This window comes from Polistes dominula, unplaced genomic scaffold, assembly GCF_049000335.1.
Source record: "Polistes dominula isolate Pdom_NZ unplaced genomic scaffold, Pdom_raw_medaka contig_12, whole genome shotgun sequence".
Classification (NCBI taxonomy): domain Eukaryota; kingdom Metazoa; phylum Arthropoda; class Insecta; order Hymenoptera; family Vespidae; genus Polistes; species Polistes dominula.
The window spans coordinates 1,396,539-1,468,627 of NW_028301116.1; the positions used below are offsets into that span (position 1 = coordinate 1,396,539).

The 72,089-nt window shown below is 25.6% G+C and overlaps 2 protein-coding genes across 5 annotated transcripts; one reads left to right on the forward strand and one right to left on the reverse strand.

Annotated features, from left to right (window-relative positions):
• The first annotated feature begins 502 nt into the window (after positions 1–502).
• On the forward strand, positions 503–19,650 carry LOC107070165 (cholecystokinin receptor type A). Of its 4 annotated transcripts, none has more exons than XM_089176828.1 (10): positions 503–573; positions 4,341–5,360; positions 11,858–11,972; positions 14,129–14,326; positions 14,655–14,840; positions 15,591–15,706; positions 16,126–16,374; positions 16,905–17,149; positions 18,301–18,413; positions 19,002–19,650. In XM_089176828.1, exons 2-10 carry the CDS (start codon positions 5,058–5,060, stop codon positions 19,037–19,039), a joined length of 1,563 nt encoding a protein of 520 aa, XP_089032954.1. In that variant the 5' UTR covers positions 503–573; positions 4,341–5,057; the 3' UTR covers positions 19,040–19,650. The 4 variants fall into 4 exon arrangements, with proteins under 4 accessions (XP_089032954.1, XP_089032955.1, XP_089032956.1 ...); XM_089176829.1 differs by having other exon boundaries at positions 526–547; XM_089176830.1 differs by having other exon boundaries at positions 537–573; positions 4,572–5,360.
• Positions 19,651–27,481: 7,831 nt separating this feature from the next.
• Y-y (yellow-y) lies at positions 27,482–34,836 on the reverse strand. Its single transcript, XM_015328108.2, has 6 exons — positions 34,523–34,836; positions 29,958–30,087; positions 29,723–29,885; positions 28,938–29,297; positions 28,202–28,390; positions 27,482–28,119 (listed from the first exon to the last, which is right to left on the reverse strand). Exons 1-6 carry the CDS (start codon positions 34,800–34,802, stop codon positions 27,934–27,936), a joined length of 1,308 nt encoding a protein of 435 aa, XP_015183594.1. The 5' UTR covers positions 34,803–34,836; the 3' UTR covers positions 27,482–27,933.
• Between the last annotated feature and the right edge of the window lie 37,253 nt (positions 34,837–72,089).

Genomic DNA, 72,089 nt, shown 5'->3' on the forward strand with positions numbered 1-72,089 from the left:
TTTTTTAGTTAACTTTGTGTATTCACGATAATCGTAGAATCGAAAAATATTTAATTAATCCGAACTTTTAAGCGCAAATCTAGAACAGATACGATTTATAATTTATTATCTGGGTTGTATTTAATTGCAAAATAAAACACACGTATGAAAATGTTCGTAGAATGGTAAATTGATATGCCAGATTTTCGGAAACAAATTATATTCACTTTGTAAATACAAATACCATTTGTAAAAGATAATAAACCATTTTTGGAAATATGTTTTACATTAAATGTTCAAAGTTTGGTCGAAGTAATTAAACATTGAAGAAAAGTAACGTAAATGAGGGATGTATGAAAACAAGAAAAAACGATTCGTGTGTTTATGGAAAAATAAAGTAGAAGAAATAAAAAAATAAAGAGAAAGAGAAGGATGAGAAAGAGAGAGAGAGAGGAGAGAGTGAGAGAGAACATAGTAAAGGCTCGGACCAGTTAAAACATGAGTTTAACTCTCAGTCAGCGTCCAGAGTTCGTCGTGCGCGCGTCGTAGTTTCCCTTAGTTTATGTGTGTGTGTATATGTTACTCTTCTCTACTGTATGAGAATATATTGAGCTATTCTACTTGGTTTTTTTTTCAAGTGACACTTTTAAAACGATATTAGAAACGGAAAACTTAACAAATCAGCATTTAAAATTTTTTTTATTTTTTTTTTTATATTTTTCTCGATAGTGTATGTTACTCTTTTCTATTCTATGAAAATATATTGAGTTATTCTACTTGTTGTTTCAAGTGATACATTTAAAACGATATTAAAAACGGTAAACTTAAAAGATTCATCATTGTGTATTTTTTTAATTTTTTTTTTGTATTTTTCTCAATAGTGTGTGTTAGTTTTCTCTACTGTATCAAAATATATTGAGTTATTCTACTTGTTGTTTCAAGTGATACATTTAAAACGATATTAAAAACGGTAAACTTAAAAGATTCATCATTGTGTATTTTTTTAATTTTTTTTTGTATTTTTCTCAATAGTGTGTGTTAGTTTTCTCTACTGTATCAAAATATATTGAGTTATTCTATTTGTTTTTCAAGTGATACGTTTAAAACGATATTAAAAACGGTAAACTTAAAATATCCACATTTTTGTTTTTTTATTTTTTTTTAAATATTTTTTTGCAATAGTATGTTCTATCTCATATGTTCACTCTGAATTATATTTTTTTCTCTTCGTACAACGATATATATTATCAGTAAAGATAATAATCTTTTTATTTCTTTTTTTTTTTTTTAATAATCCTTTTCCATTTCATCGGTTTATTTTTAGATTTTTTAATTTTTCTTTCTGTTAACTTCATTCGAATTATTTAAACGTTGTTTTCTATCTTTTTTTTTTAAATTTTGTTTTTTCTAATAAAAACTAATATATATATTTATTTGTAAATATTCGTACTTCAAAGTTTTCATATCGAAATGATTAAAATATCTAACAGAGGAAAGAGCGTAGACTGTATTTGTCGATATTTTATTGACTTTTCGGGATAGGTTTTTTTTTATATCCAAAAGAAAATACTTTTTCTTTATATTTCTACGTGTTTTTTTCTTTTTTATCGAAAAATTCATTGAAAAGTGGTACCATTAAATACATCATTTGGTTATAAAAAAGATAAGTCGATAAATTTTTCTTTTTTTTCTTGTCTCTTTTTGGACATTGCTTTTTTTCTTTTCTTTATTTTTATGTACAGCTTACAAAGTAATCCGAGTGCCTGACAAAGAGTGGAATGATAGAATAAAAAGTACAAAGGGAATATATTAATGTGTAAAATATATTGAAAGTTCTAACCTTTGACATTTTATATATTTATCATTGGAAAAGTTATATATATATATATAATATATATATTATTTTTTTAATCAAACGTCTAAAAAGAAACGAGTTAGGAGTAAAATTTTTGTCAATTGTATGAAATTATTTTTTCTTAATGACAAAATAATCTCAAATTCGTAAAATTGATTTAACCTTTGCTTACCACACTTGGTCCAAAGGACCCAGACCTTTTTTGCAACTTGAGTCATTTTTCTCAATTGTTCAACTTTAGTAATTTTTTAAACATATTTAAATTTAATTGAAAGCTGTAAAACCTATATAGTCTTTTTAAGTAAGTATTAAAGAAGTCTCAAAAAAATTTTGAAGTAAATCTATGCAACAGTTTCTTTTTTATAACGATTTTTCTCGCCCGAGTCCAAAGGACCCGGGTGTGGTAAGCGTGTTACTCCAGGAAGGATGGTAAGCAAAGGTTAATATCTGATATTAAAAATATTATTTTTAATCGTTGAAATTAAAAAATGTTTATTACAAAATGAAATTAATTTAAGAGAAATTAACAAAGTTACAAGGACAATTATTTTTGTATATTTTTACAAAGTATTTATTACATGTGGAAAGTGTAAAATAATCATAGAAAAGAATTCCGATTTTGATTAAATCCTGTTTTGATTAAAATGTTATTTCCACGAATTCTTTTTGTTGAAAAATAATAGAAACATTCGAATCTATTTGATAAATAATGGATACAGATTGTTAGAAAAAAAAGCTATCGAAAAAACAAAACATGTTCCTTGATAAAAAAAAAAATAAAAAAAAATTAATCGATTTCATATACGAATGAAAATCAACGATCATTAAAAATTTATAGGACAAACAAAAAAAAAGAAAAAAAGAGGAAAAGATATAGTAAGATTAATTCTTTATTTATTCGTGCTTTTTTTCAATTTTTTTTTTATTTTATAATTTTTTTTTTAATTCACTTTTTTTTCACGACCCAGTTTTCGTTTTAAAAGAACTGTGAGACGTTTTATTAAAGGAAACCAAACTATAGCTTTCTTTATTCCATACTTGCACACACACACACACACACACACACAAAAGTGAAAAGTTGAAACGTGACCAGATTAAAATAAATCTATTTTTAAAAGACGTTAAATGTCAACATTTGTTTGATTAAGAAACTTACTTAAAAAAAGTTTTACATTTAAAAAGTACGGATAATGTCAATTAAAATTTTTGATCAATGGAATTATAAAAAAATATTATCTAAGCGTGGGTGTGTTTGTTAAAATTATGATACTTTAAAAATAGATTTCAGAAAAAGTAATACTTTATTGACAAAGATTAAATTTTTAATTATAAAATTCTATAAATATTATATATTCTGATAATACTCTCTTATAATATTAAATATATGTGCCCATAATTATGAAAGTGGTCTAAGTCATGTATTTCTTGATTCAAGATATTTAAAGATTTTTATTTGAACACTATATGAATTCTATGTAATATTGAAATAACAAACATTATCTAACGATTCATTTTTGACAATATCGTGAAAATTACGTTGAATTTATTTAGTTTAAAATAATGTGGTACGTAATAACTAATAAACTCTTTTTTTTTTTAATTTGATTTAGACCACTTTCATAATTATAAGCACATATAATAATCATAAATAATAAAAAATTATTTACTTCAAAAGAATTGATTATTATGATCTATGTTAATTAAATATTTATTTATTTATTTATTTTTTTTTATTATCTCTTAACAAGTAATAACTGCAAAGCTTATAAAATATTACAACCCCCCAAAACATTTTTTTCTTTGTACTACCCTGTAGATCGTAGTTACGTAACAACCATTTACATTTATTAATCGCAAATATTATTATATTATGACGATAACGATAATGCCATAACCCACGCGATGATAATTATTGTATCTATAGTCAAATAATTAATAATAATTATTATTTTCATTATATCATTTGTAAAGCATAAAGTATAATATAATAATTGTACGAAGAAAAAACACACAAAAGTAACATTCTTTTGATTTTAAAATTAATTGATTTCGTGAATTTTTTTACACACATTACTTATTTTATGTGTGTAATATTTATTTATTATTTTTTTTATATATAGTAATATATATAATTAAAAATATATATTTGATATATTAATTAATTAATTTACATTAAAAATATAAATATGTAAAATATATTAATTATATTTATATTAAAAATATGATTATATAAAATATATTAATTTTATATTATTATATTTATAATTTTTATAATAATTTATATTTGTAATATATATATATATATATATATATATATATATATATATATATATATATATATATATATATTTTAATATAAATTAATTATTAATTATATTAATATAAATATAATTAAATTAATATAATAATATAATATATTATAATAATATATATAATATATTATATATAATAATTATATATTTATTTATTGCTATTTATTTATTATTTAATACTTTAAAACTCTCAGATTTTCTTTTGAATTTTATTTATTCTTTATTTCATCCATAAAACTTTTCTACGAAATTTCAATTGAAATGTAGAAACCGAACAAAAGTAATTTATGATTAAAATGTAAACAATTTTCTCCATTTAACAAACGACGATTACTAAGTTTATCAGTGATTTCAAATAATTAAATAAACAGTAATAATAATAATAACATTAATAAGTTATTACGTACGTTTTTCTGTGATATAAGATATTATTTTCATTATCTCCTTGGATCTTCTATTGAAAAAAGAAAAAGAAATAAATAAAAGAAGATGTTCAAAGGACAAAACGGTATCATATGTTGGATTATGAAATATCATGTATTGCTCGTTATTCGGATTTGTTATAATAAAAATTGAATATCGATAAAATATGTAGAAAATAAGAATATAAAATGTTCAAGAGAGAAATAGAGAATAACAAAATAGGAAAAAAAATAAATAAATGAATAAGTATAAAAGAAGAACGAATAAAATGAAATACGAAAGAAGAAGAAGAAGAATTAGTAGTTTTATGGTGGGACGAAAAAATTCAATAATATACGTGGAATTATTGAGAATATGATTTTCTTAAAAAGAATTATTTATTCTCATAACTTAAATAAATAAAAAAATATATATATACATATTACATGAATACGAATAAATATAATATAAGTAGAAGAGATCAATAATAATATAAAACGAAAAAAAATATGACACTTATGGAGAACAATAATGTTTCATTTATCGGTGATCATTTTTCCTGGGAAAATAATGAATATTCACCATCGGTCATTCCATATTTATCAGGATATACAAATTTTATTTCGAATAATTTTAATGGAACTCCAACGACTATTGTACAATCCAGTAAAAAAAATTTACTCGAAAATTTAATCGTACCACTATATGCTATTATTTTTTTTTTATCTATCGTTGGAAATTGTTTAGTGTTGATTACTTTGACACGAAACAAACGAATGAGAACTGTCACCAACGTTTATCTATTAAATTTGGTAAGTAATTTTCCTTTTTTTATTTTTATCATTACTGTTATTAATATTGAAATTAAGAATTTTTTTATATGTTAAGAAATGTTAATATATATATTTTTTAACTGGTAGCAATATTATTGCATTTATGCATGTAACAAATTAATCCTTAGTTAAAAGAAACATTCTTGAATTATTTTTTAATTTTATATTATAATTTAATAATTATATTTTTATATAATATTATATAATTATTATATAATTAGAATATTATACTATATATAATATGTATAATAAACATTTTATAATATTATATAAAATATATATAAATTATTAACATTTTATGTAATAATATATTTATTATTAATTATATTATATAATTATATATATTAAAATATTATATAATTATATATAATATATATACTATATAAATATAATTATATATATTTATATAATATATAAATATATTTAATAAATATTTATAATATTTATATATTATGTAAATATATAAATATATTATATATATTATATTAATAAATATTAATATAATATATTAATAATATAATTATTAATATAATTATTAATATAATTATTAATATAATTATTAATAATATATTATATTAATATTTATTAATATAATATATATAATATATTATATATTATTTACATTATATTCAATAATACTATTTAATTATATTACTATCATCAACATACGCAAAAATAATATATCCAATAAAAAATGAACTACAAAGCGTCTTATCACCAATCTAACGATAAGAAAACATTTCTTTTTTCTCATTTATGTATGTTTGTTTTTTCTCAGATGGGATTAGGATCAATTTATAATTATTTGTTGATTGTCAAAGATATTTCTTGTTATTAGTATTTTTAGTTGAAATAAATTAATCTGACTGATTATACATTTCTTTGATTATATGTTATTATTTGACATTTTAATGTTATTATTTATACGTGATATAATATTATAAACGTTCAGTATATTGAAAATAAATAAAATTATACTTTCACAATTCCTTGAACGAATACTATTGTATACTCCACATTGATTTATCGATCGTATCGAGAATAACTTTTTAATAATGTCAACATGTGCATGTTTGCCTGCTAAATTTCACTATTTCATATATGCATTTCAAACATTTATGTTTAATTATTTCCTTTGATACTTATTAATATAACAAACAAACAAAAATATAAAAATCACATTTTTATTTAACCTTCTATGTGTCGAGTATTTTCATTGATGTTCTCCATTTTGAAATCCCTGTATAAATATTATACGCAATAAAGTGAGATATTACGATTAGGATAATAAATTAAATTGATTAATTCTCTATTATATTAATTATTTAATTTTAAAACTTGAGTATTATCAAATTACGAAATAATTAAAGGAAATAAATACGCGATAAAAAGAACAAAAAATAAATTAAATGACTTTAATTTAAATTTAAGGTATAATGGTTGAAACAATTGATATTTATTAAATTTTGTGTATTAATATTTGTAACAAGGGTGAAGGATTGAATTATAAAATGCAAAGAAATAATTTTAAATAATAAAAAATCTAAATAATGAAGAAACAATTTATATCTTTTATATTTTATTATCTATTTTTAGAATTTTTTTATATTAAACGTTAATATAATTTTTATTTGTTAAATTAATTAATCTTTGACGATAATTCGGAAGTAATTCTTATTTATACTTATTGAAAGATTTACAAAATAAAAAAATAAAATAAATATGAATGTATCACAAAGTGGTTAGGTGAGAGACAACAACAACAACAAGAACAACAACGATATAGGAAAATTAAAAAATAAAAGTGATAGTGAAAATGAGACATCTTTAATTGGCAAAAGCTGCTTGTCAAGTTGACGTCAATATTTTTTCTTCTATAGAAGACTCAAGATAGTCACGTAATAAATTGCAAAGACGTGTTCTGTACGCGAAACATGAGACAATTTTAGGTTAGTTAATCTTACTCGATCTTTCTCACCAAGTACTATTCCATGGGTGCAAAGTAATAAAGTAGCTGGTATTCCCTATTTTTCATCTCCCTTTTTTATTTTTTTTTTCTACGTGGTGGTGAAAGTGGTGGTGGAGTTGGGGAAGAGCAGAAAAGAAAAAAAAGAAAATTTCGTTTCATATAATTACATTCTCCAAATACTTTTGTTTTTTATATCCACCATTGGAATTTATCGAATATGAACTCATAATTGAATTGTTTAATTTTGCGTAAAATAAAATAATAATATTAACTTTCATATTAGTTATCCTTTAAAGGGTTTTTCTTTTATATTGAATTATTATTCTTTCGTAAAGGGTTGATTTTAAAGTAGATATATTACAAAGAATACAAAAACTCGGGATGTAGAAATTATTTAAAAAGTAAATAACGATGTTGGTTTTTTATTGCAACTGTTGCGTACAGGTGCCTTGATCAGTACGATGTTATTTATTTATCGTAAAAGAAAAAGGTTTTAATGGATTGTGGAGGAATGTGAATTAATGTGAATTGGATTGTTGTTCCTTTATTTGTGGTTGTTCCTTTATTGTTTGTTATATAGTACGCTGTTGCGTTGTTGTTTGTAAACTATCGCCCCGATGCTAAGCTGCCTGATGATTGCGTTGCTTGTGACTCGAAGAGATGTGGCTAGGCTGCTTTGTCGGGTGCCGATGAGTTTTCCTTGCTCTTGATGCGTTGGTTGTATGTGAATCGAGAAGCATTGCTGACTGAATGAATGCATTGACGATTTTCCGTGGCCCTTTATAGGGAACGGGTAGTCTTGTGTACTCCTTCCCCAAATTGATTGGCCAATGACCGTCGGGTCACTTTCCATGGTCCGCCGACGAGTATAGGGTTGTAGAGGGAAATCAAGCTGCGCGGGAAAGCCTTGTCTTAAAGAAGTAGCGTTGTGTCCACTTGTGCTAGCGCATGCGAGGAAAGAACCGGCGCCGGTAGGTCCCGCTTCTGTGGGTCCTGCTCAAAAATTTGATCGCGCCAAACAACACCTCACACAATTCACATCACACGTTGCGCAATACGCAACAGCAACGTTTATTTAAAATAAAAAAAATCTCTCATAGATTATATAAAACGTAAATGGAGAAAGTTTTTTTTCCATGAGGTTGAAAAAACTTGAAAAAGCAAATATAAGTTGAATAAAAAACATTTGAATTTTGAAAAATGTAATAAAATACATTCCTAGAAAAAGAATTATTATGGTGAATTATATTATCATTATAATTGTTACATTCTCGTTATGGTTGTTGTTTTATGGTACAAAATTAAAGATGATAGACTTTTAATTGAAATAACATGTAGTATAAACATATGTGTGTCATATATGTATGTATTATTCTCTTTTTATTTTATTTTTATTTTTTGATAAGCCTGGAATGTTCATTTCATTTCTTTTAAAATAAAGCATGATTTTAAGACTGGATAGAAAATGTTGAAAGGACAGGGAGACAAAAAATAAAAACGAAAAAGTTTAAAAATAGCGTCAGCTGGGACAAGTATTTTATCAGAGTAGTGGTATACTGCCGGGATAATACTTTTGGTCCTCGGTTTAGGGTGGTCTACGTGAGCTATGTCTAACTCACTAATAAAATTCTGAATTGTCACCTTTATTTTTTTGAAATACGTCACTTTTATTTTTTCTACTACGGAGCTTTGAATTCCATAAAAAAAATAAAATAAAAAAATATCTTTTACGATCTTTACTTTTATTTTTATTACCTTACTAAAATAAATCTGATTATGTTTTTTCTATGCTGGTAAACACAATTTTTTATTAGTAATAAAAAATTTATATATATATTCAAATTTATATTTATATTTATATATAAATATTTAATAATAATATTTCATATATATTTTATATATATATATAATTATGTATAAAATTAAATAATTATATAATATTATTATGTAATTATATAATATTATTTTATAATTAAATATTATATTATATAAATATATAATTTTTTATATTTAATTATAATTATAATTTAGAATATATAATAGATACTATATTAAAAAAAATAATAATATAATTATATAATATTTAATATAAATAATATAATTTATAGAATTAATTATAAAATTATATAATTAAATTTAATATATTAAATAAATATAATTAAATATAATATAATTAAATATTATATATTTATATAATATAATATTTATAATATTTTTTATGTAATTTAATATTCTGTATTCCTTCTAAAATCTGTATATATATATACTACACATCGTATTTATGGTATCTTTATAGATATATATCATAAAATCCATATTTATTATTTATTATTAAATTAATTAAATAGAATTATTAATAAAGAGATAAGTAGAAACACGTATAAACTGATATAAAAAACGTTAACCGTTCGTATTTTATTTCTTATATATATATCATTTCTAATATAAATCTTCTATCTTATTTTCTCTCATAAATTTGTTCAGAATATTAGATTCCGAAAGATCAGATTGTTCCCAGTAGGATTTTCTTGTTTACGGTTATCTGAAGGGTCTCTTTGGGAAATCTTTCCCACACAAACCTTTTCTTTCGTCGAATGAACTTTTACTTTGGCTTGTTTTCTCTACGAAAGAGAAAAGAGAGAGAGAGAGAGAGAAAGAGAAAGGAGGTTAGAAAAATAAAACAAATAGAAAGAAATTGTTGAAGTCAGCCAACTATTGACGAGAAATTCTGAACGAATGGTTTTTTTTTTTTTTACTTTTTTTTCTTTTCTTTAAAACGATCAAAGGGATACTATTGCTGATGCTTATTTAAATAAACGAATAATTGTATCCATCAAACAATTTGTATAATAATAAAAAGAAGTGTAAAAGTTTATATTCGAATAATGAAAAATAAATATCACGAGAAAACTTACTTTTTTCATATTGAAGTAGCATTTTTAAATTATTCAATATTTTATATTACTACATTTTGAAATTATTTAATATCAATGATCTCAAAATGTTCATAATAATTATTTACATTTTTAATTTGATAGAATTAGATACAAAATTAAAGATACTTCTTTAAACTTATTACAACTCGTGTAATATTTAACTTTAAATTTTTGTGGAAACCCCCTGTTAAATATTACAAATGTATTTTATTTATTTGTAGTGAATCCTTTAGTAAAAAAAAAAAGTAAAAGTAAATTTTCTTCAAAGCAAAACTTGTAAGAATTTAATATATATCTCTTTGAGAATATTACTTTGGATTTAACAAGGATTCTAAAAATGGATAAAAAAATTTTGGAATATATGTACTACTTCTTATTCAGATTAGAATGAAATTCAAAGACGAAAATCTTGACAAAAAAAGAAAAAGAACGACTTAAAAAAGAACTAAACTACTTCTAGAAAATTAGTAGCATAACTTTCGTATATAATTTTATTTACTTTAGAAATATTAACTTTTTAATAGTAAAACTTATCGAATGATTTGATGTCAACGAGACAAATTGAAAATCTCGATAACGTGGTTTTTCACAATAAAAAAACATGGAAAAAGTATTTTTTTTTCTTTCTACTTTTAATTAGAAATTGGTAAACCTCTCTGACGATAGAATATAAACTTTCATCTAAAAAAATAACGTATCTATAAAATAAATAGTAAAAAAATACACTTTCAAAGAGTTCATACCATGTTTTTATTTTTTTTTGTCACCCTGCAAATGAGCTGCGTACTTATTATACATTTTTTCTTTTCTTTTTTTTTTGTATATTTTGAAAGAAAGAAGTATACTCCAACCAAGAAGTCTCTCTAGTTGGTTTCATTTTCGTGAAAAATGTTTTATGCTCGTGGTAAAAATTTTCTGAATAAAATAAGAAAAAAATTACTTCTTAAGAATTTTATATCTAATTTGGGTTAAATCCTTTCTCTAGATCCTTTAAAAATGCTTTAAGTTTTTTTTACGAATGATTTATGCACGAACATTTCATTGTCAAGAATATTTTTAGAGTAAAATTCAACTTAAGATAATTTTATAATACATTTAAGAATCATTTGGATGTTATTCATAAGAAAAGTTTGATAAAAACTATTTAACAAGATAAACTTTCTACAAATCCTTTCAACAATTTTCAATTTCTTTCATATTGTTAGTAAAACATTTTACATATTTTAATAAAACAATCACGATAACGAATATTCAAATGAGTTAAAAATTATAATAAAAATATAATAGTTCTTATTTTATTGTTATTATTATTATTATATAGTCATTACTTTATTATAAATTATGTTGTTCAGTTAAATAATTAGTGTTTAATCATCATTGCAATTATAAGATTAATTCATTTAACAAAATTTATTGAAAAAAATGAATCAAGTTCATTTGTTAGATTTATTATTATATATTAATATATAATTTTCATCAAAAGTTGATTGAAAGAAATTTGATTAAAAACATTTAAAAAAATGATAACTATTAAAGATAAATAATTATTGAAAAAATATTATTTTTTACAGGCTGTGTCAGATTTGTTGCTCGGGGTATTCTGCATGCCATTTACTTTATTGGGACAAATGTTGAAGAATTTTGTTTTTGGCATTATGATCTGCAAATTAATATCATATTTTCAAGGTAAGACAAATTTGATTAATGTTTATTGAATATTTTCTATATGAATATTTTTATAATTTAAAATTTAATTTGAAATTTGAAAGAAATCTATTTTAATAATTTAATAAGTATTTTATTCATCAAAAAATAAAAATATATATATATTTTATTTATTAATAATAATTGAGGCGTTCAGTGCAGACATCGATTAACTCCACTGTCATGACACACATGACTATAGCAAGTGTCAAAGCACTTGGTATAGTCATAACTTTTTATATTTATAATAACTTTCCCGAATAATAAAGATTAACACCATTAAACGGCAACATTTTTTTGGCCATTGAATAATAAGTAATATACAATATACATTATTTAATCGCATTTCTCAACTTTTTGTTTTATGGTGTTAATCGATGTGTGCACTGAACGGCTCAATTCTCGGTGTTCTTGGTGATTCCAAAGTGGGAAAATAAAAAGAGACTGTTATTTGTACATTTGATGTTAACCAAAGAAAAAACTTTAATTATAATTAAACAAACACACACACAATTATACACACTTATTTCAAACTTCACACGACAAACAAGCATTGTATTTCCAAGAGAACAAATAAGATCTGAGATCTTTGATGTCGTTTAATTTTGATTGTCTCTTGTGAAAAAAAAAAATAGAAGAATAATAATAATTATTTGATTGAACGAATTTAAACAATTTGTCTATTTGCTTTGGCAACAGTTCTTTTTTCTATTTTTATTTTCTTTTTGTTTTACAAAGAAAAATTTTTCTTTCTATACGACAAAACTTTCATCTAACAATAACATCGACTTATTTTTTTTCCTCAACGTGTTTTCTTGTTATCCTTGCATTTTCTATCTCTTTTGTAAACTTATTTCATGAAATGTTTCTCTCTCCTAACGTTATTTAAGTTTATTTTCATTCTCTTGGATGCACCTGTGCTGTTTTATACATTTCTTTTCCACATTATTCTGTTGATACATTTGTTCAAACGAGATTGTACGATAAGTATGAAAGTTCCTAACGTTAGATAAATATATATATATATGTGTGTGTGTGTGTGCGTGTGTGCGAAATTCATTAGTTCATGGAATATTTATTAAATGTGTGAACAAGTCGGAATGAAAGAGAACAAAAAATCCAAGAATCGTGAAAATGTTCGTCGTATTCGAAGATAAGAATCTGATTATGAGATTGTAAACTTTATTACTTTCAGTATATTTTTCTTTACGTAATTGTGATAAAAGAATATCTTATTTTAGCATATTAACACCTTATCTACTCTCTCTTTTTTTTATCTTTTTCTTTGAAACAATAAATAAATATATCAATTATTTCTTTTCTTTTCTTCTAATTAATAGAACTAAATAAATATTTGCTCGTTCTTTCATTCTTTTTTGTTTATTTATTTATTTTTTAATTTCTTTTTCTCTCTCTAATTTTCTGAAAATAACTACTAACAATTTTCGAATGATTTATTTAATAATTATAAAAATGTGCGCCTGTATTTATGCAATCATCCCGACACACTTTGAAAATGTTGCTTGCGAGCGCTATCTGTCGGAAAGGAATTTTTTTAAGCCGAAACTGTTTATACATGCATGTATTACGGGTTGCCTATTTTTCGAGCAGAAAAAATTTCCGTCCTAACAGATGGCGCTCGCAAGCAACATTTTCAAAGTGTGTCTGGAGGGTTGCATTCCAACAGGCGTAGTGTTTTTATGAATAATGATAAACATTGAACTTTTATTTTGTATTTGATACGCTTCGTAGTATGTAGTCATAGATAAACACACACATATACGATGCTTAGTAGCCAGGTGTGGGGACTACGAAGCACTGAACGAAGAGGTGATTGAGAATAGGAAAAACTGTTTACTATTTTCTATCTCATTCTTTCAAAAGGTTAAATCCTATAAATTTATATATTTTTATCTCTTTCTCTCTTCTTACTAACATAGCCGTCCTCTTCGTTTCATCGAATTTTGTTTGTTTTGTTTATCCCTACCTGTCGCTTTTTCCTCGCATCCGTTTTTAAATCACCCCCCACCATTCTAAAGAAGTTTTCACTTCGAAAATACTCACACAAAAGGTGGTTCATTTAATTATATGCAAATATTATACAATGGTATTTTTTGTTTTCTAACTATATGTTACAGTTGTTTCCGTTTCCGTCGGAGTTTGGACACTGGTTGCTATTTCTTTAGAACGATATTTTGCTATTTGTCGACCATTAAAGTCACGTCGTTGGCAAACCCAATTTCATGCATATAAAATGATCGTAGTTGTTTGGGTTTTATGTCTTACATGGAATGTACCGATACTTATTGTTTCACAAATTCAAAATATCAGAGGAGGTAAATATCATTGTTATATAGAAATTATTGTTAACATACATAAATCATCAATTAGTTTTATATCATATATTGTAAAAATTATTAACAATATAATATAAATAATAATCGTTAATACATTTAATTGTCCTCGAAATAAGGATCCTTAGTACAAATTTGCTTAATAAAAATTGCATTTTATTAAATAAAATCACCTAAAGATGTTTCAAAATTGTTTTCTTTTTTTTCTATGGAAAATTGGTATCATACACTTAAAGTTTAATTCTTAACTTTATGTTTTTCGGATTAAAATATTATAATTGTTTCTTTTTTTTATGTTGATTTATTTCAGGAAGAAGAAAATGTAGAGAAGTATGGGCAAGTATTCGAACAGAACGCGTATACAATTTATTTTCTGATGGAACGTTACTTCTTTTACCTTTAATTATTATGACCATGGCATATTCTTTAATTGCCATTAAACTTTGGCGAGGACTTAAGAGAGAGATGACACAAAATTTCAAATCACAACGCAAATGTAAGTAATCATAAAATAACAAATCATTAAATAATTAGTATTTAATTACTTTCTCAATGTTTCTCTTATTTGTTTCATAAAAATTCTGATATTTAAGTATTTTATCATACAACTACAATATTATATGTACACAGATATACACATATATACATTCGCATACATAACAGATAATTTGATCCTTTATTTGTACTTTAATCTCATAAGCTTCAAATTTCATTGCGAATTGGTGAGTTATCATTAATTGAAAAAGTAATTAATGAAATATTATCAAAAGATAATAATAAATGCAAAATTATCTTTTATTATTTAACATTATATATTCTGTAGGTAATTACAATTAATATATAATACATTTATTTATTCGTTGTTCGTTGTGCAAACTCGTTGAATTAATAAGTTTAACAGTTGTATACTGTATACTGTTACAGACTGCAATTTATATATTGGTTTCTAATTGATTTACAAGTTCGAAAAGGGTAGTTTAAACGTTGATACAATTTGTAAAGTAAACTTCTTAATTTATTATCCTATGGTTTAAAGAAAATTATCCGATTAATCAACGTCTTCAACTTATCATTTTTTAATCACCATTACGATAAAATAAAATATAATTTCATTCAGAATTGTGTTTTTAATTTAATTTTATATATCACAAAATATTTATGATAATAAGAATTCAGAATTTATGATAACGATAAGGGATCGTTATACAATATAGTGAAATTATTTTTTATATTGCGTAAATTACAGTAAAGAAAAGTGGAGGAGCTACATCATCGTTAACTACTGCGAATGGTACAACTAGGAAAAATGGGAAACATGAATCTAACGTTACGATAGTTGTAAATGCGTGTAATTCAACGAAGGTAAGTTTGCAATTACAAAAATTTTATTTTTTTATCTAATTGTTAAACAATAATTCGAAAGATGACCAACTTTTATTGAACGAATATGAGTGAAACGTATTGAAAAATGTGCATGATTTATTATTTATAATTGGAATATATATTTTATTAATAAATAAATAATAATAATATTTAAATTATATATATAAAATAATATAAAATAATTTATATATAATATATAAACAAAATTAAATTATATAATAATATAATAATAATTATTTAAATTATACATATTGAACAAATGTAACAAAATAGTACGAGACATCCCAAATGATTTTTATTATTATTATTAATTGTTCTTGTTTTTTTTGATAATAAAATATTTTTTTTCTTTTTTGACAATTATTTTTGACAACTGTTCATTTAATTTAATAAACAAGGCACGTGTACCGCAACAAACAAGAATGGATACAATGATGCTAGGTGTTACAAACAGTGAAGAATCCATTGAATCAAAGACAGTAAGAATTTCTCAAGATGGAACCAGCAAAAATTGTCTTTCAACAAATAGAAATTCAAACAAATTGAGGAACGAGAATTCCAAAAATTCCAATTCTTCTTGTCCGTTAGGTAGACAGCATGTTGTACGAAATAATCAACTTAACAAAAGTATTGAATCGAAGAAAAAGGTAAGAAATTAATTATTATAATAACAAATTATAATACTAACCCTTGATTATTATTATTATTTCTTTTTTTAAATATTTAAAAGAAATTAAGGAAATTTGATAATCAATTTGTCGTTAAATAAATAAAAAAAAGAATATAGTTATTTAGAACTGGATAAAGTTATTTTTTGTAAAGATACAAATATTTCAAATAATCTAAATACAAATATTTAAATAATTTAAATACAAATTTTGAAAATAATTTAAATACAAATTTTGAAAATAATTGAAATACAAATTTTGAAAATAATTAAATACAAATTTTGAAAATAATTTAAATACAAATTTTGAAAATAATTTAAATACAAATTTTTAAAATAAAGATATTTGTTAAGAAACAAATATATTTATTTTTTATTTAATGTTTTTTGCTGGCAAAAAATATTGATATATTCAATCATGATTTTTATGATCTCATATTGAGTTTGCAATACAATCGAATAAAAAAACAAAGAAACATATTTGGAAATTTGTTTACAATTAATTTGCAGGTTATTAGAATGCTATTTGTGATAGTTTTGGAATTCTTCGTATGCTGGGCACCATTGCACGTAGTCAATACGTGGTACCTTTTCACTCCGGAATTAGTTTATTCCATTGTTGGGAGTACTGGAATCAGTTTGATACAATTGTTAGCGTACATTTCCAGTTGTTGCAATCCAATTACTTATTGTTTCATGAACAAAAAATTTCGTCAAGCATTTTTCGGCGTCTTTCATTGTCATCGTTGCTGGAGGTAATAATAACAATAATATAAATAATATATACATAATGTTAAATAACTTTTGTTTTTTATAAAATTGGCTTTATTTTGGGTAAATTCTTTTAAAATATCATCCCCCACTCTCATTCAATGATTTGAAAGTCAAAAGAAAAATTTTTAATTAACCATAAATTTATTCTTCTCTTGTGCGAGTGTGTGTGTATGTTTGTGTGTAAGTAAAAAGTAAAAAAAAAAAGATTGAACAAAACAAAAGATTGAATTGTTGTATATTCATTTTACCATTAAATTGTTTCAGAATTTTTTTTTATTATTCCGATAAAAAAAAATTATTCATTTTCATATTACGAACATGGAGAATGTGAAGATTTAGGATTAATTATAAAATATAATTTAGTTTTAAAGTTTGTTTTATTTTTTTTTTTTTAAGTTTCACAATCGTTCCCATTATCGATACAAAAAAAATGTTTTATCGTTCGGAACCACGATGCGTTTAAGTGAATTTTATTTTTTTTTTACTATTCTTTCTGTTCGTTCTTGTAAGTTCTTCATTTAAAAATCATTTACATTAATGTAACACAAAGGAAATATTTTTCGAACGTAGTTATTTCTATCATTGTTTAAACTCATTTTTTATTTAAAAATACAATATTAAAATAACAGAGTATTAAATGAGAATTCCTTTTAAGTTTTGTAACTTTTTTACGATTTCGTAATAGGGTTTATTTTCTTTTGATAGAAATATCGTTAATATTCATTCAACGAGAAAGTCATCCGTATAATGATAATAATAATAATAATAATAATAATAATAATAATAATAATAATAATAATAATAATAATAATAATAATAATAATAATATTAATAATAATAATAAAACTAACCAAAAAGCCATCGGAAAGAAAAGGATTTTAGTAATAAACAAAAGAGAAGAGAACATAAAAATATAAACTATATTCGATATATATATATATATATTATAATAATGTATAATACGAAAGTGTAAGTTCTCAAAAGTTTGATTATTTCAAATTGAAACAAAATATTATTTTATCTATGATTATTTAGTTGAATTATTATTAAATATGTAGGATATTTTTTTTGATTAATTATTAATTTGTGATATAGATTTTTCTGTATAGGGATTAGATATTGTTCATTTCAGAATAAAATGGAGAAACAGTGATGTTCCCATGTCTACAGGAGGAAAAACCAAAAAAGTTGGCAACATTAATGAATTTAGTGGCAACGAATCAACAATGTATCTAAGGAAAACCGGTACGTTTAATTTTTTAAAATTTATTTTTTGGTATAAAAATTTAATCGATTTATTTGAGCTCTTTGAATGCAACGCATAGTTTCAATTTGTAAAAAGAAAAGAAATAAGAAATAAAAGAAAAAGATAAATTTTATGGAAAAAAATAATTTTTTTTAATTAAATGTTTTGGAAAGAATTATATAGTTAAAATAAAAATAAATTTAAAGAATATAAAAAAATATTATAGTATTATATTTCGTAATATTTTAACATATTTTTTCTAATCTAATTTTGTGTAACATTTAAATATTATATATTTAAATATTATATTTTTGTATATCTAATTTGAAATATTATATATTCAATTATATTTATATTAATTTTTATATTTTAATAATATATTTAATTTATAAATATTATATATTAAATTTTGTAAAATTTAAATATTACATATTTAATATATAATATATTAAAAAATCAAAAGAATAGAATAGAAAATGATTTTTGATTGATTGCTCTTTCATTTCTTTTCAAGATTTTTCTTTAATTTTTTTTTTTACAAATTATTTTTAACAACAAATACATCGTATTTGTACGTACATTTTCAGAAGTAGTTCAACTTTTAGAAGAAAAAGATCGGACCTAACATCTAAGGGCAAAGTATGAACGACGAAGTATTTTTGTTTGAAGAATTTTGTTCCGAAAATAGAAAGAAAAACGTTTTGAATATACAAAAAAGAAGGGAAAATATAATTCGTAGGACGAATAAAAAGAATTCATTGAATTTTCTGCTTTGAAATTTTTGTTCCTATTCGTAATTCATTTCGTATGAACAATCTTCGATTATTTCACTGAAAAACTTTGATATCGATAAATAATTGAGACAAATATATTTTATAGAAAATTTGAAAAGGTTCACATTTTCCTCCCTGCAAAGAATAGAAAATAAAATCAAATAAAACACAATCAAGTATATTATTATGATTATTGTTTAAAAATAAAATATGTATTTGTCACGTGAGTAGTAATGATATATATATACATACACTTTAAATAATTTGTTTGGTCAATTTTATCAATAAACAAATTTTGCAACGTTGTGTATTAGAATTTAGAAATGTTTAAAAAGGAAGAGATATTAATTATTATATTTTAAATTATTATAGTTTAATTATACTAACTAAACAGTAAATTTGTCATTTAACATACTCTGTAATCTTAAACGTCTTTTTTTGTTGAAATAAAATTATAAACATTTGTTTTGTCTTTTAATAAAATATTTAAAATATCAAACAATTGTAATTGATAACAAAACAATTACCTATCCCTGAAACCTAGTTTTGTTTTAATAAAATATTTAAAATATCAAACAATTGTAGTTGATAATAAAATAATAAACCAATCCTAGAAACCTTTTTTTATTTTAATAAAATATTTAAAATATCAAACAATTGTAGTTAATAATAAAATAATTATCAATCCTTAAAACCTAGTTTTGTTTTAATAAAATATTAAAAATATCAAACAATTGTAGTTGATAATAAAATAATTACCAATCTTTGAAATCTAGTTTTGTTTTAATAAAATATTTAAAATATCAAACAATTATATTTGATAATAAAATAATATAATTATTTATATTGATAAACAAATAATAATTATTCCTATAAACCACTTTTTGTTTTTACTTTGCTATCTTTCAATAAGTTTGTTTATAAGAGTATTAAATTTTGTAAATATCGCGAAAATATAAGTTAAACTAGTAATTCAATTTTAAAATTTCACTTAAAAACTTTTGACGTAACCCTTCTATTTATAATAATATTAATGTGTTGGTAACCTTACCAGTGTTCTCGTTCAAATTTATTGAGAAGTATCTCGTTTAAACGAACATAATGATAAGCTTCAAAGTAAATACGAGCTTATGTTAGGTATTCAGGACGAATAAACGAACACTAATGCATTCTGCAAGTGGATTTGATCCCTTATCATAAAACATCTACGTAGATAAAGGTACTTGGTATTTAATGTCAGTAAATGAAACGATCTTACGTTGAATTAAATTAATGAACAACCATATATACGCATTTAATAATTATTATCAATCGATTGAATGAAGTTTTCCATGTAATAGTATCCTTTTAATTAAGGGGGTATTCTACTTTAGTCGCTCGAAAAAATAGGTATTTTTTTCAATTTTTTATTAGAAAACTAAGAAAGATATTGATGTAGGGTTTGTTGTGCCTAATAAATATACTCTTAAAGTACATTAAAAAATTTTTTTATTTATTTTATACGCTCCATATACATTGGAAAGGCCCTTGAACTGAACGCCTAAAAATAGTCTAGCCTTTGCGCTGTTGTAAAAATCTGGACATCGGATTATCTGAAATGAAAAACTCGAATAGTTTTATGTTCACAAAGACTACAGCAATCGGTGGTAGCAGATTTTTTCATTTACATGCAAAAATAACAAAATGGCGTTAGTTGAAAAAAAATTATCAAAAAACTCTCTTTTTTTCTCATTTCTTGCCAAAAAAAAATAGTTAAAATGAAAATTTTTTTATAAATCTGCTACCACCGGTTGATATATGTGTATAGATTATGTGGTAAAAATTTCAGACGAATCGAGTAGCTAGTTTTGGAGATTTTTACAACACGCGGTTCAAAAATGTGATTCCGAGAAAAACACATTTAAAGTTTTTTTAAGTACATTTTTTACCCGCGCACGGGTAGATTCGAGGGACGAAAAAGTACAGTTAGGATGCTCTGATCGTTTTGAAATTTTCAGAGAGTATTCTTAAATATATTTACTTACGAATAATCGAAAAAAAAAATTTGAAAAAAAAAAATTACAAAGTAGAATACCCCCTTAAACTTTAAGCCTTTGCATTTGGAATGTGTTTTTTTTTTTTAAAGTGCAGCAACTTCGTGACATTTTTTGGGTTGGAACATCTGAAAAATAAACTTTTGTTTTACTAAAAAAAAAAAAGATCTTAATATTTTTATAAATTTATTTATTTAATTAATGTAATTTGTGATAAGAAAAAGAAATGGAATTTATTATTTATATTTTGTAAGATATATAATTTAATAATTAATATTTATGTAATTTGTATTACTCGTTATATGTAATACAATGTTATTGTGTTAGTTATAACTATAATTAGTTATAATCACTTATAGTTATTTTTATTATCATGATATTATTAAATATTATAAATAAAATAATTAAATCAAATAATAATTAAATAAATAATTAAATTAATTATTATTTAATAAAAATTAATCAAATAATTAAATTAAATAAATATTATATATTATTAAATATAAATATATTAAATTATATTATAAATATAATAGCGGCGCCTATGGAGTGCAATGGGTTAAAATTAAATTTCTTTCGTTTTGTTTTTTATTTATTATCTGTAATTATGATATGATTTGATGATCGAATATTTAATCAATGATGAAAAAATTCAATAAGTAAATACGTAAAAAATATGTCAAATTCATTCATCATTTTTCTATCTGTCTGTTTGCCTGTCTGTCTGTCTATCTGTCACCAATAGATTTTAGTTACAATAAAATGATTTCCATCAAAACGATTCTATTAATCATTCTGCCAATTGAAATTCGAAATCATGAATCAATGTCAAATGCAGAAGTGCTCGAATCACTGTATATATATATGTATAATAACTGAGTTGAATACGTTTATCAAAGTTATCATTTGATAATCGATTCGCATAATTCGCATAAATTTATTTTATAAGAAAAAGATATTATTTCTTTTTCAAGTTTTAATTACATGGAATTTTGTTTTTGTTTAAACACACTGCTTTTTCAAATCTTAACTTTATTTCTCTACGTTCTATTCTTGAATGCAAATCATTAACAAATTTTCTTAAATGAAAGAAGAAAAATGAAAATAAGAATTTAGAAAACGCGAATAAATTTTGTCGGTACGAAGAAAATGTTTAATTTCGAGTCAAATAAGGTTTCATCAGAAGAAAATGCAATTTCTTTCTATAAAGATAATTATACCTATTTTCTTTTTTAATGAAAAAAAAAAAGAAAAGTATAAATATTATAGCTATAGAACGTTATTACTTGTAATTGGAATTTTTCATTAATATATAATTATAAGCATGAGTGATTCGTTTTATGAGTGGGTTATCCTTATATTACTAACATGACGTATAAAAATAAAGAAATATATTTTTAATATTTCCATCAAATTTAATAAAGTTCTCGTGTATACCATGTCGAATAATATCCGTAGATTTATTAATTCTACAACGTAAACATTATATAGTAAATTTTTTCAAATTTTAATCAATGAGAAAAAATATTTCGAGAAGAAACCGACCGTGGCAGCACATAAGGAGTCAAATTAACAAAGTTGACATTATTGACTCAGAATTCTAACAGAATCAAATGAATTTAATTTACTAACTTTCATCATGTAATAAATGAAAAGTTATTTACGTACAAATAATAAGATCTCTTTTACTTTTTATTAAGAGTAATGAATCCATTTATTATTTGCATTTCATATTTTTTAAATACAAATCAAAGTAATGATGCTTATTAAGAAAATGATTAAAATTTTATATGTCTGAAAACGAACATAAATATTATATTAAGAACATTTAAAATTCTTATACTTTTTAATAATTATGAAAATACGAGTAAGTATAACTGGTTGCATAGAGACAGGAGTTAAAGATTATTTTTCTAAAAAAACCTGTCGATAAAACAGAGATAGATAAGGTAGAAATCTACTGATCCTGATTCAAGGAAAAAAATACGTATTAATATTATTATTTAATAATGAAATATTTAATAACATGTAACATTAGTTTATTAAATTTTTATTAACTTTCGTTCTTGCGTTATATCACTAACGCCTACATTATTGCAACCTTATATACACGATTGCAGAAATATTAAAGTAAAACGATACGCAATAAAATATGATCTTGATTGTAAAAGAAAAAGAAAAAAAACAAAAATGAAATATCAAACTGAAAAAAGAATCTAACGAAAGTAATATGAAAAAAAAAAGCAAGAAAACGATACAATATTCCTTTCTAATAAAAATGCAAAATTGAGAAGATTAAAAATCATCGAACCTATTTTAAAATAGTCAAAGAATAAGACGTAGGTTTAATCAACCCGATGTTAGGGTTGAGTAACAGAACCTATAATTATTATTATTTTTTAAAATAAGATTCGATAGGCTACGAAGTAGTCGACAGTGTTATGTTTTCATAAAAATCAAGTAATATACGGTTAATAAAGGTAAGGGTAAGGGTAAGGGAAGGAAGGGAAAAGGGACTGGTGTTGTTCGTTATTGCAGTTCGTTAAGAAAGAAAATGAATTGGAATGGGAAAATAAGGGCAAAAGATTTGGTGTAACGTAGGAGAAACAGAAGAAGAAGAAGAAGAAGAAGGAGAAGGAATAATGAAAGACGACGAAGACGAAGACGAAGACGAAGACGACGATGATGATGATAATGATGATGATGATGATGACGAAAAGAAAGAAGGAAGGAAGGAAGAAAAAAAAAAGTGTTTCGATGCGAAAGAGTTGCCGTGCGAATAACTCGTTACCAGAAATATATCGTCGTCTTTTAAGGGGAGCAAAAGTTGGCTCGAGCCAACCAACCCATAATTACCGGCGCCGATGGTTACAAAAAAAAAATAAAATAAAATAAAAGAAAATAAAAAAAAAAATACAAAAATAAAAAACAAAAATAAGGTTCGAGGCCTGAAGCAGGCCACCTTTTAAAAAGGTGTTAAAGCGTGCCGCGGGCGTGGGTAGGTGTTAATTTAAAACAAACCTCAGGATAGTAAACCGATACCAAATCCAAAATATCAAGCAAGCACAGAGTACAACGATCATTTCGTTTTCTCCCTTCTGATTCTGTGAGAAAGAGAAAGAGAGAGAAGGTGAACATCCGTTCTATTTTTCTTCCAATGAAATTCGATTTGGTTTTGAGTAAATGTAAGAGTACAAAAATACAAAAATTGTATTGCAATTAAGTATTCTATTATTTTAATTTTGTTTTAATTCAAATGTTGTTTACAAAATATTTTCACGAACTATCAATGAACGAAGTTTTATTTTTAATATTTTATTTAATTAATAATATATAATTTTTAATTTAAAATATTATAAAAAAAAATTTAATGTAATTTGAAATATTAAATATTATAATTATTACATATTATTACAAATACCATATAATACAATTATACCAATTATTATTGCCCATATTAATAAAAAATTTGCAAATAGGGGTTAAATAAAAAAATAAAGATAATTACAGTGTAATTCGTTGTTTTAAAACGAATATGTAATAATTAATTAATTATATATTTAATATATAGATTGTAATAACATTTCTATTTCTTTTTTTATTTTTATTTATTTTTAAATGTTTCAAACTTTTGTCTGATATATTATAACGAATGTAAGAGAAAATTATCATAAGAAAGGATACCTTTTCTTCTAACCTCCACCCACACCCCCAATCCTCGAAGATTAGAATCCGTGCATAGTTGTTTATAACACACATAATCAGTGCATGATCAGTATCAGATCGTGTTAACAAGAAATACCTAGAAACCTTTGAAATTTGAAACTTTTCTTATCGATCTAAAGAAGATTGCGAGAGACAAAGACAAAGTAAAAAACGAAATCAAGGCAAAAAAAAGGGAGAAAGGGTCTTGGTTTTTCAAATTAAAAACACCTACGTTATCATTTAGGTCAATCTCATACGAATATATGGGGTTTGTCGAGCAATAATCGCCAGTTAGTCGAACCAAGTGTTGTTTCGATTTAACGATACATAGTCAACAAAATTAACATTAGAAGGGTGAATCTTTCTAATGTGAATTTTATATATTCTTATTGTTTTTTAGGTGAGTTATCCGTTTAAACAAAATAGTGGGGTGCATATTATTTGTGTTCGAGACGTAAAAAATAAAAAATACATTCTTATTTGTGGGTTACATTATAGGATATTTTTGAATAAAATATTTTTTTGTTTTTAAATTATTTATCATGTGAAGGGTAAGTATATAATATTATAATAATATTAATTATATATATAATTATATTAGGTGGTATTTATTTTATTTATTTTGTAATGTATTTTTTATATAACATATATTTTTATTATAATAATACATAATATTGCATATTATATATATATAATTTTATATCGTATTTATGGAAACAAAAATATTATTAAGAAAAATTCGAAAAAACTCGAGTTAAAAAAAAACAATTTGACATTAAATAATTCGATTATTTTTTAATAAAAAGATATTTTGACTTAAAAAAAAAACTTGGAAAAAGAGATTCCAAAGAGAAAGAGAGAAATAAATAAAAGAAATACGATGAACTTAGCGTTAGAAGGTAAGATCATATTTTACTAGCGGGGGCGTGAAACGGATAATTTTGTAAGAAACTCGCGCGAACGATATCCGATCGTATATCAGAGCTACGAAATAACTGGGTCTCTCCTTAAAAATTATCGGAAACGAGGGCCAAACTAATGGGGCACGTCGGGCCATCTGGCTCCTGCGGGGCTGACTGGTTGCTTGGCTGACTGGCTGGGTCGCTGATTCACGCCAATTCGATACCGAACCGTTTTCACGCCTTATAAACGTTTGAAAATTGGGCCTCTAGTAAAGTTAGGATATGTGTCTCGACTAATGTTTCTAACACCATTACTGTGGTCTATTGTATTAAGTAATAATTTGATTTACTTCTTATGATTTTAAAGAACGAATGTTATTTATGATCACTTAGAGCATGATTTTTCACAAAAAATATTAGTAATCTTACTTAGTAAGATAAATTTTGAAAAATTTGATAAAGCAATATTGAAATTACATTTAAAAAAATTTAATTTATTATTTATCTTGTTTTTGGTTTTTCTTTTTTTTGTTTTTAAGCACACGAAAGATATTATTTCGAAATAATTATAATTAATTTACGACTTATCTAATTATTTTACTTAGATAGGAAAAGTTTTGAAAAATTTGAGAAACCACCATCAAAATTATATTAATAAAAATATAATTTGTTATTTTTCTTATTTTTTATTTTGTTTTTATTTTGTTTCTAAGCACACGAAACATATTTCGAAATAATTATAATTAATTTACGATTTATCTAATTATTTTTTACTTGGTTAGAAAAAAGTTTTTAAAAATTTGAGAAACCACCATCAAAATTATATTAACAATAATATAATATATTATTTTTCTTATTATTTTTCTAATTTTTTTGCTCTTTTTAATGTTTCTAAGCACATAAAATATATCATTTAGAAATTATATCAATTTACCTACTGATATAAATCACATTAATCGTAAGAATAAGAATAATAATAATAATAATTATAACAATTAATATTTATTTAAAAATCGTATATGACTGACAATTCTATTACCTTAAACATTTTTTTATACAATTCTTCAATATATTAAGAATAAACTATATTTCTTATTTAGAAATTTCATTCGCAAATTTTGCCAAATAAGAAAGAAAATAAAAAGTGGGGGGAAAGAAAAAAAATTCTTGCTTATTTTTTATAATAATAAAAAAAAACGAAAAAGAAAAGTATATTATTCACATCGAATAATAATCTCCATCGGAATAGGGATATTATTATTTCCTAGGAGCCTCCCGCAATCATGAATTATTGATGAAGGCGGCCGCGGCCCCACAGTCGTCTTGGTAAATCGTTCGAAAGGACTTTAAAGGACTTGTAAACTTTCCACGTAGAAAGAAAGAAAGAAAGAAAGAAAGAAAGAAAGAAAGAAGCGGTGTTAACGATCAAGTTTTTAAATAGCGAAAGAGAGTGAGTGAGAAAGTGAGAGAAAAAGAAAGATGAAAAAAAGAAAACGAAAACGAAAACGAAAACGAAAACGAAAAAACGTAAAGTTTTTTTATTTGTTTTTATTTTTCTTTTGTTTCCCCAGTTTTATTTACTTCTACCCAAGCACCAATAACCCCTTCACCCCACTCCACCCTTTCTCTTCTATTTTATTTTTTATTATTTAACTTTGTTTCCTCAGTTTTATTTACTTCTACCCAACCACCCTCTCCCCTCTCCTCACCCTTTCTCTTCTATCTGATTTTTTATTATTTTTCTTTAAAAGATCAACAAGTAAAGAATTGAAAGGAGAAGAAGAAGAAGAAGAAGAAGAAGAAGAAGAAGAAGAAAACGAAGTAGTCGTTGATCGTACAAACGACCGATTGTATTTAGATGGTTCGAAACTCCTCGAGGCCACAATCCAAGAGAGAGAGACCTTTCGAAATCCTGGAGTGGGTGGAATGAGGGGAAAACGAGTGGTGGTGATGGTGGTGGTGGTGGTGGTGGTGGTGGTGGTGGTGGTGGTAGATTCAATTCCTTTTATTTGAAATAAATTTTACCTCTCTATATTCCTATGTTATATTATTCGTTACTTTCTTTTTCTTTTGTTGTTGTTATTGTTGTTATGAATAACAACAGTATCATCGGTCGCACCAAATGCGATTGGTGGTTATGTATTGCCATGGTGCATTTTCACATACGGTACCAGATATTGCTTGTCTGATTGGTACGGTTAATATTCTAAAGTTAACGTCGGTATAATTCAATGTTGATAACAAAAATACTGGCATCTTATCCGATATCATCCAAAGTGTACCCCGGTTTACCTACAAATTGATTGATATATATATATATATATATATATATATATTTTTTTTTTTTTGGGGGGGGGGGGTTTAAATATTTTACCTTAACATCAGCTGGAAATATTAAAGCCTCGTCGTGTTTTGCAACTATAGCGTGATTAGCAGGTGTATATGGTAATTGAGAGTTCCAACATCCAACTGCATTTTGATCAACCAAATTAAAGAATTGCAATCCATTTTCATCCATTACCGATGCTGTACTATGAGAATTTGGTCCTCTTTCTTCCAATGGCTGTAAACAAAAAATAATATAAAATTATTCTAACGTAATAAGACTAATTTTTTATTAAAAAAAAACAACTATTAATAAAGATATTGATTTTTATATTAATAATCGTAAGTTTAATTATAGGATAGAAGTATTATTAAATGTTTGTGATCATTGATAGATTCTTTAAAAATAAATAAAATTCTAACATTATAATTCTTATTGGAATTAGTTATTTTTATTATATTATTACTTATTATTTTTATATTATATATAAACATAAAAAAATTAAAAAAAAATAAAAAATAAAATAAAAATATAAAAAATATAATAATATAATATAAAAATAATGTATATATATACTATATACTTTCCTATATAATAAACTTGATCGATTTACCTTGCCACCATTACCTATGATGTAATTTCATTTACGTTGTGTTCAAATGGAAATTGTACGAATAATCACGAAAACCGGTTTAAGAGTCGACATAGCGAAACGAAGAATAAAGAAAAAAAAGATAAAAGGAGAAAGATAGAAAGTAAGTGAAATCGTTGTGTATTAACTCACCTGAAACTCGTGATAACTGTCCTTAGCAAGTTCTTCGTTTCTCAGGATTTTAGTTGAAACGGCAAATTCTCTGTTGCTACTCAACGGATGGAAAAATAATGTCCTATAACCGTCCAATGCGATTGGTGATAGACTCATACCAAAAATACCTTCTTCACCCCATTGGAAATTAAGACCAGCAATATTATAATCACCAGCAAGTGGATCTGGCATAAAATAACTATGGGTTATTCTCCATGATTTGTTTAATCCCCAAGAATAAACAATCAATCCGTAACCAAGTTCATCCGACATGTAGGCAAATGCATCATCACAACCACCCTTTCCAAGATCAACAGCTATGTTTGCGATGAAAGTATTCTAGAAAAAAAATGTCTGGAGGATTAGTATTGATGTACATTAAACAATATATAAGTCGAATATTTAATATTATTATGTTTATTAATTTGTAATTAATTATTTTGAGCAACTCTCTAATAAGTGGGGTTGATTAATCTGTGTATTGAAAAATAAAAGTCTGTAAGTTATTAATTATTATTTATATATAATATAATTTATATATTAAATTAATAAATTTATATATTATATATATTTATATAAAAAATAACAACGTACTTTAAGTGAATTTTTAGTAAATAAAATTAAAATTAATATCTAAATAAATTTTTAATTATTTATTGAAACTTCACTTAAAGTACGTTGTTATTTTTACTTTAATTTTAATGTAATGGTTTATTATAAAAAATAATAAATAAATTATCATTGTATATAAATATTCATAATACCTGATTAATATCGTCAGGACGTAACTTGTATTGTCTCAAAATTTTATCTGTTGTCAAATCAAAAATGTTTAATGTGTAAGGACACGCTTGTACTGTTGTATCACCAATTCCAATAGTACCAGTATCCAAAACCCATAATCTATCGCAAACGTCTGCGTGTATTCTATAAAAATAATTTTATCATGAAGTAATATTTTTAAAGCTTCTTTTTTGTTTATTATCATAGTATAATTACCTATATGCAGTAGTTAACCCGGATCCACAAGCACCAGCTTTATTTTGAGCCCAATTTGGATATGGAATAAGTTTAGGTGAACCACCAATATTTTTATCCAATGGTATGTAATTCAATGTTGCTGGTATACCTTCAAATATATTTATTGTATACGAATTTTGTTTAAAAAAATATTTATTATCTATATTATTGTAATTATATGATTAAATAAATAATTAAATATATAATCACATTAAATATAATTATTATTTTTATAATTAATATTATAAACATAAAACGGTCGTATTATAGTAAAGTGTCGTTAAAAACTATTTTATTTATTTGTAAGATATTTCGAAAGAAAATTTAAAAATATAAAAATCCTAATACCTAAATTAAAATATTCATACTTTTGTAATACTTGCTACATTTACATCTAATTGGCTAATTTTCTTCATCTTGTTGCCAATAAATTATACGAAATACTAGTTATACTAATTAAAAATTATTTGGCGTGAATGAGAGATTGCATTTATAAAAACGTTAACGAATTCTACAACAATTTTCAAACGAAACATTCGAATATGAATAAATGAATACATAATTGGTCTTATTCATAATTTACATTGGAAATAAAAAAAAAAACAGAGTAAGACAGAACTATGTAGGAATGAATTTATCAAAAATGAAATGTTGCAATAATAATAATAATATCCTAATGTTCTTTTTTCCCTTTTCCTTTTCATTTGCGACTATCGGTCAAATACATTTATAAATATTTTTCTACACTGGCGTCATTAGAAAGTTGAAATTTTGTTAATGTTCTTATACTCATAAATTATACTGTCATATCGTATAAATTTTTATTAGAACATTAGTTCGATCGAACGTTGTAAAAAAAGGTAATTTACATTTTTTTTATAAAAATGAAATATTATATTAAATTATACATTTTCAACTATAATATTTATATAAGACTTGAAAATTTTTTTTTTTTTTAACAAACTTTAGATTTCAATAATAATTTCCTTTCAACTTATAACAAGATAATATTCTATAACAATTTTTAAAAAATATTGTAGAATATGGTATTACATAATATATATAATATATAATATATAATATATAATATATAATATATTATATAATATATAATATATAATATATTATATAATTGTCATATATATTGATAATATATAATATAATATTCTATTTTTTAAAATAAAATAATATATATATATATATATATATATATATATAATTATATTATATAATATAATAATATATATTTTTTTAAATAATTAATATATATTGTCATATATATTAATAATACATAATATCATATTCTATAATATTATATATTATTATTATATTATATATTATTAATATATATTGTCATATCTAATTCAATTCTAACAATAAATTACGTACACGGAATTTATTTAATAAAATTTGTTTACTAATAAACTTCTATCGTTTTAAAACCATACAATTGCAAAGTTATAATATTAAAACTATGTGTGTATTTAACAAAATCGCATAAGTATACCATGATTCGAACAAATCGTTGACATGAAGGATTATTTTTGTCTCATAAGAGTTCATCGAACACGAAAAGTATTAAACAACAGAACTCCGACAAAGTCTCTTTCTTTTTTTTTTTTTTTAATTTTTTCCCCCTTCTCGTTTCCTTTTCTTCTTTCATTCCTCCTAACCCCGATGTCGGTGCTCGCTCAGTCTCTCTTTCTCTCTTTTAGTAAGTTTGGAGCCCACGGTGAATCTGAAGTTACGCGAAAGAATGGGACAAACACCAAAGGGCGCATAAAAACCTGCCCTAAAGACAATGGCGGTCACAGGCAAGCAAGCAAACAGGCAGGCAGGCAGGCAGGCAGGCAGGCAGGCATACAGAGGTTTGTGGGTTCGTTTCGAAAGCTCCTAGAAACTCAACGAAAAGGATGAGGAGAAGGATGAGGAGGATGAGGATCGAATGAGAAGAAAGAAGAAAAGCCAGCAGTTCGCTATAATTCCGCCTCCCCCCACTTCACCACCTTCCAATCCCTTCTTTCGATAACTATTGTTCCCTTTTCGCAAATCTACATCCCAAAATACCGGCAGCACCTTATTCTCGCCTTTAAAATTCCTCTTTTTTTTTTATATCCATGAATTTATACGAGGACACACACATTTTTCCCTTTTTCTCTTTCTCTTTTTTTTTTTTAGAAATCAATTCTTTTTCTTTTTAGCCACAAAAAGTAAATGATATTGTGATAAAATGAATTTATATCGAATATGATATAAAATAACATTTTTTATAATTTTGTGTGTGTGTATCTATTTGATTGAAATAATATAATTATTATATTAAGTGATTAATATATTATTATTTTAATTTATTAATTTTATTATTAAAATAAAATTATTATAATGTAATATTATAAAATTATTATAAAAACTGTATAATAAATTAATACAGTAATATATTATAATTAAATTAAACTTTTATATCACTTAATATAATATTATTAATTTATTATTATAATTAATATTATATTAAGTGATATAAAAGTTTAATTTAATTATTATTATTATTATTATTATTATTATTATTATTATTGTTATTTATTATTAATAATATTTTTCAAATAGTATAACTTTAAATTTTATTATAATTATTATATTATATTATATTTCTAATAATATAAAATATAATAAAAAAATATTATATTTATAATTTATTAATTATTTTATTATTATATTAATTTAATAATAAAATATAATTATTATTATTAATATGATATTAATATAATAATAATAAAATATTACTGTATTTATAAACAATAGTATTATTACATCCCTATATAAATATAATCCCCTATTTATATTATTTATAATACTTGATACAATATAATTCAAGGCATATGAATTTAAAATTCAAATACCATATTTGTTTTTGAACACCATGTATATTCAAATAATTTACGCAAAATACAATCTGAATTAAATTACAGATTGCAACGTAAATTTCCAACGATTTGGGGTATAGGGATGAATAATAAAAAAAAATAGTAGGGATTAAAATGAGAAGAACAGACGAGAGACAGTGAAACAAAGATAGAAACAGAAAACATAGAAAACAAGAAAGAGAAAGAAAGAAAAAGAGAGAAGAAAATCAAAAGGATGAAACAAAAACGTGGATTCGTACACAGCGTGCCGCCATTATTGACCATCCGTGTTTAGTACAATGGCATGGCGTGCGCCAATGCATATAATAAATATAAAACACGTAACGAGAGGGAATGAAGGGAAGGAGGGTGAGTAGCAAAGGAGGGATGGTAAAGGTTTCTGATAAAGGCCACAGGATCGAGTGAATAAACCCAGGAAGAAGAGGGCTGAATTTCGTATGGCCCTTATATACCGAAGATGAAGAAGAAGAAGAAGAAGAAGAAAAAGAAGAAGAAGAAGAAGAAGAAGAAGAAGAAGAAGAAAAAGAAGAAGAAGAAGAAGAAGAAGAAGAAGAAGAAAAAGAAGAAGAAAAAGAAGAAGAAGAAGAAGAAGAAGAAGAAGAAGAAAAAGTTGGGAAGTTTTCTTGAATCAGAGTGAGAAAGAGACAACGAGAATGAAAGAAATAAAGAAATGAAGAAGAAAAAAAAATTTATTGAGCAGCTCTAGGTCTCCCCCATTCAAGTTGCTCTCGCGGTTTTCGGCATTTTTTTTGTCGCGAACCGGAAGTCGCCCAGACGAGAGATTCGTATGTATATTCACCCCACCCTTCCCTTCAGCCTACGACACTGGCCTTGCCTCCTTTTCTATAGTTCTCTTACCGACTTCCGGTTCCTGACTTTGAGACACGTATGATCATCAGTATGAGCTAAGAACAGCAAAAGGACGGGACACGGCCCTATCCCTTTTTAGGTTTCTACTTTTATTTTTTTTTTATTCTTGATATTCAGATGAAGTGAAGAAAAGTTCGTGTGTTTTATTGTATTCTAAATAAATATTTGGAATTTAATATTATGAATAATAAAAAATAATTAATTGAACAATATTATATATAATATATTAATAATTAAAATAATGAAAACAAAATGTTATAAATAAATACATAGTATATATTTATATTATTTAATTATTTTTATATTATACAATTAATATAATTAATATATTATATAAAATAAAATAAATATAATAAAAATAAAAATCTGTTTGTTAATTTAATTATATGTATAAATATAAATATGTAATATGTAATAATAAATAATAAAAAAATAAATAAATAATATAAATAATATATATAATAAAAATAATAAAAATAAATAAAATTATTAATTTAATTATTAAATCAAATTAATTAAATTAATTAAATTAAAATTTTTAATTTTATTATTAATTAAATAATAAAAATAATAATAAAATGTAATATGTATAAATATAAGATGAGTTATGTGTTATATTAAATTTATCTAAAATAAATCGTATTATTTTTTTTTGTAAAAGAAATGTTAAAAATAAATGGAATGTTATTAAATGAGAAAAAAAAATTGGAAGGATTTTTAAACTGAAATAAATGATTAATGATTATAACTTACCATTTCTCCATCTTGGAACGGTGACGAATAACTTGTTACGCCATATTTCTATCCCTACAGGTAAAGCATTCTCAGGTATAAATTCTCCCATTGATATTGCGAGCTTTCTACTTGATTCGTCGGGATATGCATAGTCTAATATTTTCCAAGAATATTTTTCTAAAAGTGGGGCTGGACCAAAGTGTGCGTCCCATCCTCCGAGATTGTTACTCCCACAAAATTCCGTAAAAATGGCCAATAATATGACTTTCAGAATGACCAATTGTATCGAGAAATTCATTTCTGCTTCCTTGCGACTCGTCTTCCTTTTTTTTCTACGAAGAGAGGAAAAAGAAAAGAAAATATTTTAAAATAGAAATGAATATAAAATTTCTAAAGAGAATTAATAATTAAATTGTTTATTATATATTTATGTAATTAATAGATAATTATTTATTGTAAAGTTTTCAGATGAATATTAAAAATAAATATTTTTAAATAAAAATGAATATGAAATTTCAAAAAAAAATATAATTAAATTGTTTATCATATAAGTACGTATAATATTAACAATTATTAATAAATAAATATTTATTGTAAAGTTTTCAAATGAATATCCATCCAATATAAAAAAAAATAATTTAACTAAAATTTTAATTTAATACGAGATAAACAATTTCGCAAACTATGCTTTCTTTTTTGTTTTTATCATTGAACTGTCATTCCAAATTATTAATAGATAACAAAGAATCGAAACGAAACGAATGAGACGTACATATGTATATAAGATGAATATATGTATATTACATATGAATAATTCGAAGGTTAAAGCTACAGAAAAGAAAGGAAGCTGATCAGAAAGTGAGTGTGAAATTTTTGGTTCGATCTTGTTACGTAAAACGAAAGTTATTCCGAATCCTTTTAATATCACATGCTCCAATTCTCTTAATAACGTACGAATAATAATAAAAAAAATATATATATATATATATATATATATATATATATATATATATATATACATGTACGATTGAGAAATTTTTAGAATTAATAGTTGGGACCTGTTTAATAATAAAAAAAAAATTCAAATAAAATTTCTTTTTGGTTTTATTTTACTATCGAATTAAATGCCTATATTAAATAAATAATTAATTTTTTTTCTTTTAATGAATAAAAAAATTTAATAGTGGAGATAAAAAATTCTTTTTTTTTATATACGCTATGAAAAATAATTTCCGATTTATTTATATATATATATATATATATATAATACTTTCTATATTCGCGTAAATCGTTTCCCCCTTATCTTAAAACTGGTTTAAGTTTCTGTCACGTTATTTACTACGCTTTTAACCACCACGTGGTAATTCTAATGAGCGTAATACAATGGAGTTAAATATATCTTTTTATCTATTTTTGTTTTATTTGCAATTACTCGTATTAAAAAATAATAATTAATCGACAAGGACGATGCAATAAAAATCTCGTTGGTTAAAGTGAAAGTTCGAAAAGTTGTCATGAGCTTTTTGTTTTGATTAAATTAAAATAATTCCAACACTTTCTCAACGTGTACAAAATCATATCAAATTTTATATGCAAAATTCATTTCTATTAATTGTACAAATAAATTTATATCAATGAATAAAACAATAAAGTTAATTTAATTTCATTTAAAGAAAAAACTTTTTTATATAAAAAAAAGAAAAAAATCGCAGATTAATGACAAATAAAATTCAGCACATTAAAAAATTATTACTGATAAGATAATAGAAAAAAAAATTAATAAATCTCATTTTTGTTAAGCCTTTGTACAACACTAAAAAGATTTGTTTTGTAAAATCAAAATTAAAAAAAATATATATAAAATAAACATTAAAAAATTTTTGACCAATCTCAGTACAATTACAAATGATTACAGGGTATTGTCAAATAAATCAAAAAGAATAATAATTTAATTAAAAAAAAAAAAAATACGCACTTATGGAATAATAGTATATTTTCGCAGATATGTTGTTTATAAAAGTAATTCGTAGAATAAAATTAAGAAAAGAAAGCACTATATTAAAAGTCACCGACGAATAATGCAGGTAAACTGTTGCTTCTTGTAATTGAGACCGGTTATATATGTAGCAGAAGAGAAGGAGACCTTACGGTGGGCTCGTTTCACCTTCTTCTACGTCACGAACCTCAAGAGAAATGTATCTCTCCCCGTGCATTGGTAGTTTCGCCAATTGAACTTCGTTAGAACATACCTTCCTTTCGACTTTTGAGGAAAGTAGTTATTGCTCATCATTTCTTCTTTTGCTACAAGTTTTTTTTTGGTTTTTGTTATTTTATAAGTACCGTAACGCAACAAAAAAACTATTATTATTATTATTTCATTATTACGAAAATATATTTAATTGCAACCCTCACTCGGATTATGCGCATTACATTTTTATCTAACGTGAATTTTTATAATATAATTTTATAATTTTTATAATAATTAATAAGTATAAATATCAATACATTAATATATTAATTAATTTATAATAATAATTAATATAAATTTATAATATATAATTTTATAATTTGTATACTATAACATATATATTTTTATATATTTTTTTCTAAAGTGTGTATATAATTTTTATAATATAATTTTATAATTTTATAATAATTAATATTAATATCAATATATTAATCTATTAATTAATTTATAATAATAATAAATATAAATTTTTATGATAATATATAATTTTCCAATTTGTATAATATTACATATATATTTGTTATATATTTTTATTTATTATTTTTCTGAAGAGTGCATACAATTTTAATAATATTCACAATCATGCAAAATTATAAAGTACTGCAATTGAAACGGTGAATAAATCTATTTATATTTACCGGTAATTTACTATAGACACACAATATCGTTTTCAAGGATAACTGGTTAGTCCAGTAAACATATTTTAAATGATTTCAACAACAATGCACTATTTTTATACACGTAATTTATGAATCGTTGACATTGATAAACAAGAAATTCAGTCAATTTAATGGCTAAACATTTAATGGCCTACATAAATAGGCACGCGAAATATAAAGCCTGTTATCGGATAATTAATATGCAAAAGAAATTATATTATGCAATAGGAGTATATTAAAAAATACATTAACGGAATTTTTCAATGATATAACAAGCTTATGTCAATGTTTTGCAAAATTTATCCACATGTGTTTGTGTCTCTAAGTCTGTGTGTGTTAGTATAAACATCCGCATTCGTATATTTGTAATGTTTACAAAATTTATTAGATTGCACACCTATCTCACTTATTTTTTATTACACAGTTGTCGAACAATTTGCTTGTTTGTTTAATCGACATTTTGAACGTGTGGCACAATTTAATAAAACCGTGACACGTGGCGAAAGTGCGTCAAAGCATGAACGAATGTGTTGCAAGAAAAAAAAATATAAATGCGTAGGCAAAATGGATACGTGGAATTATTCAGATTAAAAATTAGACTCAATGAAATGTTACTGAAGGGTAATTAAAAATTTCACAACTGGTCGAAGAATAAAAAAAAAAAGAAAAATTAGAAACGAATGAAAGGTAATAAAAGTTTTAAGTATTGATAATTAATAATATTATCAAAATACGAAATGAATTCGTATAATTCGATAATATTTAAATAATATAAATTAAAATAATATCAAAATACGAAATGAATTCGTATAATTCGATAATATTTAAATAATATAATTTAAAATAAGATATGAAAATACGAAATGAATTCGTATAATTCGATAATATTTAAATAATATAAATTAAAATAATATTGTATAACATTTAATTTAATTTAATTTTAATTTAACAACATATCAATTCTTAATTCTTCCTGTGTACTATAAAACTTTAATTACATACAAAGTACTTAAAAAAAAAGAAAAAAAAAGGTGTTCGTATTACAGTCGTAATAAGAAAACCTGATTGCAATAAAACTTGCAACAAAATTTGAAAAAGTTACGATGTCATTATAACTAATTATGCCATTTCTGCAATGATTTCTAATAAAATGCGAGTTTCTAATTTATTGAACGTTTGACACAACGATATCATCTTATTTCATTCGAGATCGAAATCAATCGATCAGAAATTAATATTATTGCTAGAAAGTATACTGAATGCGGAAAAGTTTAATGAATACGTTTTAAGAGAAAGAGAAAGAGAGAGAGAGAGAGAGAGAGAGAGATAAAAAGAAGACCATTCATTAATTGTAACAAGCTCATAAGAAAAAAAACCGTATTATATCTCATGGATGATCGGTTACGAAGAATAAATCTCTGTATATGTTTACACGTACGCATTCTTATGAATCCATAAGGAATTGTACAACACACACACACACATATAGAAAAACAAGACACTTTTCCTACTTCCGTGATTTTTTATTAATCGTTAAGAAAGCGAATTCTTTTTAAGAGTAATCAAAAATGCTTGTTGATTTAACGAAAAATCAAAACACACATACACACACACACACACATAAATTTTAAACATGTAATTTAGGTTTAATTTATTATTACTAACCCCTTTTTTGGTTACGTTCGCGTTAACGAGCATTCCAATTTAAAGTTGCTAACGTGTGATCAGTTGGATACACTTATAGGTGATATAAATGATTTAAATTCGTTTGGAGATAACTCACGTTATTTTATTAAAAAAAAAAAGACACATTCAATAGTAAAGAAAAGTTCAAATAGAAAATCCTATATTTCGCAAAACAATGATATCGATTTATCTAATGTTTGATCAATGACATTTATTGTCTACTCGTTAAATGCAAATGGCAATTAGTGTTACGAGACAAAAAAAAATTTATTATCTCAAAATTTATATAACATCGATCTTTTTAAAACGTTCCACTATTTTAATTTTATTTATTTTTTTATTTTATTAAAATAAAATTTTAATTATGTTTCTATATATATATTTCTTTTTTTATTTAAAATTTATTATACTTTCTATTGTTTTATTTAATATTAAATAATATTTTATTTAATTAGGTTTTATTAATTTTATTTTTATTTTTAAATTATGTTTTATTCAATATTCATATTAAATTAATATTAATATAATTAAATTTGATTTCTATTTATTTCAAGAAAAAAGGCTTTCTAAAACGTTCCCTTATTTAATTATGTTTCTATGTATATATATATATATATATATTTTATTTAAATTTAAATAGCATTATTAAAGTATAAGTATTATTAAAGTAGTAGTATATATTAAATTTAAAATATATTTATTAAATATATTTAATTTAAAATTATTTATAAATTATTGTACTTTTTATTGTTTTATTTGTCTTTCAGTTATTTAAAAAAAAATATCTAAAAAAACACATTCGTAATATCAATTAATGTAATTTAATTTTTTATTTATTATAGAAAAAAAGTTTAATCTTAAAGAAATTAAATTGACTGTTTAAACAATATACCGACTAAGCTTATTTTACAATTATCCAAACAGATAATAATCAATCGAACAATGTCAGTATTTCTTCGTTAAAATGTTCGATAAGTTAAATACTTACTCATGAAAGGCAATGTCAAGTTGTTAAGAGATGCAAAAGCAAGTACTCCGGTTGCATTAGTGTTTATATACGCGTGCATACACATACCTGATAGCAAAAAATAAAGAAAAGAAAAAAGTAACAGTTGTATTTTTTTTTTATATTCGTCTTATGTGTTTCACGGTCCATCGCCTTCAATTTATTATCGGATCGTATCGTATATCTGTTGATGAAAAAAAAAAAAAAATAGAAAAAAGAAAACCCTTTTACTGTAGAGCTGTTAACCAACATCAATCAATTTAAAACTTTAGTCTTTTTGCTTGACATAGATTTTTCTTAGATTTTTTTTTTTTAAGAACAGGTAAACAGATTTGACGATTCGATAGAACTAAAAGACAGGTTGATGCCTACGTAATCGGGACCCGTTTGATACTCGGTAGTCGTAAACCAATGGATTGCAAAAACAAAAAGAAAAAGAATAAAAAAAGAAATTAAAAAGGTCTTCTGATCTCGTGACATTCCATTCTCGATTTTTTCTACTTCTTCTCTTCTATTTTTTTTTTCTTTCTTTCGTCACACTTAGTCAATGATATAAATACGTACATATGTATATTAATCTAATTCGGTGGGAATTTACGGAAGTATGTATAAAAAAAAAAAAAAAAAAAAAAAGAACACTTTCTACATACATAAGATTTATTTTTAAAACATATTATTATTTTTGATATAGGATAGTATCAAAACACGTGCAAGTTTTGCATAATTATGAAGACTAGTTCTAAGAAGGGTGTATACACACACATATATATATATAAAGAAAGGTTAGAAAAAAAAATTCTGTATCTCTGTGTAAAAAGAAAGTATGCATATGGAACTAGTTAAAAAAAAAAATAAATAAAAAACCGTAACTATGCATATAAATTTTATTTAAAAAAAAAAAAAATATAAACATAAAAACATATTTAACAAATTTTATGCAATTGTAAAAAAAAAAAAAACAGAACATATTTCATTGAGCTAACATATATATGTATATGACAAATCTGAATCTATTAATATTTTTTATTAATATTGGCGTAAGATATTTTTATTATTTCTTTTTTTTTTTAATAAAAATTCATTACCCCAATTGAAATTGATATATTTAAATACCAGTTTCTAATCAACATTCGATATTATTACAGTTACATTAGGAAACTAGTATGTTTACTGTATCATTTTACTGTCTCACGAATAGATCACTATCTTGAAATAACAGTTCTTATACTAAAAGATTATATTTATCTTTTTATGAAACATACTTAAACGTTCCATTGGCAATAATTTCAAAAGTTGATCCATTATTTTGATTATGTAATTCAGATATTTAAAAAATGTTGTAATATGTAATCGATTAATACCAATATAATCTATTATACAATGTATGTCATAATAATGTATTACACTATAATGATCTTATATAATTTTAAGTAGGTCGACATTTCAAGATCAAAGTAGGTTTTTTAGTTTACCTTTTTGCTGTATATTATACAATTATTAAAATTTTTACTATTAAGTACGCAATTTTCGATTTTCAACTGAAAATATATAAAATAAATTGTATATTTTTGTTATAGATTATATATTCAACATATAAAAAAAAATAAATTTACATTATCATTGCATGTGTATTTTGTAAATTTTATTTATGTAATTGAAACCATTCTATGATAAACCACGTTAAAAATAAATCACCTGTACGAAAAGATTGCATTGAAGTTAAATCAGTAAAACAAAAAAGAATTCTTAAGAAAAAAAAATAACTAAATAGATTATTTGTTGTTAAATCATCCTCAAACAAAAACATTACATAAAACGTAATGACGATCAAATGAGACAAACTAAAATGCGTTTGAAGAATTTGTCTAAAAGCTCAATTGAAGAGATAGTATAATTGTCCTTTGAAATTTTGTGAGATAAAAACGTAGTATAACCATCCCAGGTAAATTATGTTCGGCGTAAAATGACCATAAATGGTTTAGCAAAAATAGAAATCGTTGTTCAAGCGCAATGTGGAAAGTAGATCGTGTTCGTGTTTAGAACCTGCTTGGGAAATGTTTCAATTTTTTATGGTAAAACACTAAACGATTATAATCCTTCTACGAATTCTTAGGATAATATTGTTTATACAAGGTTAATGAACTTTCGCGCAATAATTGTTATTGAAAAAAATATATATAAAATAAAATAAAATATACCAAGTTCAGGTTTTATTAATGATTTAAATGTAATATAATATTACTAATTTAATAATATAATTTTAAATAAATAGTAAAATTAATATTATTAATTTATTAATATAATATTACTAATTTTCAAAATTATTATTATTATTATTATTTTTGATACGATACCATAATATTAATGAATCGAATTTTAAATTGTGAATTACTCGAATGGATACTAAAAAATAAAGAAAAGGAATTTTTTTCTTTTCTTATTATTCTTTTTAAATAATTTCTTAAAACAAATGGGTTTTATGAAAGAAAGTTTTGCCATTAGTTATTAAGTTAGAAAACTTTTTAAAGAATCAAAACTCATTACTATAAAGTCGCGTAACGTAAGTTAAATTCTTACACGTAGCAGCGATTTTCTTTCTTGATAAGGAAATGATCGCGTGTAGGTTAATCTTCTTTTAACGTTTATACAGGTTATTTTAAAAATTATTTTTTTTTATATCAATTTATTCTATTACAATTTGCAATCTGTAAAGATAGTAATGATATCATTAGTATGATGATAAATGCATAACTAGAATTACAATGTTATAAATGTGTTTTTCTTAATTTTTATTCTTAAAGTAGATAAATAATTTTTAAAACATCCTGTATATATGTATTATGATTTTTCATATAGTAGTATTCATATATAATAGTCTACATTTGTAAAATTCAAATACAATGATGAACAATATTAAAGTATATATTTCTATTCTTTTATTATATTTCTTATCAAGTGCATTAGATGATTCTTATGTAACAATCTTATCTTTTCCTGTTTTCTTTCAACAGAGAAATTATTATTTGTAAGAAAGTTAAATAAAACTTATTATTAGAATCTTTAAGGAAAAATATAGTTTCGAATATTAAATTTTAATTAAACCATTTGTGTTCAATTACAGCTTAAGAATTCTTACTATTTATATATGTACATTTATATGTACAATTTATGTATATATTATTATGTAAACTGAATGAAAATTTAAAATTAAGAATAGAATTTACGGGTGAGTTGCTAGAGAACCTGAATATTTTTACAGATTATATTTCTTTAATTATTAAAATAATAGAATATAATTGTATAACAATCTTTAATTGAAACAATTTTTAACGCAAAGTGTTTCATATACAACACCATTCTAACGTAATTTTATATATGGAAAGCACGATGAAAAATAAATTACAACATAGTAAAAAAAAATCGTGCAGTATCTGAAATACTATAAAAATAAATGATCCGATATATGAAGATAAAAATAAAAATAGAATTTAATCGAAAATTTCTACTATGATTTAGACGAATCACGTAATACGAATGGATAATTCATTTACGAATGCCACAATATGTAAAATAATAGAATAAACAAAAAAAATAGTCTCCTTGTTGAGTCGCTCATTAAAAGAGAGAAGAATAAGAATAAGAAGAAGAATAAGAAGAATAAGAAGGAAGAGAAGGAGCATTTTAAAGCGATCCCCGAGGACGTTCACAATTTGCTCTCGGCACGTAGATGCGATCAAAGGGAGCCGAAGAAAGTCTTAAAACTCTTGGAAGGCGAGTACAACTTCCTCGGGTTTGGTGCAACGTACGAAAAGCGAGGAGCGGCTTCGATCCAACGATCCTTTTGGCACGTGTTTTTTTACTTTAGAGAGAAGAAGAAGAAGAAGAAGAAGAAGAAGAAGAGAAGAAGGGCTCTCTCGTCGTCTCACGTTTTCTGGCACGCGTATGCGCCGCTTCTGGTGGGGGAAAACGGCGCGCGGTCTTAACAACGGTGCGCCGGTGATGGTGGGGGGAAGCGCGCGGCCTTAACAACGGGGCTGGTGGTGGGGAGTAATAGCGGGGAGTGGTGGCAAGAAAATAGGACCTCTTGCTTGGTCTTCTTTACCCCCACCGTTCTTCTACTCTTCTACTTGGGGCCCTGCAACGTCTTCGAATTCTCCCGCCACTTATTTTGTTGCAATACGAGCTTCGGCCCAACGCACACACGTAATCTCTCTAACGTGTGTTCTTCTTATTATTCTTATTTTTATTCTTATTCTTCTTTCGATTATATTTATGTACCGCCTGAAACGCTTAGGGTGGAAATAAAGGGGGAATGCCGTGAAACATTGGTTAAAATCGACCAGTGATGTAATTTTTATCTCGATACCCGAACTTTAACCTGTGACAAATAATAATAGGGTTGAAGCTTTATTAATTATCGTTATGAGATTGATTAACATTTATCCTTTCGTTTTCGTAGATCATTTTGTTAGACAAAATTTATAGCATTTGTATTTTGTATTGGATATAAAAGGGTGATCAAAAAAATATCATATACGTCGTTGAGTTGATATATATTTCAATTTTTAGGATTAATTATTGACCAAAGTATAAGTTTTATATTATATTTTTCTTTTTGAAATATTTCGTTCTGATAAAAAAAAAGAAATAAGAAAATTATCAAAGTTTTATTAGGGGTTGCTCGAAAGATACGGTACTGTCGATAAAGAGAGAGAAAAAAAGAAAAAAAAAAGAAAGATAGAAAGAAGTGAGGAGGGAGGGTTGGAGGGAGATAAGAGAGTACAGAAGAAGGAGGCAGGTGCACGAATTTCATTTGGTGTTCTGGCGAACAACCTCACTTTAGTCCTAAAGGTACGCGCGCCGGTCTCTTCGCAATTTTGTCCTTCGTTTTCATGCACAAACGTTTTCGTTGTACTCCAAAGAAAGAAGCGGTCACTTAAGAAACATTCCTTTTTACCCCGATTTTTTTTTCTTCTTTTTAGATACAAATTATACTTACCAAAATGTAAATATTTATGCAAAGGTACAACAACTTTGGATAAATAATAAGCTCGAATTTACGTTGAAAATCATGTCGAAAATATAAAAGAAAAAAAGAGAGAGAGAAAGGTATTCTTGATGTTACCGTAATAAGAAAAAGGAAAGAGGAGAAAAATTGTAAAACGGATATCGTGGAGCAGACGTTTAAAGATTACTGTCAAAGAATGAAGAATATCTTGGAGAAAGAGTGAAAGGTGGTGAATATGTAATATACGACAAAAATAAACCTATATGAGGTTTTTTTTTTTTAAAAAAAAGGGACGAGTTGAAGCAAGAGAGAAAGGGTATTGGTTTCGTGGAAAGGAATATACGTTTGAAGGAATCCTTAGATTTGAAAAAATGATTATCATAGAGAACACAAGATAATATCAGAAAATGTTAGAGAATCGTACAAACTATGAAAGAACAAAAGAATGTAACTATATTCCTAGAAACATATAAGATAATTTGATACTTTTCCAAGGTTTGTATATTCATTACTAGGAGATAGACAGAAGGAAGATTCTCCTTCTCGGTTACTGCAGATCTGACTTCGATGAAATACGGTTTGTCCAATTAAGTCGCGATAATATCACTGCGGGACTTGGGTGGCGAGTTTTGAAACGACTTCATTAGACTACCCATAAAATTCATTGGGTCGTCTTTCGTTCTTTCGTTCTTTCGTTCTTTCGTTCATTCTTTACTATCATTCTTTCAACCGTTCCTCGTTGGTTCGTTCATTTGTTCATTCGTTAGTTCTATCGTTGTGAAACGAAAGGAAGGTTTTTGGCCGGGTGTCCATAAACAGGTCGGAAAGACAGGTGCCGTCTTACGTCGTACATCACTTTTAAGGTAGAGAAACCTATTTCCTTCTCTCTCTTTCTATCTATCTTTCTTTTTCTATCCTACTACTCTCATATACCCTTCTCAGAACACATCTCGATTTCCACACAAAAGGAAATGATTAGGGCTTATTAGCAGCAACATATCTCCACCGAACTAAGAATTTATCGAGGAATTACCGAGATAGAATTTTTCTACTTGTTTTTGATATCATCGAAAGTATTATATTTTAAGATAATACCTTTATCTTTTTTTTATTTCCAATTATTGACAATCGTGCAACGTTGACAATGATCTTATTAATGAATTTTTGATTCGCAAAATTAATTGATTAGCTCGCATGTTTGTAATTGGTTATGTCATCGCTAATTTTAACAATTTTTTAGTATTTTACAAATTTTTATTATATAGTAATAAAGTAGTAATAATATAAATTATTAATATAAAATAACAATAATTGACGACAAATTTGGAATTAATTGGTGAACGATTGAAGAAACATTGAGAATTATTTTTCAACGTTTACTTTATTTTTCCACGAAACATTCTTACGTTGATATCACAACGTCACGAAGCGAAAGTTACATCTGTAATTATAGTCAATTAATCTTTTTTCTTTTTGATTTTCATTTCCTGTAAATTATCTCACCTATCATTGATTTAATAAAATGAAGAAAATGTTGATAATTTATCGAAATAATAAAAAGAACACAGACGAGTTGACAGTGACCAAAAAAAAAAATTATATCAGGATAGAGATGTTACGGAATGGAATAATGATACAGCTCCTTGAGTTGGGACACGTGCCCATAAAAGCTTCCATGATAATGTTTATATTCAACCAGTTTTCATAGCTGCCCACAGTCCAACCAACCAACCATCGATTCGTTTATCTTGCTTTATTTTTGACAAAATAAGATCAAACGAGAGAGAGGCAGAGAGAGAGAGAGAGAGAGAAAGAGAGAGAGAGAGAGAACATCAACGAAATTCGTTGACCACACAGTCGATGCATGCGTGCACGCAACCACCAAACTCATCCCAATAAGGTCCTTGACTCGATTACCTTTCCTACCATGAAAACCTTGCAAGCTTATCTGAACGCTTGAAAAAATTTTTTATTGGAGAATGCATTCCTTATCATCGAACGAAAAGATAAACCTACTTATAACAAATTATTTATTATAAAAAAATTATATTTCTTTTTATCAAAATGTTACACAAAATTAATACGATAATCAATAAACTTTTTTTATATAGACGAATTTTTCTTTATATGGTATATAATTAAATTGTATATGGTATATAAATTGTATATCTTAATATATGGTATATGTGTGGTAAAACTGTATCAGAATGCATTCCCTATGATGATAGAAACTAAAGGAATAAACCTATTCCTAAGAATTCCAAAACAAAAAATAACAAAAAAGAGATTTTATCCTTTGATGCACAATTTTTTCTTTTTCTATTAAAATGTTATACTTAATTAATACGATAATCAATAAACTTCTTTTAGATGAATTTTTCTATAAAAATGGTATAAATAATTGAACTGTATTATAGTTTAGATCGACAAAACATTCTATTAAAAATGTTGCACAAATTTTCAGGCACCCTGTTTTATGCAAAGAGATGATCCGTTGATAATTGAAATGATGATGATGATGATGATGATAATAATGATAACATAAAAATGCACCACGGGGTAGAAGAAGAAGAAATTCTCTAATAAACTTTTTTGTTTTTTTTTTGTCTTTCTGATGTTGAAGCAAAAATGTCGAGCGTGGGATTAGCAGAAGTTCATAAAAGAAAGATCGGCGAAGAGAATCGAAGATAAGCGAACTAAAGAGGTTCAGGAGGACGATGAAAGCGACAAGGAGAGAAGATGAGAGCGAAATGGTCGTCCTCCCATTAGGAAGACCCCGAACATCAACTTTAAACCGCAGACCCCACACTTACCTTAATTATTTCCACGTGACTCGTCGAAAATCTCACGTGGAACTCTCTCTCTCTCTCTCTCTCTCTCTCTCTAATGAATACTAATTTCAAATTAGGAACAGGACTACATTTCAAGGGTCCCCATTCTATTTCTGTACATTGGTTAAACTTTTAGTTTGGTTTTACTTATATGTGTAACTTGTCTGTCTTCTTCGATGAGAAAGAAAACAACAATAATAAAATTAAAAAAAATAAATAAAAATCCATAGGATCCTTTGAATTCTCCATACTCCATTTATCTCATTATCGAATCTCTGTTTCTTAAAAACACCGGACTTTGGAACAGAGAGAGAGCACGTGTAAGACACGCGTTTCAGCAAATTCCAAAGATCGAATCGGTGAAAATTTACATTCACGAAGAAAGCTCGTTCACTATCTTCGAGGTCAATGCAAATCGACAAAAGTACCGCAATGAGTACAAACGAAATCCAATAAAACACGAAATTAACGAGTACCGATATGCGAACAAAAAATATGCGAACAAAAAAAAAAGAAAGAGAGAGAAAGAAAGAAAAGATAAATTATTAATGTATCTATCAGCTACACGTTATTATTTGAAGGTGAATTTAAATCCTTAAATTCATAGAGAGTGATTTTTAAAACCAATTCATATTCTTTTTTTTTTGGTACACGTAACAAATGACTTTGCGTTTAAGTTTCTACGATGTTTTATATCATTTGTCTATTTCTATTTATATCTTTACCAAATTTCAAAATAATAACTAAAGTCATTAAACAATACAAACATAGTTACATAATTTAAATATTTATATTTTGTTTGAAATATATATATTAGGTTGTTTCCTAAAATATTGTAATACTTGGTTCATAAATAATTATTTATATTATTTTTATTTATATTATATTAATAATTTAAATTAAATTATATAAATAATTATTAATATAATATAATATAAATAAAAATATAAAATATAATATAATATTATTATATTAATTAAATAAAAATATTTATATATTATATATTTAATATAATAATTTAATTTATTGTATTTATATTATTATTTTTTATTTATTTTATTACATTATATTTAATTTAATAATTTATTATATTATATATATATGTAAGGTTACCTAGGGTAACTTATATGTAATATATGTATGTTAATATATGTAATATGTGTTACATTGTTATATTTATATTGTGATATATTAAATTACATAATATGTCATACATGTAATATATGTAGGTACCTTTTATATATAATATTGGTAATTATCTTATATATAAGGTTGTGGTAAATGTTTCAAATCAAATATGAAAAAGTAAGGATGTAAAAAAAGGTATTGCAAGTAGTTAAATACGCGATTCGATGTAAAAGGTATTGGCAGTACTTAAATATGCGATTCAATGTAGTAACCCACGTGTACGTGTACACTCGCAAGTCATTTTCCACTCGCGTTAATTCGACGAAACACCTTGCGTATGGTTCGACATGAACATTGTAACGATCACATACACACAATATATATACACATATATATATATATATACTTTCCTCATTTCCATTCGTGAGCATGTATATACCGTTAAGCGTTAACGAAGAGACATGAAAATCGATGTCACATCGTCAACGGTCGTCACGATTATAATTATATTACGTTAATTTACTAATATGTCTCATATAATATTGCATTCGCATCATTATTCTCTTTTATCCCCCTCTTTTCTCCCCCTTTTTTTCGCAGATAATAATATAACGGTCCAGACAAGAAATTAATATACGTTTTCGTATCATTTTATTAGAAATTTTAACGAGAATTGTATGGAATCGATAAACTTTCATCTTTTGAAATATTTCATCTTTCAAAATATTAAATTCTACAGTATATATATAACATGTGTAAAGTGCAGAATGAAATTGTTGTTATAGTTTTATTACTTTATTATGACAATGTCCTTAGTGGCTAACGGAATCATTGGTAAGTCAAGTGTCAATAACCAGTTATACGACTTATTGTTTTAATATAATAGTTAATAAATATATTCTATCATTTGTAAAATAAATATCATTTGGCATATAGTACTGACATATCTGTATAATCATCCAATTTTTCTATTCAAAGAAATAATATAAGAAAAATACACTGGGATAAATTATTTACAAATGTTTTTTTATAATTATTAATATTTAAAGTAAGTGTTTTTAATAAATAAATATTTTATTCTCACGTAATAGTAATTTATAATATTTAAATATTTAATTTATATATTTAATTTTATTTTATTACAATGTTAATTAATAAAATAAATATAAATTATAATTAAATAAAATTAAATATTATAATATATAATTAATTTTTATTATAATATTTAAAATCAATTATATTATTTCTAGATATATATATATCTGAATTAATTATTAATTATTCAAGAAACATTTCAATCAGAGATGAAGGTGGAACCAAATGAGAACGAAAGCATTTAAAAATATTTTCTCTTAAGACGAATTACAAGAAGAATCATGAGAATGTGTAGCACACCTCCTCCTACCTATCGGATGCGGTTTAATCGGTCACGCGTACGGTCTCGTAAGTGGATCGAACTCGTTTTTGTATTCGATCGAATCGTAATGGTTTTCTTACCCCCTTTCATACTACATTGTGGTCTCGAGCCAATTACCGTGGCATTTGCAAATCATATTTCCGAGATGATGAAAGATAACGTGAAAACAGGTTACTGTTTCCATTTTACCTTTACATTAACGGAATAATTTCTAGAAAATGTATCTTATATATGTGTGTGTGTGTGTTTGTATATTATACGTATTTAAATGATTTTATACCTAAAGCAAACGTTTCCATTTCTACCTTTTCACATGCGCGAGAAAACTTGATGATCATTCGAAAAAAGGAAAATGAAATTGAAAATATAAAAAAAAAAAATAAAAAAATAAATATAAATAAATATAAATCTAAAAGAAAGGTTTTCTTTCTTTCTTTCTTGGTTATTTTTTTTTTTATATTTAAATAAGTTCCACGTATTCATACACATTCCATGAGCTAGATCAGAAAGTAGAGATTAAATAATTTCGATTAGAAATACGATGATATATGCTTTCATTTTAACGCCGAAGGTGAACGGCCCTTCCTCCTACCACCTTTATTTTTTTTCTACAACTACTTCTCTCTTTTTTTCTTTACCACAATTGTGCCGTTATATTTATGGACTTTTAATTAAGCAAAGACAAGTGAAAGCTTACAAACATGTATTGTAAATCGCTCGTAATGTACATATGCATATATGTATACTTGTATAAATATAACTTCATGGTTCCGAATTATTTTTCATGCGGAAATAACCGTTTTGAGATATCCCTTTTTTTATTACAGATATACATATATAGAATTTATCAATGTTTTTATTAATAAATACATATTATTTAAAACATCCTAATATATAATAAACATAGATTTTAATTATATTAACGAATTAATAAAATGATTTAAAATAAATTTGATTAATATCATAAATGCATAAGTATATCGAATTAGATAAATGCACAACCAATTAAAACCATAAATTTGTTTGATAAACGACATCACGTTAAAGATAAGTTTAATAAACAAAATGATATCAAAAGAGAGTCGGAACGAAATGCAAAAGGGATGAAATGAAATAAAAAAAAAAAAAAATATTTAAAAAAAAAGGAATAAGAGAAAAGAAACACGGTTGGAAACCTGCTGGTTGTCAGGTGCCCTCGAGGCAGTGCATTGCTAATTATGCAAAATAAATAAAGGCACGTGCAGCAGCGTGGTATACATTCTTACGCCCTCTCGGTTCTTTCTCTCTCTTTCTTTCTTCTTGGCCAAGCAATCGTCGCGTGCACGCGATTTCAACGACTCGCAATTACTGATCTCCCACGGTACATAAGAATCTCCCCCTTTTCACCCCCACCCCCCATTTCTTTCTTTCATATACCTTCTTTTTTTATTCTTCTGTATTACTACCTTTATATACATTTGTAAATTTCGTTTCGTAGCATACATTACACGATTATTTAATTAATTCATATTGAAAAGTAAAAACTTCAGTGTATTCAGTTTGTATTATTAAAAACATACTAATACAATAATATAATAATAATTATTAGTGAAGTACAGTATTGTTTAATTAAATTATTGTTGATTATTTGAAAAAAATATGTATTGTAATTTAAAAGCACCGGGTATACCTTTGGAACACCGTTTTCTTCGAGATTCACCTTCAGACTAACAAGCGGTCATCTTTGATATTGCATTTATTCAATGTAGTTTATATGATTTTCCGAACACTACGTATGTGTGCAACGGTAATAATATTCTTAATAAATAAAATAATTTAAGATTGTAACGTTCTTATTTTAATATTTTTTTCATTCTAATGTAATTATTTTATAACACATGCGCAGTGGTGACTACGATGGTTAAATTATGTTGTAATATAAGTAGAGTGCATTAGAATATTATAATAATTGTTAATTATTTGATGCAAGTGTCCAGTGATGCTTAAAACTTCGGAATATATGATCTATGTACCATCTTCCTCGAAATTCACCTTCAGACTGACAAATGGTCATCTATGTAACTGAATTTATTCAATACTGTTTATATAAGATTCTGAACATTGCGCATGTGTATAACAGAAATAATGTATCTAATTAATAGAATTTTAGTTTAGAACATTCTAATTTTATCATTTTTTTCATTCTAATGTAATAATTTGACCACTCCTACACATTAATGACTTCGAGAGTGAAATTATTCTGCAATAAAAAAAAAGTGCATTAGAATATTAAAATAATTGTTAATTAATCGATGCAAGTGTCCAATGATGCTTAAAACATCGGAATATATGATCTATATACCATCTTTCTCGAAATTCACCTTCAGACCAACAAGCGGTCATCTATGTAACTGCATATATTCAATGTAGTTTATATGACATTCCGGACATTGCGCATGTGTATGACAGAAATAATGTATCTAATTAATAGAATTTCAGTTTAGAACATTCTAATTTTATCATTTTTTTCATTCTAATGTAATTAGATGATCACACTTGCGCAGTGATGATTTCGAATGAAAAAAATGATAAAATTAGAACGTTACAATCTTAAATTCTATTAATTAGAAATATTATTATCGTTGCACACATGCGCAATGTTCGGAAAGTCATACAAACAATATTTTAATATAAGAATTTTCATAGATGACCACTTGTCAGTCTGAAGGTGAATCTCAAAGAGAACGATACTCCTGACATATATTTTGTACTTTTAAACATCAATACACATTCCCATCGATTAATTAACAGTTATTATCTACTCTAATACACTTTACTTATATTACAGCATTATTTAACCATCAAAGTCACCACTGCGCAGGTGTGATAAAATAATTAAATTAGAATAGAAAAAATACTAAAATTAGAACGTTACAATCTTCAATTCTATTAATTAGATAGATTATTTTCGTTATGCACATACGCAACATTCTGAAAGTCATATAAGCAACATTGAATAAATGCAGTTTCATAGATGACCACTGAAGTGTCAGTCTGAAGGTTAATTTCGAGGATGACGGTACTCCGATCATCTCTACTGGGTGTTTTTAGTTAACAATACACATTTCCTTCGATTAATTAACCATCATTTAAAGTACATATCTTTAAGGTTTTTTTCAACAATTAAATTTTGGAATACCGTCATCAGTTTACATGCAATTAAGTAATGTTAAATTTACAATGTTAAATGAGTAAAAACACTCTATCAAGTGAAATCGAGAATTGATAATTAAGACACGCCAATATCACAAAAAGTAGCGAAAGCGTATGTTCGACATTCCTTTTTCTTCCGATATTTACGCGAACAAAGTTACATTGGAATTCGAGTATCTTCCGAAAAAGGGATATAGTAAGAAAATTCTTACGATTTCTTTTACGCATAAAAAAATCAGGAGTAAAAGGTAATTACACTCGTGTTCGAATTAAAGGACAGGTATTAGCAACAAAGTAAAAGACACTAACATGTTTGGAGTATCGTGGAACTAAAAATACGTGAATTAGAAAACGTGTGATTGAATCGATACGAAAAATCATTTAACATTAATAAACTATTTGATAATATAATTACTATTGTATATTATCATTTGTATACGGTGTATTGCAATTAACATGTATATTGTTTTTTTTTGTAATTATAAATCGATTAATTAAAAAAATTAATTTATAAAAATAATTTGAAATGTTAATGAAAATTAGGCTAACTCTTTTAGTTGTATTTTTATTGTTTTGGTCAATCATAAATTCGATATTAGATTGTATTCTCTTTTTGAAAATAATATATTTCTTTTATATTATCTTTTAATATTATTTTCTCCAGATCGGATCTTTCGTAAAATCAGACGTTTTCTATTTGACTTTTTTTATTTCTTTTTTTCTCTCTCTAACCTTGACGAATAACGGCTAATCTTCTAGATTTTAATCAACGACACTTATATCTTTCTCGCAGAAATGGCTCGAAGAATCGAAATTACAAATTAATTCTCCCATTATTTTACCACTGACCCTATTATTCAAACGAAAATAGTACACCAAAATGGTATGTCATTTTGGCAGAAAAACGCCCATTTCAAATCTAACCTTTCTACGTTTCCGCATGGTTAAATCCATTCTCTCGAATGATTTCGTAACAGTTAGGAACTATCTTCTAGGATCATTATCGAATCTAACGTCCTTCGAAAATAAGCTAAATTTCTTTCGAAATCTTTCATTTAAAAAAAAAAAATATATATATATATATGTCTACAATGTTCTCTATTCTATTCCTCGAATGATCATTCCAATAATTTTATTTTATTTTTACAAAATATTTTTAAGATTCAACACATTTTTATGTAACAATTAATTTACAAATTTTGTAATAAAATAAAATCATTAAACGAAATTAAATAAAACAATATAAAATAATCATAAATTTTTTCAAATAAGATTCATCAGTAAAAATAGGTTGCAACTTGAACAATTTTTTGTTTTATAAATAAAAATAATTTATACAAAATTAATCATTTAATTGATACCATTCATTTTTCTACCTTATGACGATAGTTGAAATTATTACATTAACGTTTGATTTATTTGTTCATTCATTCGTAAAGTTAAACTTCAATGATTCCATTGGTTAAGAAGTAATAGTCGTAACTTACCAACCATTCTTTTGATTGATCTTATTCGGTACGTACCCGCACACGTACTGGAAGCATGCACATACATAAATCGATTTAACCCGTGCCAAACTAAGCGTAAATTTGCATAAGCCTTGATCCGATTGTAGTTCGCCCTTATGAACAAACCCAAACCAGATTAAACACGAGCCATTAAGTCATGGTAACGAATGTTCTCCCTAGACGACTTATATCTTATCGTAATCTTTTTTTTAATTCCTTTTCTTTAATTTTTTTTTTAAATGACACGTTTCTTTTTTTTTTTTTTAAATATTATATATCAAATTTTTATATTCATCTTTCAAATGTTGGGGATCAAATTGTTTCATTCCAATACTCAGCAGATGAATTAAACTTCTTTTAAGATATCGTAAAAACGTATAATTATAAATCGCAAAAAAAAATTAAATTAATGTACATCAATCTACGTGATACTTGCAACATTGTTCTGAATATTACCTGAGGTAATCAACGAATGAACGTTGAAATGATATGATGGTTTGATAAGTATGATTATTACTTTGAAATTACAACGATTATCGTTCAGAGAAAAGAAAAAAAATATTTAAATAAATTGTGCACTTATCCAAAAGATAATTAAGAATAATTAAAATTTTATAATTAATATTTTATAATAGAATATTAAAAAAAAGAATAAAATTATTTGTTCTTATCTTTTTCTTTCACAAAAAGTAATCGACTATTCGAAATCTACAAAATAAACTATAATGATGATCGATAAGTAAAAAAATAAATGGTTATGTGATATTAATAAAAAGAATTAACTGGAAAATTAACTGTAGAAAAAAAAATAGAATGAAATAGAGAGAGAGAGAGAGAGAGAGAGAGAGAGACGGAGAGAGAGAGAGAGAGAGAGAGAGAGAGAGAGAGAGAGAGAGAGAGAGAAAGAGAGTGAGTGACCAAAACTAAGTTGCAGGTAAAAAAGTGAACGGCGAATAAGTGCGCTGTGAGGATGAAAATAAAAAAAAAATAAAAGAAAGGGTAAAAAATAACTCGAGGGTGGATGGTGCACGAATTCTCAAAAGCCATCTCCCGATGCACCTGTACCCAAGAAGCACGGTTAGGTTCTGCACCTTTCGGTCCTCTTACTCTTTTTCTTCTTCAACCTCTCTCTCTCTCTCTTTTTCTCTCTCTCGTTTTCTCCTTTATCATCTTCACCATGTTCTTATCCTTCTCTTCCTTCTTCGACCTTTCTTTACTTTTTTTTATTTTGATTTTTTATTTTGATTTTTTTTTCCTTTTCTGTGCATCGCAGTGCGTCTCAAGCTGCTTCTTCTTCTTCTTCTTCTTCTTCTTCTTCTTCTTCTTCTTCTTCTTCTCGTGTTCCTTCTTTGCTTGCTTCTTTCTTCCTTTAGGAGAGAAAAAGAAAAAAAGATATGAGAAGAGAGAGAGAAAGAGAGGAAGAGAGAAAAAGAGAAAGATAAAGATAGAAGCATCCAGGTTCGAAGAGACGCGTGCCTGTCGTGCGCTTCTTTCTTTCCCCCAACCATTCAAAGATTCCAACTTGCACGCGAGCCAACAACCCCTCCTCTCACCCCCCTATCATCTTATCTTCCTCCGATATAAACCAAAAAAGAAAAAGTTCCCATATTATGTTTGTTTCTTTAACATATTTATTTTTTTTTACTATAATTATTAATTTTTTATCAATTATTGTTTAATATATTGGGTTGGTAAGTAAATTATTATGGATTTTATTGATAGGTGGTTTTTTAAAATTAGCAATGATTTAATTGTGAAATTAATATTATTCTTAAATATATAGTTTATATATATTATAAATAATATTTTATATATTATTTATATTAATAGTTTATAATATATAATATATATAATATATGTATATATTTTATTTTTATTTATCTATTATATATATATATATATATATATATATATATATATATATATATATATATATATATATATATATATATAAATATATTCTAAATATGTTAAATATATATTACTCTTATGTATATTGTTAAATTAAAAAAAAAAAGAAAACAAATATAAATCATTGACATATTATCAAATTTTATATAAAGTATTAATTTAATTTTATTATTATAATTATCATCATAGGTTGCATCATCATAGGTGGTATCAAAATAGTTAACATCATAAAAATAAGATTGAAATAATTCCAGGGATGTATGGAAGATGTACGTAATACCTGTAAATTGTTTATTTATTTCTCAGAAATGATATTATTTTTATTACTCTTAAACAAAACGTTAAATCCTGTATTTGATATTAACAAGTCCCGGTGAGAAAGGAGACACGCGGAAAGGAGGATGAAACGTACGAAGTTAAATGCAAGGATGGTGGCCCCTTCAACGAAGAAAGGAAACGAAAGGAATGGAAAGGAAAGGAAAGATAGAAAGAAATAAAGTATGAGAAAAGAGAAAAGGAGTTCGCCGTCAGTGTGTGTCGGTTCCCCTGCGGCAGCTTGGCAGCGACTAAATGATTTACCAAACAATAAATCCTTGCAAAGATACGATCGGACGCATCTCGCGAAGCGAGGCCTGGGAACGAAAAACGCACCGCGCCTACCTTACGTACCTATACCCCCTATATGTATTTACGTACGCAAAACTTATTCTTATTCCCGATTCGATTCTACGATTCGGCGCGGATTCGACTTTTACTTTTTTCTTTTTTTCAAAGTTACATGTTCCTTTGGGGTAGTTTACAAAATGAAACATACAATCGGTGTTGTGAACTTTGTTCAGTTCGGTACTTTAAACTTTTTTGTATTCTTTGATAATAACCAACATGTTGTTATTTTGAAAAGTAGAATATTTATTTAGATAGTTTAGTCAATGTAATTAACGATATTATTTATTAATTATGATTATTTTTAATCAGGGTTTAACTAATATTCCTGATTGATTCTACGATGCTTCCTTAATTACAAAGTTGCAAGTTCTTTTAGGGTAGTTTGCAAATGAAACATACAATCGTTGTTATACTTTTTATGTTCTTTGATGATAACCAACATGTTGTTATTTTGAAAAGTAGAATATTTATTTAGATAGTTTTGTCAATTTAATTAACGATATTATTTATTAATTATGATTATTTTTAATCAGGGTTTAGTCTTCACGTTTGATTCTACGATTCCTGCTCCTTTCTTAGTTATACTGTTGCAAGTTCTTTAGGATAGTTTACAAATGACATTTACAAAAACACAACTGACCGATGAACTTTATCAAATTTTAGAAGAACGTACACGTCAAACATCATAGTAAATCGCAAAAGTAATCGGTGAAGAACGTGTTCGATGTACTGAAAAATATTCGATAAAGTTCCGTGAACAACGTGACTAGTATTTCAAAAAGCAACGAATATTGACATCGCGTTAGGAATCTTAACAGAAATCTTTGAAAGAAATTGTTCAATGATCGGAATACATGCTACAATGCGCAACCAAACATAATTTATGAAAACACACGTTCAAACATGTAACACTAGAAATTGTTTTGTTGCACGAATCAATATCATTAATTAACAATTGACTGTCACTAAGCTTAGAATCAAAGTTAAAGATTTACAGGTATAACTTAATCGATCTTTCTTATCCTCTCCCCTTTTCATATAATTTAAAACCCTTCATCCACCTTTTTGATAAGCGAGTAGGATTCAACGTTTCATGGAAAAGACCAAAACCGTAATACGACAAGTACATAGTGCATTTCTTCTCTGTTCCGGACAAGATGTCCCGGAGGCACTAAATCAAGTTCATACCGTGTCTTTCCCGTACTCGAACGAGCTGACCGTACTCGGCACCCTTCTTCTTCTTCTTCTTTTTTTTTCCACGTGTGTACGCGTCAAGATCGCATACGCACCATGCACACACAACAACAACAACACCGTACCCGTCGCACTATGTTCCTTCGTACAGGCACGGATTTCAAGGGTGTGTATTCTTCTTATATTTTTGATAATTTCTTATTATACTACGATGATTTGTAAATAAATAATTATTTTATCTTTTGCAATAGATATTTGTATTAATTGAATAACTTTTTTTTATTAATAATTCCATCAGTTTGTCCTAAACGAAAAAAAAAACAAAACAAATTTTCGATGATACACAATGTTTAAAATTTTTAATACAGTAATTATACAATATCAAATATTATTTCTATGAATTACAAAAAATTTAACAAATTTACTATTAAATCGAATTTAGTATAGCTTTATGAATGAAATGTATTGAATTAATACATTCATGTACTATCAATAAAATAATCATGCAAGTATCATTGCTGACACACCCTGGCATGACTGTGTAAAACTCGATAAAAGAAACTTAACCCTTCCATTGTAAAACAAAATAAAAAAGAAAAAAAATATCCAACATCATTAGGAACGTTCATTATATCATTCATTAACGAAATAAAGGGGAACGTGAGGATCAATAAAGACATTTTTTTCATTTAAAAAAAGAAAAAAAAAAGTATATGTACCTTAAGTTAAAATCACGCTTAGGTATCCCTTATGTCCCTTGTGAATCTTCGAATCCGTTCCTGCGTGCATCGTGTGTCTACTTTGCACTCTGTAGGGTGCATTTCTCTCTCTCTCTCTCTCTCTCTTTCTCTCTCTTTTTTAAAGTAGTAGGGTTTCGTTTCATTCTCCCTCAGGCATCTCTTCCTTGTTGCTTCCCTCAAAGGGAAGGTCCCTACATGCATCCTCCAACTCCTCCCTTTTCTCTTGCAAACTCCGACGCGTCTCCCGTAAGAGTCCACCTCCACTTCTTTCTCTCTCTCTCTCACTCTCTTTTTATTTCTTTCTTTATTTCTTTCTTTCTTTCTTTCCTTCTTCTCCATTCATCCAAACGGCGTCGGATATCCCGCTCTCATTTCGTTTTACGTCTTTGTACGTCTTTGTACATAATGCTCTTTGTACGAATCGTTCTGCCTGTAGCCCACAACCACAGCAGCAGCAGCAGCAACAACAACTTCAGTAACAGCAGCAACAGCAATAGCAGTGCCCCGTTGCAACGGTGCTGGCGGTGAATCTTGCAATGCATTCCCTTCTTCCTTTTCTTTCTTCATCTTCTTTCCCTTTGCCTTTGCCTTTGCTTTTGCTTTTGCTTTCTTCTTCTTCTTCTTCTTTGCTATCTCCAACCTTTCCATCTCTTCCCTTCCAGTAAGGTATCTCCCTCTCGAAGGAGGATCTCTTTGCGGTCATTGACCTTAGAATGCCGATCATATGAACGCCTCGTAGTAGAGAGAGAGAGAGGTATCTCGCACACGTGGGTGGTTTAAATTCTCGCGAATATTGCTTCTTCCCTCTCCACCTTACCCCTCTATGTGTGTGTATGTGTGTGTGTGCTATAGTTTCCTTATAGAGAGGATGGAAACTATTGGTTCAAAAAAGAATTGATATTGTATATAAGTAACTATTTTATTCGATTAACTTTTTATGGAAATTTCATAAAATTAAATATAGGAATTATTATTAATTTTTATATTTCTATAAATACCTTAGTAGCACAAAATATTGAATGCATGTGCATTTAATAGTAAAAAGAAATTCAATATTTTGTGCTACTAGGGTAGGCATATTTTTATTAGTATATATAAATACTATAGAGTATATGTGTTTATATTATTATATTTATTATTATTATATATTATTATAATGTACTATAGTATATTATTTTATTTATATAGTATATAAGTACTATAGTATATACTTTTATTCGATTAAAAAATAAAATTCTTTCTTTATTTTAATATTTATATAGTCTTTTATTAATTAATTATTTTTTAAGGTGTAATATAGGTAGAATTTATTTTATATAAAAATGAAAAGGTAAGAATGATTCGTAGGTAGTTTAAATTGTCTTGAATATTATATATAATATTATATATAATATATTCTTCCACCCTTTCCACCCCTCCCCCATTTCATTAATGGAAATTTAATAAAATCACACATACGAATTATACAAAATTTTAAATCGAATAAAAATGACTTATCATAATTGATACTAATAAAATATATGATATTTAGTTTATGATGGTTGAACTATTCGTATGGGTAATATTATTACGTAAGCGGCTATATAGCTATATAGGTTAGTGCACTTAATCGAAATAGTACTAAACAGACGTTAATGTATGCACAATTTCCATGATGGTAAGTACTCCGAGATATATTGGTATGGCTTCTATTGTTAAACATGATCGTTTAATAAACGTGTTCATACTAATGATTTTAGATTTGACACCAATTGATGGACCATCTAGATTCATCAAATTAATTTATAAAAATTTACAATATTTTTATTAGTGTGTCGTGTATTTAACATTGAATCATTCACGAGTATGAATCATTATCGAAGGGCTTATACAAATGCTGACTGGTATTAAATCATTGATGCAGAAAATATTTTTTTCCTACTTTCTCTATGATAATAGGGTGACACGTGAAAAGAAGGTAAATGACGGGTCACGTGGGTCATTTTGTAAGATCATACAAAATAATCTTAATAAGATTACAGACATACCACGCAGTGTAATGTTGGAACGCATAAATGTCATATCCTGAACATGTAACGTGGTTATCTGGAACGTTTATCTGGGACATTAAAATATCAAACCGGTTGTTGACGATTGAAAAAAAATATAACAGAAGAAAGAGAAATAGAATAGAATCTATGCAAGTCCGGTATTATTCTTGTAATAATTATAAAAAAAAGAACAAAATAATTACTATAATAAATGTATTGATCAATTAGTTGTTTGGTACATGTTTTCCAGGTGTCATTATTTTCCCATTAAATTTAAAAGACTAACTACAATAATATTAATTAAATTAATTATTGTGCACTTATTTGGAAAGGTTGTATATCAAATTGAAACTGCAATATTACAATTGTACTGAAATTAATATATATTAATATGTTATATTAAATGAATTAAATATTGTACACTTATTAAGGTTATTTAGGGTTAAGGTAGTATATAAAATTGAAACTGCAATATTCTAACTGTACTAAAATAAATATTTGAAATTTAACATTTGGTGCTATATAAAAATTAAAAAGATTGAATATACATGCAATTAAATATTTATTATTATTTATTTCAATATTATATTAAACCATTTCGTTTATTGATTGAATGAGTAGATCAAAAATTGTTAGAACTTTCATTTCCTTTTCTATTGTACATTATAATTAAATTATAAACGAAACCGCAAAAAGTACATACCCTATTCTATCCACAGAAACTTGAATGAAACTTGTGAGAGTGTTAATAACATATAATTTTATTTAGAAAGCGTAGTCAAGCATTCAGTTAAATCAGGATAAATGTAAAATGACAATAAAATTGAAAATTTCGTGAGCAGGTTCGTTCCATGACGGATAATCTGAAGCACACGTTCTTTTTGCGGATTTCAATTCTATCACCCTTGTGGTTCTTCCAGTCGAAACGATTCTTTGAGCTGTGAGATCCAAATTAACTGAAGAAAAAATGCAACAAAAAAAAAATAAATAAAAGTAGCGCGTGTTCAGGAGACCAAAGATACAGTTTGTGGTGAACGACGAACCAGCAGCAACCATTAAAAGGACAACCGGTTACACACGTACCGAAAAAGGGGAAGTGCTCAACGCATTTTAATTCAAGCTTAGACTTCGTTAGCGGCAAACGACCTAACAACCCAACCAGCAGCAGCAGCAGCACCCATCGCTCGAATGATCCTTTCGTCTACGAGTTTTAAGCAAAACCGAGGGGCATCTTACGATCGTTATTAAAAGACCCGTGCGACGGGTAATCTAGTTTTAATAGCTGTTAATCCTGCGAGGATTTACAGGACAGGATTTTCGTTAGTCGTCATTAGTTCTCATAATGTGTAAGTTTGATTGTATATGTGTGCGTATGAGTCAGCACAAACACCCTTCTTTTTATATCAAAACCATACTACAAAACCATTTGAAATTTATAAAGGGAATTTATAAAGGGTTTTTCTTTTTTTATTTTTTTTTCTTCAAAGGAAACATTAATTACACTCTTGGTCAACGCTTTTGAAAAAAAAAATGTAATTGTTAACGGTAAATCTTTCTAGCATTGTGGATTTTCTTCTGAATTTGGATGACACGTGTTGTATCGTCCTAGCCAATGACTTTTTCAAAAGCAAGAATTTTCAAATGGAATTTTTCTATTGGATTGTATTTTAAAATGAGTCAATAAAAAAATATTAATTTATTATTGTTAAAAATATTTGTAAAAAATTTCTCATTAACAAACACAGAACTGTAATGTAAGTATTTAATTGTTTTAGAAAGGTGGAAAATTTATATGGGAAATAAATTTTTACCAGTTACCAAATTAGTTTGACTACATTTTATTAGATATTTTTTGTTGATACTTTTCTTTCTACATTTTATATTATAATGTATCAAATAAGGAAATACACTTTCCTATTCAACTCATTTCCTTAATTTTTTTTCTTATCAATCAAGGATCGGTAAAACTTAATGTTGTATAAAACTATAGAAAGTTAAACTCCGTTTTTATTTCTCGTAAAATTCTTAAGTATATATTTATGGGTAATGCAATGTCGATTTACTTTATAACTATTATTTAACTTTACTAAATAATAATCATTTCTTATATGATTACATCATAATTCACTTTATTATGTTAATAATGAAATTCATCACACATATATGGTAAAAGATTTTTTATGAAATTAAAAAAAGAAAAAATGTTTCACACACGAAATAGAAAATCATACAACAGAAAAAAAATTGAATAAAAAAGTGATTGTTCCTTTTTTTCGTAAAGTTTTACATCGACAAAAACAAATAAATTGAAACAAAAAAAGAAGAATATTTTTGATGAACAAAAAAAAAGATTCTTCTGACGGTGAGGATTGATTGTCTCATTTACGCCTTTCGCCGTGCTTTTCCCCATACTGGGTTAAGAAAGTAATGGTATAATAAAAGAATCCAATTTGAGGGTTTAGGCTTGACTAATTTGTCAGTATCATCCCGAATGTATTAAGATGATCATCCCATAGGTGTTTCTACATTGTAAACAAAATTGTTAAGCAGGATAAAAAAATTCAACCATTGTTTAGATTTCAATAGTAACGAGCAAATAAAAAGATCGTTGCTTGTTTGTTTGGTCCATGTGATACTCGTTTAAAAGTCTACGAACCAAATCAACTACTCAGCATCCTACTCAGCACTATCGAATTTTTTTACACGAAATAATTTCCAATAGAGTTCTTTCGTTGTCCTTTGTCGAAGCAACATTGTTTGAGGATCAAAGTCTTACACCTGCAGTCTTTTATATAGTCTTTTTTTTAAATATTATTAAACGTCAATCCTTTTTGCTGCTGTGAACTTGCCGCACGAAATTAGAAAAAAAATAAAAATAATATTTTATAATTATTTTTATTAAATAATTATAAAAATAATAATAATAATAATAATAATAATAATAATAATAATAATAATAATAATATAATAAAATATAAATTAATATAACAAAAATATAAATATTATATATAATAATAATTTTAATTTATTTATATACAATAATGATATATATATAAAAAAAAATATAAATAAAAATATAAAAATAAAATATAAAAAAAAATATAAATATAAATATAAATATATATAAATAAAAATAAAAAATTATAAAATATAATATAAATATAATAATAATAATATTTATTATTATGTAAATAATAATATTATTTATTATTTAAATTATTATGTAAATAATAATATTATTTATTATTTAAATTAATATTTAATAATAATATTATTTATAATTTAAATTATTATTTAATAATAATAATAATAATTTTATCGTAATTATTAATAAAAAATTTAATTATTATTATTATAAAATAATAATAATAATTACGGTAATTTATTTCAAATTGAAAATATCTCATTTTGTCGTAGTAAATTATGAATGCACGTGTCGTTAATAATGTGATTAGTTAAATTATTTCCCTGAATGGCGAATCCTCTATTTTTAGTATTATAAATAAGTGAAAAAACCGCAAAACGAGTGAACGGAAAGAGTGAAAACATGGGAAAGATGATTATCCCATTAAAAAAGAAAAGATCATTTACTTGAATTCAAAGAAAGGAGAGAAAGGGATTCTCGTATGCTGTTAAGAATATTGTTCATCTTTAGAACGTATTCTCTCTGGACCATTTATCAAGGAAAACGGAGAGATTCTCGTATCTATAGGATTGACCACGCCCTTCTTCCGGCACCTAAGGTTCTATCTATCGGGTGCACACCAATGATTTTTCCTAGACACTCGAAATTCGAAACTTCTTTACTTTTTTCTCTTCCTTCTTCTATTTTTTCTTTTTTATTTCTTCTGTTATTTTTTTTTCTTTTTTTCTTTTGATACCTTCCTACTCTAGTGTGTAGTCTATCTTTCTTAATGACACTTCGCCACACCCCCTTCGTTGAATGCCTACGAGCATGGAAGCATGGAAAATGGAAACGGCCTCTACCGTTTTTAAATCTATTTTCCCCTGTGGTTACGCATAGAAAGTACAAATACGGACTAATCGATGTTAGAATTAAAATATCTAGAAGACTAATGACTTTTTTGCAAAAAGTTGTTCAGAACTTAAAGAAATCAAATCCTGTGTGAACTGATACATTAAAAAATATATTATATAATTTTTTTTTTAGAAAATTACAATTTACTTTCATTCGTACACCTACAAAAAAAAATTAATAATATGCGTAAACTGATATATTAAAAAGTGAATAATTTATATTTAAAGAATTGAAATTTACTTTCATACACCTACAAAATAAAAATTAATATTATGCATAAGCTAATACATTAAAAAGTATATTATATAATTTTTATTTACAAAAGTTAAAATTTACTTTCATACACCTACAAAAGAAAAATTAATACTATGCATAAACTGATAAATTAAAAAGTATTATTTATAATTTTTATTTAAATAATTGAAATTAACTTTCATACAACCTTCACTTGTACACCTACAAAAAAAAATACTAATACATAATATCAAATAATGTTAACCACTTTTAAATCATTAAACTATCTTTTAACACATTTTTTTTCTACTATCCAACAATTTCTAAAATATTTAAATGGATTGATTTAAATGGGACACCTTGTATATATATACAGCAAAATATATGGGAATATTTTTCGAAATAAAACTATGGTTATAATGTTTTCATATATAACTGTTACAACACTTATGATAATATTAATTATAAAATTATGCAAATATTGTAAATGTGATAATTATGCGCCCAAATAGCAGCAACCCGACGAGCAATGCAGCATAGGTGCGGCGAACATTCAACGGCGTTTGAAAATATTCAACGTATGCATTCAAGTATGATGAAAAATGTCTAATTAAGATATTCAAAAGATTCTTCTATTTTTAATTCTTTGGTCGGATTAAAACTTTCGATCGCAAATTAGTCACGGTTAAGCTTCAAAAAAAAAAAAATACAAACATTTTTATATCTTTGATAATAGCAACGATAAATTGTATACGAGAGAATATTTTGAAGATTTTTTTTTTCAAATCGAGAAGGAAATATAAAATAGAAAAAGAGAGAGAGAAAGAAAGAGTTAGATAGAAAGGTATAACTTTTCAACATTGTATCGATAACGAGGAAATTAACGTCAAGCAATTAAACTTTAAAATCCCAAGTTAAAATTTAAATCACTTTTGAAATAAAATTGATTAACTCACGCATTATTTCTTCCCTAACTCGCTTTCTTTTTCTCCTTTCCTACTTTTTTCGAATAAATAATAAATAAATAAAGAAAACATATTAAAAACAAGATTAAATTTGTTCTTTTACATTTCACTTGAAATTTTTTATCACAATATTTATAATGATAAGCTTATTATTTAATACTCGTACAACGGAATATATTCTCTCTACTTTAAATGTCCCTTTCTAGGAAAATATGTAATCATGTTCTGACATTAAAATATATGTAATTTACATGTACGTGTATTCAGAAAAAATTCTAATTAAATATTTTATAATACTGTTCACAAAGATGAGCTTGAACGTATGAGCATAAAACTGTCTCGTGCATAAAAATGAAAATAAAAAAAAAAAATAAAACAAAAAAAAATAATTGACGAAACCTTTCAACAAATATGCATCCCTTTTGTATGCTAGACTCTGAACTATCAAGCTTTTTTATGTATATAAAAAAAAACCCTTTTCTTTGATACACACACATATATATAAAATACTTTGATGTATTCCATATACGAAATAAAATGTGAAGAAGAGTGTGGGGCGTCAAGATTTGGTTTTTTTCTTATTGTAAAACGTCTCGATCACGGAGGGCAGTGGATCTCGAGTTACTAATTAAGACGCTGGTGGTTCCACGATTGTCTTGGAAACCAAATATCTTTCTCTTCCTACCGTTCGAGTGTTTGCGATTAAATCAGCGAGTCCGATCGAGCGAATTAAGTCCTCCGCGTGGGTGGACCCGACCTGAGAGAACAACAACGAGAAAGATGAAGATTCTTTCCGATTCGACTTCTTCTCTCCGAGATTTCTCTTTCTTTCTTTATCTCTTTCTCTCTCTCTCTCTTTTTCACTCACTCACTTTTATAGTAAAGCATGAGCGTCGGTATATTGTATATAATATTATCACAGAAAATAAATTTACGTTCATAAAACAACTCGTGCATAATTTTAATAAAAATGTGATGAAAAAAATTAAAATATAATTAAAATAACTTGACTGATTTAAATTTTAATTACAATTTTGACGTAAAACAATAAATTATAAATTTAAAAATTATTAAAAAAAAATAAAATAATATATTTTAACAATTTTACAATGTTATTCTATTCTTTTTAGAATACTATAATTAATATTATAATATTTGATAATGCTATAATTAATATAATAATGTTTTAAAATACTATAAAATTAATATATTAGTATATATAGTATATTCAGAGACAGAAATCAGTACACATGAAAGTTTGATGATGAATATCATTTAAACGGTAAATTTAATCGCCAAAACATAAGACACCATTTTTATTGAGCAGTTAATTTCCTACAAAAATTTGTTTTGCGCATTTTATAATAGTCATTTATTGTCGAGTTATAAAATTCATAAAAAAAAAAATGAAATTTGTCTTAAAGTAATCAAACTTAAATCTTCAATATCATTCAAATGGTGAGGTTTACGGACAAAATATAAGATACCTCTTTTGTAGAGCATTAAATTTCCTACAAAATTCGTCTAGAACATTTTTCTGTACAATCAATTAATGATGAGGTATGAATTTTATTCTATTGGACTGAAAAAAAAAAATAAAAAACTGCGATGCGGTGGATCTTCCTATTAAAATTAAGAGCTCATATTTGGTGAGAATTGTTTTAAGATGTCTAGCAACCCATTTTTCTGTGGCACTTGAAAAAAAAAGTCATTTTTTTGACCCACCCTAATATATATATATATATAATATTATTTGATAATACTATAATTAATATATAATAATTTTTTATAATTCTGTAATTAATACAAAAATATTTTATAATACTATAATTATAATAATATTATCAATCATGAATAAAATATTATTATTCACACATGTATGTTATCTAATGTAAATTTTATTTCTCAGAAAATGATGTGATTCGTGATTGTTTAGAAAGAAGTCGGCGCCAATGGGGGCCCGAATCACGCGTGTATGCGTGTTTATATACTCCTTACGGTGGCTTCCTTCCTTCTACTACGAGTCTCTTACACGGGGGCCCATACGGCAAAGCTTTGTCTTGTAAATGAAGCCTTGCTGATTCGTATCCGGACATTGATAAATACCCCCGCGGAGTTAGCAACTCTCTCGCGAGAGGATTCTCTCTCAAAGTCGAGCTTATCCTTCCACACGGTAAAAAAAAAGAAAAATTTATCCTCTCTTTCTTACCTCTCAGAAATCAACCCTTCCCTCCCTTCCTTTCCCTCAGCATCACTCCCACTCCACCCCATTCTTCCTTGTGTTCATCCTTTTCGTACAATCTTCCATTCAGAAAGTAAGGACGAATGATCCTGCCCCTGGGTTTATATCCGTGACTATCTTTGCGAGAATATCCATGGACAGAGAACGCGCGGTCGTAGAAAGGAACGAGAGAAAAGTAACGGTGAGTAGCAGAGAAAGAAAGAAAAAAGGAAAGAAAAGAGAGAGAGAGAGAGAGAGAGAGAGAAAGAGAGAAAGAAAAAGGAACTCGTGGGAAAAGGGCTCGGAACTCTCTCGATCCAACTCCTTCCTTTTCTTTCCTTCCAACCGATCTTCCTTCATTCTCTCGTTCTATTCTATAGCAAATGGACTCCCGTCGTTCGTCATTGTTTCTTTCTTGTTTTACACTTGTATCGAAGTACTTTTCTTTACTGACATATATGCAGGTAGTTGGTAGTAGTAAATAGTAGTAGTATTTAATGTATTACTATTGCATTATCAAATATAAACAAATATACACACACACAAATATATATATATATATATATATATATATATATATATATATATATATATATATATATAATAATTATTATTATTTTTATTAATATAATTTATTATTTTAATAATTTTATTTTTATTATAATAATAATAAATTATATTAATAAAAATATTTTAAAAACATCAAATATACAAAGAAAAATTCATAATATAATTTAATTTTATATTATATATATATATATATATATGAGTATGCATTTCTACAGAATTAATTATATTTTTAAGTTACTTTTTTACATTATATAATATTTATTTTATTCTATTATGCAAAATGTTTTAATATAAGTTATAACAATAGCACCAAAAATTTTTTTTTCTACAAATATTCTAACAATCTAAAAAATTCACACAATGAAGAATAAAAAATAGAAAAGTTAAATGAAAAAGAATTTTAATTTTCAACGCATATGTATAATGCATATGTACTGTATACATATATATATATTTTACTCACCAGTAGTGCACAAATACTCGAGCACATGTATATGCAGATCACTTGCACTACAACAAACCCACATACGCGTAATACCACGAAATATATTTTATAATTTAATGATATCGATGTTAACTAACTAAACGTACGTATAAAACTAGCAATAAATCGAAAAACAGGTACGAATACTTTCGAAGAACACCGAATGTACACGAAGGTTAATATATACTACAAGTTCAATGATACGATCATAATAGAATAAATACGACGGTAAAAGTAAACACCTTGGCCGAGAAGTAAAATACATACCTTTGTTATATACATAAGAACAAAACATTACTCACCTTTTTATTTTCTCAGTTTTTATTTTTCGCTGTTTCCGATAAGACGAGTTGAAACGTGTTTCGATTTCACTTATTATACATTTATTATATCATTTATCTTCTCATTTACATTAATAACATTTTTATTTATTAATCTTGTTAGATATATTTCGTCTTATTTACAATACTATTATTAATACAAATTGTACTAATACTAATACAAATACTAAAACTAATTTTGCATTTCCTGCTGGAGAGTAGGCCTTCCAAAGAATCTCATCGAGGAATGAATGGAATTTTTTATTATATTGGAAATAAAGTTTACTTAATGGTAATTTTAGAAAACAATTAAAATAAAACTTAGTCAGAATGCGTACACTTACCCCAATATCGGGGTATATGTGCGCAGCACTGCGGGTAAGTGTACGCACTTATAATAACTTAAACGATAGCTTGTTAAATATAGTTTGTTGGAAATAGATCTCAGAGTGCTTGCATTTATAATTTCCCCCGTGTTCTGTTCGGGAGATAAGGTTCGATATGTATATCAATGGACAATAGAGCGTGGCGTATTGTTCCTGTATTGGACCTGCTTTCTTTTTGTTTCGACTGGTCAGTCCGTCGCCAACGCTCGATTAGTAAAGACGTTCAAATGTAACTCACTGTTGTTTTATATTTTAAAGTATGTTAATAGTTATCATTAATTAAGTGTATACCTTACGCATCTTTCAAGGCCATTTCCATCATAGTTAAACTATATTTAATGATATAAATATCATTTCTTATCAACATTTACCATTATTTATTTTATTTTTAATATTTGTATATTAAATATATACTTTCACAAATACTATCTATCTCAATTTATATCGAGAAAATTATTATACATTATTATTATTATTATTATTTTATTATTTATTTGTTCAGCTGCTTTTCTTTTACTCAAATCTTCAGCAATCAATCTCTTAGCAGCATCAAATTGATCACTTGAAACAACAGATCTGTGTGGAGCCTTTCGCTTATAATTTCGAGGCATTGTTATTTTTTTAGATAATATATAACTTGATAAGAATAAACTGAAAAAAATAAAAAGAATTGTCAATACACAAAGAACTGCCACTATTGGGGTAAAATTACGCATTGGAATATGCGTACTCTTACCCCACAAATTTATGCGCACACTTAACCCAAATTGCCTATACAGAATTAGGTTAAAATTAAGCATTTTTGCGTCATTTTACCAAGAGTTTCAATGTGTAATTAATAAAACTAGATACATAATTGAGCATACTTGGATACAATTAATGCTAATTTCTGCAACATGAATATAAAAGTATTTTAATTGAAAATTAAGAAAAATCGTAAGAATTATAACCAAAAATTTTACTTACCAATATTACTGAAACTACGTAACCTTGTCAGACAAGACTCTAGTCTTTTGTCCAACGTCGTAGTGACTACTGAAGGCAGTCAGTTCCCCTACTCTACTGTCAACGTTTTTATAAAAAATAAGCCTGAGCACACTTACCCGCTGCGCACACTTGCCCCACATGACTCTATAGGAATA

What these genes read in the sequence shown, in the direction of transcription:
- LOC107070165 (XM_089176828.1), top strand. Translation starts at nt 5,058, where the DNA reads ATGACACTTATGGAGAACAATAATGTTTCATTTATCGGTGATCATTTT. An exon ending in AATTCAAAATATCAGAGGAG is followed by an intron (nt 14,327 to 14,654) that starts GTAAATATCATT and finishes GATTTATTTCAG; the next exon opens with GAAGAAGAAAATGTAGAGAA. An exon ending in TTTCAAATCACAACGCAAAT is followed by an intron (nt 14,841 to 15,590) that starts GTAAGTAATCAT and finishes CGTAAATTACAG; the next exon opens with TAAAGAAAAGTGGAGGAGCT.
- Y-y (XM_015328108.2), bottom strand. Translation starts at nt 34,802, where the DNA reads ATGAATTTCTCGATACAATTGGTCATTCTGAAAGTCATATTATTGGCC. An exon ending in GGGTTAACTACTGCATATAG is followed by an intron (nt 29,886 to 29,957) that starts GTAATTATACTA and finishes TTATTTTTATAG; the next exon opens with AATACACGCAGACGTTTGCG. An exon ending in ACAGTTATCACGAGTTTCAG is followed by an intron (nt 28,391 to 28,937) that starts GTGAGTTAATAC and finishes TTTTGTTTACAG; the next exon opens with CCATTGGAAGAAAGAGGACC.